Below are 55,277 nucleotides of genomic sequence, written 5' to 3'. Positions count from 1 at the left end.
GTAATGTGTTGGTTGGGTTTCATCATTCAACAATTCAGTTAGATCATCATTCGATACACATTCCAACATCTGTAAATAAGCAGAATAAACAAAGTTTTGTTGGACAAGCCCAAAAATAGTTTGCCTTTCTTGGACTGTTAGAAAGGAATAAGTTCAATATACATGTTGTAATGCTTGTGATTTATATGTGCAGCTGTACTTTTATGAAGAGTGTAGTAGCATGTATTCAAGATTATCTGCAAACAATAATAAGTTTATTTTACAATTACATTACATAATCAACTGATTCACTCTCTAATAAATTATTTAGGATATTAGTACATGTATAACAAGTTAACAAGTCATTTTCAATGAAATAGTCCCCAGTCAGTTTTAGTGACTGTGTCAACTATAAAAATGTAATTTGTAAATATTTTGATTATTTCAGCATGATAACAGTTGATACCAAATGAGAAAAGACATTTTTTTTTAAATCGGTCAAAGTATGCCTAACAAGTTCAACGTCCATGTTAGTTAATTAGATATAGAAAGTTCAAACCAGCACTTTAACTGTGCAAGGTATATTTGCCTCAATGGCTGAAGGTATCACCAGTCATCTAGTTCATTTTGTTCATTTTTCAAGATTGTCATGATATAAGTTAAACTCACTTGATAATGTGGGTAACCAGTTTTGGCAAAATTTTAGAAACTCCAGAATTTATTGGAAAAGAACAACATTGTTTTGCAGGGACAATATGACTGTAGTGCATGCTGCACAAATTGGTACATGCAGTTAATCTAATAAAAAGATCTCTATAAATGATGCTGAATGAAAAAGAAGCAATTGAAACAATGAGGCAGCATCTAGTTGATTCATAGACCATGTAGTGAAATACACAATGACATACTTGGTGACTAGTGTTTATATACGGTCCACACTTGACACTGTGTTTAGGTTGGCAGATTTTAATGTGGGAACTTTATGATTGTGTGAGATACATATCTTACCTTCTTAATAAATTGCTGAGCATAAGTATCAGGCACGTCTTCAATGCAGAGAAACTTCATCATACTACTTGGATCTTCATTACACATTTTACTCACTATAGCCGGATGTAATGGAAGCATGGATGGCACATCATTCATTGCTGCCGCTGCAACTGCTATACCAACAATTTCAAACAGTCCACCATAGATACACCTTTTGTTGTTCGTTGGAAGTAAATAACCATTTGGTGTTCTGATGAACATATCCAGTTTTGCTGAAACTATTTCTTCAAAAAACAGAGAGAAATTTTCTCTCAGAGGACCCCCAGCATCCACAGCATCTTCTTCTTCGAATATCACACAAATAGGCCGCAATATTGAGAAGTCAATGCGCTTGAAGAATGATATGTTATTTTCTAATAAATGTGTACGCTCCACATACAGTCGGTGTGGTCTAGCATCATAAAATAGAAGCTGTTCCCTAAATATTTGCAGTTTTTCTTGTATTTCCATTTCCTTAGTTGCATCAATTAGTTGAGTAAAATCAGTTATCCTGGTAACGGAGACTGTGCCAGTATTTGTAGATACTGCAGTTTGCTGTTGACTTGGTAAGCAGGTAGTAGTATACATGTTGCTGGCACTGGTTGCTGTCTCAATAACTGCAGATTGTGACTGACATGGTAAGCAGGTAGTAGTATACATGTTGCTGGCACTAGCTGCTGTCTCAATAACTGCAGATTGTGACTGACATGGAAAACTTGTATAAATGTTGCTGGCACTTGGTGCTGCCGCAGTAACTGCAGATTGTGGCTGACTTGGACAACTTGTATAAATGTTGCTGGTACTGGTTGCTGTTGCAGTAACTGCAGTTAGCTGCTGACTTGGAAAACTTGTATAGAAGTTGCTGGCACTGGTTGCTGTCACAGTAACTGCAGACTGTGGCTGACATGGAAAACTTGTATAAATGTTGCTGGCACTTGGTGCTGCCGCAGTAACTGCAGACTGTGGCTGACATGGAAAACTTGTATAAATGTTGCTGGTACTGGTTGCTGCCGCAGTAACTGCAGACTGTGGCTGACATGGAAAACTTGTGTACGTGTTGCTGGCACTAGCTGCTATCTCAATAACTGCAGATTGTGACTGACATGGAAAACTTGTATAAATGTTGCTGGCACTTGGTGCTGCCGCAGTAACTGCAGTTAGCTGCTGACATGGAAAACTTGTATAAATGTTGCTGGCACTGGTTGCTGTCACAGTAACTGCAGACTGTGGCTGACATGGAAAACTTGTATAAATGTTGCTGGCACTTGGTGCTGCCGCAGTAACTGCAGACTGTGGCTGACTTGGACAACTTGTATAAATGTTGCTGGTACTGGTTGCTGTTGGAGTAACTGCAGTTAGCTGCTGACTTGGAAAACTTGTATAGAAGTTGCTGGCACTGGTTGCTGTCACAGTAACTGCAGACTGTGGCTGACATGGAAAACTTGTATAAATGTTGCTGGCACTTGGTGCTGCCGCAGTAACTGCAGACTGTGGCTGACATGGAAAACTTGTATAAATGTTGCTGGTACTGGTTGCTGTCACAGTAACTGCAGACTGTGGCTGACATGGAAAACTTGTATAAATGTTGCTGGCACTTGGTGCTGCCGCAGTAACTGCAGATTGTGGCTGACTTGGACAACTTGTATAAATGTTGCTGGTACTGGTTGCTGTTGCAGTAACTGCAGTTAGCTGCTGACTTGGAAAACTTGTATAAATGTTGCTGGCACTTGGTGCTGCCGCAGTAACTGCAGATTGTGGCTGACTTGGACAACTTGTATAAATGTTGCTGGTACTGGTTGCTGTTGCAGTAACTGCAGTTAGCTGCTGACTTGGAAAACTTGTATAAATGTTGCTGGCACTGGTTGCTGTCACAGTAACTGCAGACTGTGGCTGACTTGGAAAACTTGTGTACATGTTGCTGGCACTGGTTGCTGTTGCAGTAACTGCAGTTAGCTGCTGACTTGGAAAACTTGTATAAATGTTGCTGGCACTTGGTGCTGCTGCAGTAACTGCAGACTGTGGCTGACTTGGAAAACTTGTATAAATGTTGCTGGCACTGGTTGCTGTCACAGTAACTGCAGACTGTGGCTGACTTGGAAAACTTGTGTACATGTTGCTGGCACTGGTTGCTGCCGCAGTAACTGCAGACTGTGGCTGACTTGGAAAACTTGTGTACATGTTGCTGGCACTGGTTGCTGCCGCAGTAACTGCAGACTGTGGCTGACTTGGAAAACTTGTGTACATGTTGCTGGCACTGGTTGCTGCCGCAGTAACTGCAGATTGTGGCTGACTTGGACAACTTGTATACATGTTGCTGGTACTGGTTGCTGTTGCAGTAACTGCAGTTAGCTGCTGACTTGGACAACTTGTATAGAAGTTGCTGGCACTGGTTGCTGCTGCAGTAACTGCAGACTGTGGCTGACTTGGAAAACTTGTATACGTGTTGCTGGCACTTGATACTGCTCCAGTATTTGTATATACTGCAGTTTGCTGTTGACTTGAAAAGCTAGTAGTATACATGCTATTGATATTGGCTGCTGTTTCAGTACATGTATTTACTGCAGTTTGCAACTGATTTGGAAGTACAATACTATACAAGTCACTGGCCATGGCACTGGCTGCTGTCTCAGTAGATACAACAGGTTCAAACGGATCACTTTGAAAGCTACAATGACCAACATCACTGTCACTGGCAGCTGGTTCAACTATAGAAGTGTAAACATTCTGACTTGACACATTTGATAGTGATGCACCTGAAATAGAGTGCATATTCATCATAAAACATCATCATCCTTTAGTTGAGTGAATGTGAGTGAGTTAATACAATTAGAACAAACAACTTTAAAAAGTGCACCATTAATTGCCACAATATAATATTCATATATTAATTGAATGACACAGTTTCAGGGTAAAAAGAGGTTTTGTCAAAGTCACCATTTCTAGCCTCAAAATACCTCAATAAACACAGATTAGGAACACATTGTTATGAAAAAAGTCAAATTACAAGTTATGGAAGCATAGTCCTCACTTTAATCTGAATGAGCAGATACTGAAGAGTTGTAGCCTAAACATGATTATGATTGAAAGAAGAAAAATATCCTACAAAGAATAAAAATAGATACAATCTAGGCACAATTAATATCAAAGTCCATCTATTTAACATATCAGAGGGAGGAAGGGAGTATGATCAACATTCAATACTGATAAAAATATTGTGAAAGGGTACAAAAATGATTTATGCACTCGCTCTAAGCACGGTTACTAACCATGCTCTAAGTACATGTATCAGATTTGGGAGAGTTGCAATAAAAAAGAAACATGTTCCTTATGAACAATGGCTATATTTTAGGTGGATATAGATTGCTAGGTTGTAATAAGAGTAGATTTTTGAATGACATTCCTGACATATTAAGTTAATGCAGATTTTGTAGAAACATTTTTACCAAAATCTCCAAAATTATATGCACTAAACCTAGCCAACACTGAACAGCACCAAGATTATACAATAAGTTTGCTCACTGACCAGCAATTGCCCATGATCTGCTGTGACAACATTACCCATAGTGGAAAATGGACACAAAATGTAAACAAGTGTACTCTAGAACCTTCTCTTTCATTTCATTACAGACATGGCATATATTAATATTTTCCATAAAAATTTAATTTTTATAGCAATTTTTGGTAAGCTATTGAGAATGTCACAGAATCCTCTGTTCTTGTAATTAAATATATGACAAATGAAATGTCAGCTCATTTTTGATCAAGTGCATGCATGTACCAGTTCTACACTGAACTAATGACTTGGACTGCCAGACAATTCAATATGTGCGATATGTCTAATGTATTCCCAAGTTGCTGCAAAAATGAACCAAAATAATTTTCTTTTCACTAACAAATTTTAAAAAATCTGAAAAACAGGTTTATCCATATTCTAAGTTTGAACAGAATTGGCCAGCACAATGTAGAAATAATACTCTACACATATAAAATGAGGTTTTTAGGCTCTTTTGGGGTCAATTAATGGCCATTGTTCAGCCATAATGTATCAGAACAGAGGCAAAAATTTGGGTCATTTGTACACCATCATGTATATACCATATGTACCAAGTTTAGGGAAAATCGGTTCATGAACTTTGAAGATAATGCAACGGACAGACAAACAGACAGAACCCAAACCGTAAGCACCCAATGGCACAAAGACATCCCTCTCCTGCAAACAAGTTTAAAATGTGTTAATACAAATTACATACAATAGTTCTAGAAATAGAAAAAGTCAGCTTTTTGATTTTTGGAACACACAACAAAACAAATATGACACAATTTCTTACCGTTTTCATGTTCAGACAAAATATCATATGCTTTTTCTGAGTTACCATTGCAGAAAGACATGCATCTTAGAATTTCTTCCTTATTTTTAGTTCCATTGAAGACACTCATCAACACATCAACTTTAGCATTGAACTAAAATGTAATTTAAAATCAAATTACAATCATGATGTGACAACTACATATCTAATGTAACAAAATATATTTAAAATCTAGTGTCTTTCTTATTGCTATGTCTTGTTAATTCCAGAGTTTCATTGTTTAAAGTGTAACTGAATTGGGACAATTGAATTTTTTTGTGTACAAAATTTATTTATAAAAACATTATGAAAAAAAATCAAGTGAAAAATGTACATAAATTAAGTAAACGATCAATAATAATGTTCTGGATAAGGACACGCCCACGTTCAGTTTTCTTGGTCGACTCAGAGCGAGGCTCCAACTAGAGTACCTAATTAGCATACAAGGGTACTTTGTGACGTCACGGGGGGAACTTGTCATCGTCTCACAATGGCCGCTATACGTATGCAGTGCTCGGAAAGCGACACGGAATCTATGTTATCGTCTGACGAGAGTTATGAAATCGAAGAGTATGATGACAATGAGAGATGTCACGATTTTGTTTTAGAGTGCCAGGGACAAATTGGCCCATACAGGTTTGAACTTGCAAGAAAAGTACGCGATGTGGGTGATCGTGTACCTTCCCAAAATGACCGTGACACAGAGTTTGAACATCGTGACCGGCTTGGTTTCCAGTTTCTGTCTTTTGTTCATCCAAATTCTAAACACATATCAGTGTGCAATTTTCAGTTTCTTGATCTTCTGAAGAAATCATGTAAAGACACAAAGTACGTGAACGGTGAATGCGTCCAGTGCTTACATTTTCCAATCGCCATTTTGTGTTTTGTTGTTGTTGTTCCACGATCGATCTAGTTATTTCGACTCTGGCATAATAACATGAATACATTCTAAACTTTTCAAGCAAATTAATATTCATATTCTACATGGAAAATATTATTCTTCTGGTTATTTACACAGTTATTCCCGAAACCCAAATAATTCATAACGAATCCAGATGGTGGATCAACAAATGATTCGGGCGTAAAATGGACACTGCAAATAACGGTATATGGAGAAGGTCCATCCCAATGTTTCCTGGTGTTCTTGACGGCTTTGGTCCACTGATGTCATAAATTCGAATCTTTTGGGAACCATAAAGACTTACGCGATCGCCGTGTGTGTTACTACACCCGCCAACAACACAGCGTTTCCCCATGAAAACGATCGTGGTAACTCGTTGTATATGATGGTAACTCGTAAGAATTCTCGATCTTGGTAACTCGTTGTATATGTTTACGAAACGCGTGCGTATGGAAAATGATAAACAATCCTGTCTGCTAGCTAGCTCATGCTTTATGCTCCCGTTGGTGGCGCCATTTCGGTTACACTCGTAATGCCGAAAAAACTCGAAGGTGATGGGAGAGGAGGGCGTGGCGCGATTTCGGAATATCATTGACTGTTTACCCAATTTATATACCCTTTTCACTTGATTTTTTTTCATAATGTTGTTTATAAATAAATTTTGCACACAAAAAAAGTCAATTGTCCCAATTCAGTTACACTTTAATGCATTCAATATTTTTTTATCTCTTGCAATACTGTACAGTAAATTCCATAAAGGCATGAACGAGGTTCATGACAAATTAATAAAATTAAACATTTTATAAATAAAATTAAATGTTTTATAAATACACAAATTTTTATAAATCATAATGACTAATAATTAAATTGATCGGATAATATTGTAACATTGCCACAAGTTCTAACAAATAAGTTAGTTCAACATAATTTAATCAAAAAGTGCTTTATTTTGGGCTACTAGTATTCAATATTTAATATTTCAATTTGAAATAACGCTGATAATCAGTAATCACAAATTTTTATAAATATTCCTATCACTGTATATCACTACAGAGAGATAAATAAACTTTGCAATAGCATACTTTATTTTAACAGTACACCATGGGGGTTACACAGACAAACTTACCTGATCCTCTAATCGGCTACTTGTAAAATCTACAGCTAGATGTTTCACCTTTCATTGCTACATTCTTCATCAGTTATCCCTTCATCACTGGTGTTATCACTGGAGTCAGTCTCTTTATTACAATGTTTGTAATGATTACTAAAGCAATCTATGTCAACAGATGCATTACAGTGAATGCATGTAACTTGTGGGGTCTGTTTTCCTGAAATTAACTATGATAAAAAAACAATACAAGGTTATTTATTACCTTATATCACTTGTATATAGAGCTGATTGATATGAGTAATGCCATGAGCTAGTATTATTCATGAACCAAAGATGAGGTGAATAAATAACCCATGATGCCTTTATTATTAACCAGCTCTATGAATAAGTGATATCAAGTGACAACCTTTTTATCACATGACCATCTACAAGCATCAAAACAACAAATAAATCATGCTTTCATGGAACATTCCTTACAAATTACAATTACAAATTTATGCTAATTAGGCATGATGTTAATTAATTTTAGTGGACAAATTTAAATTTAGTGGACATGCATTTGCAAAAAATTACAGTCGCTGTTGGTTCTCAAAATAGGCAGAAATATGACTATTCCTACGGATGTTTTCAAAATAAACTTTCAGTTGTCATTAATATGAGGTTATTAAGAGGATACCAAAAAGTATTAATTGACCGATGCGCACCGGAGGTCAATGCTAGGGTGTACAGTCTGAGTGCATACTTTGCGGTATCGGTCAAACCATGATTGCAGCCATGTTTGTTTTTATTATTAGAGGACGTTTACGGGCATAATCATTCCATATTTGGTAGGATGAAAATACACTGTAAAATACTGCAAAATTACGACACACTGTAACTTATGGCATTAGGGTGACAGATGTATAATAATATGAGTTAATGTCACCAAGCAAAATAACATATATACAGTACCGTGGTATGTCTTAAATTTGCTGAGTACCAATTAATGTGAAATGTGCTTTACCTAAGGTAAAGTTAACATGGTAAAATGTTTGTGTATATTACACTACCTGTATTTTGAGAAAATTGACCTAATATTTTTAGGGAAATTTCATAGAACATAATTCAAGATAGCAAAAAGTATCCCACCAGGCATCAAATATATATATATTTATATATATATATATTCACTCTGTCACCATACAGCCTAGAATTTGAGATATTTCATAATATTATGTCATAATATCTAGGAACCAATAGTAGAAGCATTACAAAACTAACAAAATGGCTGCCATTCATTAAAATACAGTTGGTGACACCCAACTTTTTTATGCCATTATACTTCGATTGACAAGGAGTACAATTTTGCAAAATGAATAAATTCTGCATATTTTCAGTTATGAGTAGATTTCTACCTTAAGTAATCTAGAATAGCCAAAAATATGAACTTTAAATTTTTGCATGATGTACTAAATAAATAAATTTATAAACAAATAAATAAATACAAAGCAGACAAGAACACTTACGTCTGAGCTTAATGATCTTGTCGTCATTTCTGGTTCCAATAACAGATTCTTTTGTAATGGCTTCACATAGGCAACAGCAGATCCTAGTATAGAGTCCTTTCTGAGAAACTTCAGCGAATATCCATATATAGGCGGCTTGAGTTCAACAAGCGTTTTGCTATTTCGGCCACACGTGCGCCAAATTGTGAATCCCATAGCATGTCTTAGCTTTGGAAATTCAGAATATAATGTATTCATGAGATACTCGTGATCGCCGCTTTTGTTTTGAAAAACAATTTTCTTCTCGCCTAAACCAGCAAGTTTCAATTGTTCCTTATCCGCAGTGCTTGGGACAAATTTGGCGTCTTTCAATGCCAGAACACAAAACTTATGTGTCCATGTGTTTGGGGGCGTCAAGAGAGCAATAAACTTGCTTTTAGGTTTTGAGCGACCTTTTCCAGAACGTTGATCCCTTAAACTAGGGAATAATTCACCAAGGGCTTCTTTACTAGAAAAGTCGTGTGTCGATTTTGTCAACGAACTGCTCGCGTCGCGGGAGCCCGAAGGCGCCGACAATATTGGCGGGGATATTTGTAACTGTGAATGACTTGGTTCATTGCGACGACTTGTCTGGTCTTCGGCCAATAATTTCGCCACGTCATCAGCGGCTCGGTGAAGTGTTTCAGTCGCAGTTACCAAACGAGATCGACGATGATCAGCACCTCCCTGTTGGTGATGACTTTCCTTCGACATCTTGTTTTCTAAGCGCGTTGTGACTCGGCTGAAGCTAGCAGACACTCCCAGCAGACAGTGGAAGCTAGCAGACACACTAGCAGCCACAGTCTATCAGGCATAATAATACTTTGAATCAAGGTTTATCACATCTTTTTGCATCACGTAATCACAGTTTGACATCAATATATTAATGTAAATGGCTAATATTCATTTAAACAGAGAAATTCTAACAAATGTACTCACTCCCCCTGAAAGTGTATCTCTATGTGCGTGTATATAAACACGATTCCCAATATTTTTTGGGAAATATTGAGTGTGCACCTTATCGACTTATATGGTATGAAACATACATGTATTGATTACAATTTGTGATAGGTGACATTTAATAATTAGCAGACAATTTTAAAATATGGAAATCATAATTATGGTAGAACTGCTCTTTTTGCTAGCAGACACTAATTAAATCACAAATTACAGTTAAAATATTGAGTGTGCACCTTAACCACCTATGTGGTATGAAACATACATGTATGGACTACAATTTGTGATAGGTGACATTTAATAATTAGCAGACAATTTTAAAATATGGAAATCATAATTGTGGTAGAACTGCTCTTTTTGCTAGCAGACACTAATTAAATCACAAATTACAGTTAAAATATTGAGTGTGCACCTTAACCACCTATGTGGTATGGAACATACATGTATTGACAACAATTTGTGATAGGTGACATTTAATAATTAGCAGACAATTTTAAAATATGGAAATCATAATTGTGGTAGAACTGCCCTATCTATTTGCTAGCAGACACTAATTAAGTCACTAATTACAGTAAAAATATTGAGTGTGCACCTTAACCACTTATGTGATATGAAACATACATGTATTGACTACAATTTGTGATAGGTGACATTTAATAATTAGCAGACAATTTTAAAATATGGAAATCATAATTGTGGTATAACTGCCCTATCTATATGCTAGCAGACACTAATTAAGTCACTAATTACAGTAAAAATATTGAGTGTGCACCTTAACCACCTATGTGGTATGAAACATACATGTATTGACAACAATTTGTGATACTGTGGAATACTTTATTTTCGCTGGGATTAATTTTCGCTGAAAAGGCTTTTTGGGCATTTTGCTTGGAATTTATTTTCACTGATTTGAGATATCCTCAGAATAACCTTACTATTATACATCTTTTCCTTCCAAAGGTACATAATGGGAAAGCTGAAGTCCAAAATGTTTAGAACAGAATCAGCGAACTTCTTTGTGTGGAGTCAATTCAAAGTCTAGTGGCAGCCATGTTTGTTTTTATCATTAGAGGACGCTTATGCATGTAATCATTCCATATTTGGAATTTGCATTTCCTTATATGGTAGGATGAAAATACCCCATAAAATACCGCACAATTACGGCATGCTGTAACTTCTGGCATTACGGTGACAGATGTATAATAATATTATGAGGTTATTACAAGAATAACACGAAGTATACACAACAGCAGTAAGGTGATCATATCGACAGAAGTGTAGCAGAGGTTGATAAGTTACCGTAATGCTAGAGTGCATATAGATTGCAATAATCTCATTAATATAGTGATAATTAATGAGTGGAAGCTAAATGACAGTGCACACCCGATATTTTTAATTAAATTGGTGATTTAAATTGCATAGATGGGCAGTTCTACCACAATTATGATTTCCATATTTTAAAATTTTCTGCTAATTATTAAATGTCACCTATCACAAATGGTAGTCAATACATGTATGTTTCATATAACATAAGTGGTTAAGGTGCACACTCAATATTTTTACTGTAATTAGTGACTTAATTAGTGTCTGCTAGCAAAAAGAGCAGTTCCACCACAATTATGGTTTCCATATTTTAAAATTGTCTGCTAATTATTAAATGTCACCTATCACAAATTGTAGTCCATACATGTATGTTTCATACCACATAGGTGGTTAAGGTGCACACTCAATATTTTAACTGTAATTTGTGATTTAATTAGTGTCTGCTAGCAAAAAGAGCAGTTCTACCATAATTATGATTTCCATATTTTAAAATTGTCTGCTAATTATTAAATGTCACCTATCACAAATGGTAGTCAATACATGTATGTTTCATACCACATAAGTGGTTAAAGTGCACACTCAATATTTTTACTGTAATTTGTGACTTAATTAATGTCTGCTAGCAAAAAGGGCAGTTCCACCACAATTATGATTTCCATATTTTAAAATTGTCTGCTAATTATTAAATGTCACCTATTACAAATTGTAGTCAATACATGTATGTTTCATACCAGATAAGTGGTTAAGGTGCACACTCAATATTTTTACTGTAATTTGTGACTTAATTAGTGTCTGCTAGCAAATAGATAGGGCAGTTCTACCATAATTATGATTTCCATATTTTAAAATTTTCTGCTAATTATTAAATGTCACCTATCACAAATGGTAGTCAATACATGTATGTTTCATATAACATAAGTGGTTAAGGTGCACACTCAATATTTTTACTGTAATTAGTGACTTAATTAGTGTCTGCTTGCAAAAAGAGCAGTTCCACCACAATTATGATTTCCATATTTTAAAATTGTCTGCTAATTATTAAATGTCACCTATCACAAATTGTTGTCAATACATGTATGTTCCATACCACATAGGTGGTTAAGGTGCACACTCAATATTTTAACTGTAATTTGTGATTTAATTAGTGTCTGCTAGCAAAAAGAGCAGTTCTACCATAATTATGATTTCCATATTTTAAAATTGTCTGCTAATTATTAAATGTCACCTATCACAAATTGTAGTCCATACATGTATGTTTCATACCACATAGGTGGTTAAGGTGCACACTCAATATTTTAACTGTAATTTGTGATTTAATTAGTGTCTGCTAGCAAAAAGAGCAGTTCTACCATAATTATGATTTCCATATTTTAAAATTGTCTGCTAATTATTAAATGTCACCTATCACAAATTGTAATCAATACATGTATGTTTCATACCATATAAGTCGATAAGGTGCACACTCAATATTTCCCAAAAAATATTGGGAATCGTGTTTATATACACGCACATAGAGATACACTTTCAGGGGGAGTGAGTACATTTGTTAGAATTTCTCTGTTTAAATGAATATTAGCCATTTACATTAATATATTGATGTCAAACTGTGATTACGTGATGCAAAATGATGTGATAAACCTTGGTTCAAAGCATTATTATGCCTGATAGACTGTGGCTGCTAGTATGTCTGCTAGCTTCCACTGTCTGCTGGGAGTGTCTGCTAGCTTCAGCCGAGTCGCGTTGTGACTTTGGGGTTAAAGTTTGGGTCAAAGTTTTAGCTCCGTTGCGGCGCAACGGCGGTTAAATTTTTAGCTCCGTTGCGGCGCAACGGCGGTTAAATTTTTAGCTCCGTTGCGGCGCAGAGTAGTGTAGCAGAGGTTGATAAGTTACCGTAATGCTAGAGTGCATATAGATTGCAATAATCTCATTAATATAGTGATAATTAATGAGTGGAAGCTAAATGACAGTGCACACCCGATATTTTTAATTAAATTGGTGATTTAAATTGCATAGATGGGCAGTTCTACCACAATTATGATTTCCATATTTTAAAATTTTCTGCTAATTATTAAATGTCACCTATCACAAATGGTAGTCAATACATGTATGTTTCATATAACATAAGTGGTTAAGGTGCACACTCAATATTTTTACTGTAATTAGTGACTTAATTAGTGTCTGCTAGCAAAAAGAGCAGTTCCACCACAATTATGGTTTCCATATTTTAAAATTGTCTGCTAATTATTAAATGTCACCTATCACAAATTGTAGTCCATACATGTATGTTTCATACCACATAGGTGGTTAAGGTGCACACTCAATATTTTAACTGTAATTTGTGATTTAATTAGTGTCTGCTAGCAAAAAGAGCAGTTCTACCATAATTATGATTTCCATATTTTAAAATTGTCTGCTAATTATTAAATGTCACCTATCACAAATGGTAGTCAATACATGTATGTTTCATACCACATAAGTGGTTAAAGTGCACACTCAATATTTTTACTGTAATTTGTGACTTAATTAATGTCTGCTAGCAAAAAGGGCAGTTCCACCACAATTATGATTTCCATATTTTAAAATTGTCTGCTAATTATTAAATGTCACCTATTACAAATTGTAGTCAATACATGTATGTTTCATACCAGATAAGTGGTTAAGGTGCACACTCAATATTTTTACTGTAATTTGTGACTTAATTAGTGTCTGCTAGCAAATAGATAGGGCAGTTCTACCATAATTATGATTTCCATATTTTAAAATTTTCTGCTAATTATTAAATGTCACCTATCACAAATGGTAGTCAATACATGTATGTTTCATATAACATAAGTGGTTAAGGTGCACACTCAATATTTTTACTGTAATTAGTGACTTAATTAGTGTCTGCTTGCAAAAAGAGCAGTTCCACCACAATTATGATTTCCATATTTTAAAATTGTCTGCTAATTATTAAATGTCACCTATCACAAATTGTTGTCAATACATGTATGTTCCATACCACATAGGTGGTTAAGGTGCACACTCAATATTTTAACTGTAATTTGTGATTTAATTAGTGTCTGCTAGCAAAAAGAGCAGTTCTACCATAATTATGATTTCCATATTTTAAAATTGTCTGCTAATTATTAAATGTCACCTATCACAAATTGTAGTCCATACATGTATGTTTCATACCACATAGGTGGTTAAGGTGCACACTCAATATTTTAACTGTAATTTGTGATTTAATTAGTGTCTGCTAGCAAAAAGAGCAGTTCTACCATAATTATGATTTCCATATTTTAAAATTGTCTGCTAATTATTAAATGTCACCTATCACAAATTGTAATCAATACATGTATGTTTCATACCATATAAGTCGATAAGGTGCACACTCAATATTTCCCAAAAAATATTGGGAATCGTGTTTATATACACGCACATAGAGATACACTTTCAGGGGGAGTGAGTACATTTGTTAGAATTTCTCTGTTTAAATGAATATTAGCCATTTACATTAATATATTGATGTCAAACTGTGATTACGTGATGCAAAATGATGTGATAAACCTTGGTTCAAAGCATTATTATGCCTGATAGACTGTGGCTGCTAGTATGTCTGCTAGCTTCCACTGTCTGCTGGGAGTGTCTGCTAGCTTCAGCCGAGTCGCGTTGTGACTTTGGGGTTAAAGTTTGGGTCAAAGTTTTAGCTCCGTTGCGGCGCAACGGCGGTTAAATTTTTAGCTCCGTTGCGGCGCAACGGCGGTTAAATTTTTAGCTCCGTTGCGGCGCAACGGCGGTTTAATTTTTCCCTCCGTTGCGACGCAACGGCGGTTTACTTTTAAACAGGTTTTTTAAAACACTTAATTAAATAAGCTGATTCTATTTTTCTATTCTTTTATTTATTCATTTAATTTTCTATTCTTTCGTTTATTGTTTTATTTATTTTTCTATTCTTTTATTTTTTGTTTTATTATTTTATTTCTTCTTCTATTTTTTAATTTATCGTTTTATTCTTCAATTTAATCTTTTATTTCTTGTTCTAATTTTCAATTTTTTTTTTATTTATTGTTTTATTCTTTGATTTATTCTTTTATTTATTTATCTATTCTTTGATTTATTCTTTTATTTATTTATCTATTCTTTGATTTATTCTTTTATTTATTTATCTATTCTTTGATTTATTCTTTTATTTATTGGTGTTTTTCAATTTTGGCCCTAATGGCACACCATATATAGTGAGGTTGTCGACTTTCGAGGTGGTTAAATCGCGGTTAGAGATCTATATTATCAGCCACAACTGAAAAGATCTGTTCACACAGCTGTCGCAAACAATGTCAACATTTAAATCTTAACGCAATTACAAATTTATCGTAACGTAGGTTACAAAACATGTATAAATGTAACGCGTAATATGTCTCTTTATGTTTTATCTTTTTAATTATTATGTACATGGGGTTTACTAATAACTTTAGCATTCTAATATTTATTAAATTTAAATCGTGAATGATGGTTGTTTGGCTTACATTCTTCACCAATATTGAATATTTTTCAGAGCCCTCTAAAGTAGCGTGACTTATTGCACATAAAATAATCCACACTCATAAAATTTCAAACATAAAAAAAATATCACAAATAAAATGAAAAAAGTTGCATATAAAATACATTTTTAAACACAAATTTGGAATACAAATTTTTACTAATACTGCAACCTTTTGCTAGCCAGAGGAGAGATATGTATTTATACCTACATGAAAAATTAGTTTCAGCTTTGCCAAACATAATTAAATATGCCTTGTGACTTACATGATGTAACATCTTGTGATCATCCGAATAACTGTCAATTCAATCAAATTATATTTATATAAAGTGTAACCATGATTGCGCTAACAAACGGTAGATTGTTTTGGTCTTTTTTACTGTTAATATCAGTAACCATATTACTTTATATATTCTTATATCAGAGTAACACGAGTGTATTTACTGGTGAGTACGTAGTCAAATCTTTGCTTAGTCAGGTTTACTGCTCATTCACTTGTTATATTGAGAAACGAGTAGTCAACGTTGAGCATCGAACTAGCAATGGACATCCATAAAATAACCATGTTATTACTTTACCATGCGTTGCACACTCATAATATCATTTAATATTGCAGATGTGTTTTTTATTTCTGTGCCAACATCAAAAGAATCGAGAGAATCAGTTACACAAGAGGTGAGATTGGTGATTTTTCTAATTTGTGAGCGGAGCATGTACGATGAATACGATTCCAGAAATTTGTTGAATTATTGATTGAATGACGGGTAACATTATACCTAACGGCGGTTATGAACTATTTCGGCTGCCATCACTTCATATTATTGAAAATTGCGATTATTCACGTATTTCTTACTGTTATTGTGTTTAATGTCAGTGGCTCACGGCTCCAATTGTATTATGCGAATCCCAGGCACAGACAAATAAATAACTTTTGCAGGTGTCACCAATTACTTGATACATTCTTTTATATTAGCTGTATGACATATTTATTTCTCGACATTTGCGTTCTTTTTATATATCCCTGTGAAACTCGTCACTTTGTAAATAGGCATTGTAAATATGCAATTTCTATCGTTTCAATCTTTGGTTTTAGGGATCAGCTATTTCTTAAAAGTTCAAAAATGTGATACAACAGCTACCATTTTTAGTTTCAAACAAAACGAGTGTCGTGCATTTAGCATTTAACTCGAAATATATCACTGTAACAGAATCATGCCTAATAAATGCATATAATAAGAAGTAATTACGAAGATACCGAAAAGTATTATTATACATCCTTTCCTCCCAAGTACACATAATTGGAATGCCGAAATCCAAAAAGTTTAGAACAAATTTAGTTATTTAACTTCTTTATGTTGAGTCCGGTCAAACCCTTGTGGCTGCCATGTTTGTTTTTATTATTAGAGGACGCCCACGCGCGTAATCGCTCCATATTTGGAGTTCGCATTTCCTAATATGGGAGGATGAAAATACCGAGTGCAATACCGCAAAATTACGACACGCTGTAATTTTTGGCGTTACAGTGACATAATAATATATTTTATTTTTACAGAATTCAAAAGACGCATTCATGATATAAATGCGTGTTTTTTTTTTATATAAATTACATTATTTTTGAGCATAACTCAGGGTAATCGATCAGTATAAAACCTAGACTGGCAAAGTTGAGACTTCTTTTTTGTTTTACAAAAAATATATAATTAATTGTCAATTTAGCCTTTTTAACATGATCGCTATATCTAGCGTGACTGCGAAAAAAATCCCGACTGCGTTGGAGTGAAAACCGGAGCGGAATCACTCCGATGATTATGCTAATTAAAGGTTGTTGACTAGCATTAACAACGAATCGGAGTGCAGCTATATACGTCATATCTTATCTATGTCAATGTCATGACCTTTCACTTCTGAGGTCAAATGATTTTGAAAGATTAGTTATATACATTGGACATTTAAATCGACTTGTTTTCAGTAAACATGGATGAAAGTATCGCCTTTGTACTTAGAAAGTTAAAGTATCCATCTCTGCGATAGAATCAAATCAGCCTTTAAAGGGTCATGTTTACTTTCACACACCCCGTCATGAATAATCAATGACATCATAAATAATATCAGTCAAATGCCCACAGATGCGTCCAGTCGGGATTTCTTTAGCGGTCAGGTTAGTTTTCGCGATCACGCTAAAAGGATTAAAAGAACAATTATTTTTTGTAAAACAAAATCTGCCAGTCGATATAAAATCTTGTAAGGACCAACAAACAAGCGTTTGAACAAAAAATAAAACAAAACTATTTACGTATTTTCGCTGAAAAAAGCTACCTAATAAATACATATAATAAATTATATCTCCACAGAATTTCACAGACTTAGTGTACGATCCGCATGAAGCCAACAAGGAACGTCTGAAGACCCTTGCCCAAACATGCAAACAAACTGGAATCACTTACGATTTGAACAAAATATACAAAAAGGCAACATTTCATCTCCTTTATGAAGACACTCATAAATTTGTCTTTTGCCTGTTGCCTAAAGTTGGGACTACAACTTGGAAAACTGTTCTCGAGACCGGACTGGGAAAGACATTGCTAAGACTGTCATACATACCACAGCCTGTTGGATTAATCAAATTACATAAATACGTTAAATTAGTAATAGCCAGAGACCCACTTGAAAGACTTTTGTCAAGTTACTACAGTAAAATTCATTTTTCAGCTCACCCGGATATACGTCACATATTTGAACATAAATATGGGGAAAAGATAATGGCATTTAGAGAAGGATTTATTTGGGAAACGGGAATGACAGATCTTAATGTGACGTTTGAAGAATTTGCAAAGTTTGTTATTGCATGTGGCGCAGGCGCACGAATTAATTCGCTTAATCACCACTGGATACCTCAATACATATTGTCATATGTATGTCTGCATCAGTATGATTTCATTGGGCACTTTGATAAGTTAGCTTATGATGCACCATATGCAATTCAACTCATGGGACTAACAGATGTTGCACAATTCCCACCAATTCATCACTCACAAGGCAACACTCACTTCAGTGAATATTCTAGATTGCCCCTGCCATTGGTGAAGCAACTAGTTGAGTATTATCGTCTTGATTATCAATTCTTCAGCTTCGACACACCAAAATTAGATCATGAAGCTGAATAGAATAAGTAGAATGAATGTGCCATATTACTGAAACTAAGTAATAATATACACAGAATAGTTTTCAAAACGTAAAATGAAGATTTAAATGACAACATTTTGTTATGTCTTTATATTCAAAGATTCGTGTCACGAATGTCAAACATTAAATCATCTTTATGTTGCATGTCGTAGTGGTGGTGGTGTTTTATTTTTGTTTTATGGCGATATATAGGCAATGTTGTTTTGGGCGATAGATAATTGTTAAATATAGAGTGGCAGGATATTTGTAGTCAGTACTGGAGACGCAGACTTTGATAGAACCCGATCTGAACGTTCATATGTGACCAAATGTCGATGTCCGATCTTGTAGGTACCACAGTAAGCCATTAAATAATATTGCATCATGGGAGTTTGTGATCTACTAGTACTATGGAGGATGTCGTTTCGCCGCAGCTGGTAGACTGTCAATTATACCAATTTTCACGTGTCTACTAATCACGCGTTTGCAAGTAACGTTAGAACAATGCACTGTGTATTTTCATACAAATTAATGTATTGTGATCTACGGAATGTGCATCATAAAAATAATTCTATTGGCTAATTCCTACTGCAGTTAACGAGTGGGGAAACTCGCCAGTGAATGACATTCCCGATTTTGGTTCTGAAATGGATGCGCCTTCTAATTTATGTTCCTGGCTACGGATGTGTACTGCGGTGCAGGGGAATCCACCCGGACCACTCTCCTTCTACAAGTTATGAATATTAGACATATAAACTCTGTAATTGATTGGTATCGTGTTCGGCTGAGTGTGCAGCGTGTGCGTGTGCAGTGCTTCTCTCTGCGTTTTATAATTACCGTCATTGCCAACGTTAGCAGAGACTCGCTGCAAAGACCCATTTTCATCTAGTTTGAAGAAACTGTATCTAGGTAGGGCTGTGTCCGATCGCCAGTATATTAGTTGTCTGTTATGCATGTTGTCTCGTAGTTTTATGCATGCATGTAAGCTTCTGTGTTAGACATTACTTTCCTTGTAATAATATAACGTAATCCACTATCCCTTATAACGGGTTTGGCATTTCTCGCCCACTCCTTACCCATGTGGAAATATTACAATATTATTACTAAATTGTTATTCTAGTGTTATATTTTTGTGCAACAATACAACGTGTACCCCACTACCCCTTGTAACGGGTCAAGTATTACCTGCCCACCCTTACGTGTGTGCAATAGAGAACGTTGTTTAAACCTTATTCGTGTAGGTGTACTTATGTCGCATAACCATTATACAACAGTCTTAAATTTCTTCGAAATATTAAGAACCCAGTTCACATGGGTGTTGTTTGTTTGGGACAATTTGAAATCTTAGCTCAGCCAAACTAGCACCCTGTGACAATTCGATAAAGACAAATGTCATGAACACAGTATACAATTATAGTAGCTTTCTGAACGTCAGTGTGTTGCGCTCTATTATTGTTCTATACATGAATGATGTATAATGTTAATCTAATCATTAATTCTCATTGCTGCTCTCGCCATAACTTTCTTCGTCATCGCCTGACTCCATCGCCTCCATTGGATCATTACATTTGTATAAGGGATCTTTGATGCATACAGTTTACAAGTAAAAGCATATTCAACATATCAGTTCTCAAGTGCCACTCCAATCCCAGCTGACAGAATGCATCCCTGAATGTATCATTCCGAATGAGTCCAAAAGCCATGATCTCCCCTTGCTAGAGAACACACTGACAGTGCCACACCCAGTGAAGGCGTGCAAGCTGGCAAGGAATCGCACAAGATGTGACAATGAATTGCAGTGATCTTTGTGATGGAAAGGAGATGGTACTTATTTTTTGGTTGAGATGAGCAGGTGCAAGTCGAAGAAAACTGCATTCTTGAATACTATGCAAAGTATTAAGATGTCGGTATCATCAACAACAATCACAAGTGATTTGAATCCTGATTGTGTGACTTGTGATGTATAAAGGATTACCCGCATGTCTGCTTCCCCATGAGTGCATAAAAGCTCTGCAATTTCGGTCACTAGTTCTCTAGTAATCTTGATGCATTTTGAGCCAGTCGTCACATAGTTCCTTGTTGATCTGACAGTTTCCTTGTTGCCAGTCTTTGGCGAAATACTGTCTGAAACTTGGGAGGATGCTCGCCCCAGTTTTTCACACTGTCTGTTGGAATAATCATTAAGAAGGAAATACCCGTGTTGAACCATTGGTTTGTCCTTTCTGCATCTTTTATCTCTCTGTACACATAAAAGACGTCTATCCTCTCACTAGATGTAAGACACGGTTTTCAGAATTTCCTCAGATATCTCCCTAAATGTCATACCACTTCATTCTATCTGCAGGTATAACACCCTTCTTCAGATGTCTTCTGAGTTTGGCCATCAACGTTAGCTAGGTATGGGACAAAGCATACTATTGCAATAAATGAGTGGTATTCTGCCACTGCATTCTGCAGTTTATTGTCCACTTTGAGCACGACTTCCTTGCCTTTGGTGGTTTTCATCTTGACTTGCAGCATGCTGAATGTTTTCAAGTTCTGCCTTGGGATTGTTTCATAGAAGCAAGATCCACTTCTAAGTCATTCGTCAGTAAACTTCTTGGCAGCAGATACACCCACAACCTTTGCTATCAGCAGATCCTTCATCAGTTTATCATAAACTGTCCTACCTGTTGACACATTTATTCATTGCCAGGAAAGGGATGCCTTGTACTTGTACCAAAGATTGAACATCCCGTTCGTTTCGTGGAATCGGAAGATTTGCCCATGTAAGGATGTTTTGTTTTTGTTTCATCTTCGATTGTGACAGCTCTCGCATGTGCTGTAAGACCATGCTTCTGTATTCTACAGACATGTAGTACTTGACCAGCATAGACGGCTTGTCTTTGTTTACGGTTCTTTCAGTTTGGGATTCAGCAAAATGGGTTGCATAAACTGTGCTGAACAATGAAGCCACCATCCATCATGTGGCGTGGCGTGACATGACATGGCGTGGAATTTTCGCTGATAGCAAAACGAGCTAAATTAAAACAGAGTAAATAAGTAAAATTAACAATACAATTAATTGTTCCCTCATTTGAACATCTCTGAAACATTAAATCCGCTAACAATGAATATTTCTCCTAATGTACGCTGATTTTACGCACTGATAGCTGTGTGTATATTTGTATAATGGTAACAAACGTGAATGTTTTATAAAACTAGCTATAGTCTTTACCATGGCAACGATAAGAATTGCCTTATTATTTTACACGTCTAAAATCAAACAGCATCATGGATATTTCAGTTGAAATCTTTCACATTTCAGAGCACTGGATGATGTAATATTAAAAGCCGGAGCGAAAACAGTCCTGTCTCTGCTGTGTTAACTGTGTGTATTTAAAACTTATTGAATGCACACCTGATATATTCAATATCAAATACTCGTTACAGGGCCAAACGCCTCGTTTATCTTGGTCCGAGTTTTGCCCCGTTGCGGTGAGTTGTATCATATTGTACATTCATTTTTGTTTGATTTCTAAAGCGCCCTCACAGTTTACAAATACATCGCTGATACATACATCATTGTATATGTGATATAATCGCAGGGGCCCAGGAACTATAATCAACTGCAGGCAGTCCCTGTGAGAAATTGTCATCTAAGCGTTAGGCCGTCGCTGATTGGCTGCTGTGCTGGAATGCCAATTTTTAGTTTCAAATACCCCGGCTTAGTGTTCTAGGTTCTTCGCGTAATTAGGTGTTCGTATGCAAGGGATTTTTCCACACAAAAACGACGAATTCGGCCGAATTTTGTTATCGGTTGGCTTAATATAACCCCAACGTACCGTATTTTTGTGAAAGATTGGTATTTTTGTCCTGATTTGTAGGAATCTGAAAAACGCGTTTCACAACTTGTCTCTTATTTAGTTTTATGCGTCATTCAAGATGGCGGCCCCCATATAGTAAATATCGTATTTATTTTATTATCACGTGTGCGCCAGCTGACTGTGGGGGTGCTAAGGATTTCATGGTAAAAGTTATCAGTCACATCCGTTAAGGTAATTTCGTTTTACTTAACCGTAAATCAAAAATCACAATATTAAGAACATAACAGCCAAACGTAGTTTTAATCCATATTACAAATCTCTGACCCAGTAAAGGTGATTTTGCGCGTTTGTAGTGCCAGCCTGTGAGATACTTCCACGTGGTAATTTGGTACATAGTCATAACGGTACCTGTAAGTGGTGAGACGCGATGTTTTGCTTTTGGTAGCATTACGTAACTGATGTATATAATATATATACTGTTAGTAATTGATGTAAACCATGATACAATGGTGTTGATCGATTTTACAGGTTGCGGTTATTCTCTGTTGTCACATGGAAAACGCTATTCAGTTATTATTTGCTCCGCATTGGTGGTACAACATAGAAGTATTGTTTCTATTTCCATTTATTTTATTTTCCCCGTTTTTATGTTGTGCTATGTGACTACATACTGCAACCTAGCCATATACCTATCGTGTATAGTGTGATGTGTGTTCTTGGGAGGGTGTGTAGTCTGCTGAAAGACGTAAAGTTTCCGCGGTTCGCCAGTATAGCAGGAAACTATTGTCTTTACATGAAGTTAACATGATCCAATCATAAGCTTTATGGGACGCACGTGCAATGCAATAGTCAATCACGCTACGCTGGACTAGCCACGGTTCAGTTGTATCACGGTTATTTTTGTAGCAACTGTGGTTGTCCTTAAACGTATTCAGTATCTAATTTACTAGTACTAGTATTCGTTGACCTGGATAAAACCCGACACCCATCCCCTGGCGCACATAAGAAGACGACGGCTACAGGTTTCCAGACGAATTTTCCTCAAAGGGGGGTTCTATCTCTGTTTCTTTATGGGCGATCTGTGTGCTAAAAAGGGATATATATTAGTTTTTGTTTTTTGAGGATCATTTTTTTTTCAGTTTCGTTAAATTTGTTCATGTTTGATTTTAGTTAATTTATCGTTAGTTTCAGTAATGTTAGTTTTGGCTTTTTTTCAACCGTCTGGATTAGTGTTTGTGCAAATGAGTAAATAAATGGTTGCTCGGACTGTCCTAAAGGCCTATTGAGTATACTTTAAAATGACTAATTTTCACCGGGTTTAAATTTCGCTGATTTACCATTTCAGACATATTCAGTGGGTTTTATTCACGGTTTTATCATTTAGATAATGTGCTCTATGCTAAATTTTCATTATTCACTGGGTTTTAATTTAGCACATTTTCCAGTCAGCGAAATAAGCAAAAATTAAAACACAGTGAATAATTAATCCATTCAAAGTAGTGTGCTGCGTGTTATTGAGTGGTGAAGACTCCGCATTGACCGCCGTAGCTCTGATAGAGGGCGCTGCATACCTGAGTTTGGCCCACGGCCATTAATTTTGTGTTGGACTGGAGGATTTAATCAGACGGCGACTGTCGATCAGTGTTGGTTTATGACGTTTTGATGCAACTTGAATTGGGAGTACCTAGTATGTGAGCAGAACAAATCAGGTATTCATTGTTACTGTATGTTTACTACCTATAGAGCCATTAACCATGTCGTACGGTAGTCGTTTTGAACGTGATCAGGACGAGTGACTCGTAGTTGATTTCCTAGAGCTTTTCTTGCCGTCAAGTTTTGATTATTACCAAACGTTTCAGCGTGGTGGTATTAAGAGTTTGTTTTCAGGGGTGGGTGATACCAAGGTGGAAAATGGATGCACATATGGGGTTAATTCCTGAAATTGCAATATAGAGGGTTCAGGCCGAAATGCATTACATAGTGTATATAGTGTTTTCACGTTTTGTCTGATATTTCTGTGGTATTCTGCTGCTGTAACTAATGCCCGATTTGTTCCAAAATTCACTGTGTTGCGTGCATTCCAGGGTTATTAGTTTTTTGCTGAAAACAACCCTATTTTTTAATGGCAGAGTCGAATAGCTTCACTCCCACTGGGAAATCTGCATTGTTGCTTGAATGATAGCGAATTAAACGCATTTTCCAGACCGGCGAAAGAGTATCCAACAGCCAATTTTAATAGCCTGTCATGTGACTTTACTCTGAATGTCGCTCATTTATTTATTTATTTATTTATTTATTTATTTATTTATTTATTTATTTATTTATTTATTTATTTATTTATTAACACTTACTCACTCCCCGAAGAGAGTGGCAATGGTTACAGATATTAGTAAAAGTATACAGTATTAATACACTAATAAGTAATAAAAAAAAATAAAATTAAAAATAAACTAATCTGAAAAAACAGAATATCAACATGAAAAGAGGTTCGTCCATTTTACGCTAGAATAATTGGGAGTAGAATATATGAGGGCACAGTGATAGAGGGACTGTGATGAGGGATAGTATAAACAGAGATGTGTTTACTGAAAAGTAATATCTATCCTTTTTTTGCATCGCTGAGTATTTCTGTTTTAGTATATTGGTTTGAAAATGTTGAATTTGTAAGATTTTCGATGTGTTTTTTTTTACCGAAACTCCCCTATTGATCGAATCCCTGGTTTGAAGGAGAACGGCACACCACGTGATTCGTTTGAATACAATGGTGAAGGCAAACATGCCATGCTACAGTGGTACTCCACTGGCAAGATGACTTACATCGTCAGCGGTCGTCGCTGAGCTGCACCTAACAACTTCGCTTGTGATGTTGCTTGTTAGCCATGGATTGAATGAATCTTGATTATTGGTTAAAATGTCATTTCGCTGGGCAAGTATATTCATGTACCCCAAGGGAAAATTATCGTACTTCTAAATATTGTTTATTTTTGCTATGCTTCAAAAAACGGTACTCCTAAAGGGACTACTTTGTTTGCTCTCAGACCGCATTTGCATATGGGGTGTGGAAATACTGATTTTCAAGTTCTCTCAAATGTAGTATTCCATATGATGTACACATAATATGCCAACAATGTTGCTGAACGCCAATGAAAGCGAACAAACAAGCATTATGTTTTCGGCTGTTGCCATGGTAGGACATGAACGTGAAGCTTAAATCGGTTTATAACTAAAACCGGGCAACGTATACGAAGTTCGCAAAAAAACATTCAGTCTTTAGAAGTCACTTTATTTTATTGCTAGGACGTATTCTGCCTTAAGTGTATTATTTCCAACCGTTTTGCGATAGTATTTTCTAGATTGAAGGCAGCATTTACAGTTGTGTTGAGATTATGTTGATACAGTGTAACGATGTTTGTGCGGGTGATCTCTTACCGGCATGATCATGATCATTTGACCGTGAAAATACCAAAAGCACTATTGCATGGGTGATATGCAAATTAGTTTTAGTCAAAATAAGTGACTGCCTAGAAGTACGATTACGATTACTCGTACTTCTAAATATTGTTTATTTCTGCTATGTTTCAAAAAACGCTACTCTTGCATAGACTACTTTGTTTGCTCTCAGACCTCATTTGCATATGGGGTGTGGAAATACCGATTTTGATTTCCGGGACGAATCAAAATAAACTGCAGTAGATATGTAATAATGTGGAATAATTAATTTTCACTGTAAACATTTTTCCGCTAAAATAAATTCCAGTGAAAATGCAATTTCCCTCATACTCTATTGAGACTTGACACACAGCACAGTGAAAACTGGATTCACACGTAATGCTTGAAAACTTTTCATCGAAAATAAAGTGAAAATCTGTGACTTTATAAGAGTTGAAAATGAAAAAATGATATGACACCCAACCCTACCACTCCATACACAATGTAAACTACACCCCCAAAACATCCTTTCATCAGTGTGTTCTATTTGACTTCAGGAAAAAATTGAAATAAATTATATGAAAATGAACTTAGTTATAATTTCAGCCTCTGGTTCAGCACTGATTAAATAAACTACCTGGTCTTTATGCCAACTTGAAGTTATTCAATGCCTACATCAGTGACTTCAAAATCTATATTTCAATCCCAGGAATTTCACCTGCAATTAATTGCATGGGAGTGCCAGTTTTTTATTTTCTATTGCAATGTCAATTACTCAGAACATACCGCTGTAACTACAGACCGTCTAGGTGTTGTAACTGCATACTGGTGTAAGCACCAGTTAGGCAGGCTTGAACTATGCATGTGAAGCCAGCTGAGAGATACATCCAATCCTATAGATTTCTCATTGTTTGGTAACTATTTGCTGCATATGCAACAAAAATCAATATAAAAATATTACCCACACAGCATTCTACAGGTTACTTGTTTTTTACTGACATTGATAGAACGTTTTATATTAGAGTGTTCTTAATCATGTCAGAATGGCCACTCCCGCAAATAGACATGTATTTTGATGGATGGTAACCCATGGCATTGATCTGCTGAAAGAGGTTTCGGTAAATAGGCCTGGGACCTCAGCAGAATGGATGGAAATAGCGAGAGCTCTCTCAGACGTATGGGAACTAATTCAGATTCTGGACGTAAAATGACATAACAAATTGTGTTGGATAGTTTTATTATTATTATAATAATACATGGTTGTGTTTCAGTTACGTTCCCATAATGGGCGATTGTATTTAATCTTTTGCTGATACCCGAGAACGTTACGCAAACGAAATTAGAACACGTTACACTTCCGCTATGTACGGAAATCTTAAACTCTCTGTTTATATGTTGGATATTTAGAGTAGTAACACATTCCCACTTCCGGTTCGGTTAGACTTAAAATATACCACGAATATTCGCTTTTAATAATGTACTTGACGAAACTTTGTTATTTTTGTTTATTTATAATTTGGGGAGGGGTACTTGCCGTTATTAAAGCGGGGGGAGTCGTCACCTGCGCATGCATCAGATGGCCATAGCGTGTCATTGTTTACAAACAATAGTCTACCCATGAACCTTTGCATTTTAGCATTTGTTATCGTCGCTTGGTACTCAATTCCAGCGCGTGCGAAGGTGACGACCCTTCTGCTTAATTTGTTTTATATATATATCTAGTTTATTATTTCATGATATTTCGTGGTCTAGTGAAGTTGGTAGTAACTGTGATCACTTTACAGTCCACGTTGCAGTGCAGAAACACTTGTTCAACAATGTGAGACTCACACAAGTTTTGCTGAGTTTTGTTAACCGATGTTAGTGATTGTATTAAAGACAAAAAATTGTGTTTATCATCTCAAAATCATGTTGATTAATTTTAGCGTTTGTGCCTTCACACAAGAAGTAGCTTTGTTCTTTAAACATTTGGGCAAATAATCTCCTCCACACTGGTGAAAATGCCCATTTTTACATGAAATTGTTTTATGATTATTTTAGATAACTATGGACGGAATTGTATATGATCTGTGTATTGTTGGAGCTGGTCTTATTGGTTCTGCTGCGGCTAGACATGCAACCATTATATCACCAAACGCTAAAATATGCTTAATTGGACCCAACGAACCAAAGGTAGCACTTTTATTCTGATACTGGTTCCTTCTAAACAATTCAAATATGCAAGAAGAATGAACGTGCTCAACTACTAATTAGGTGCAGGTTTCATATAGAATAGAGGTTATTTGTATCTAGAATGCAATGCAAAATGTTGTAACACAAGGAGCAATATTCATATTTTTGATATTGCATGTTTGCTTCATGTCATTTTTCAACCTTTCCCACATGTAAAATTATGTAAATTTAACTATACTTTGATTTTGAACAAATTTGAGGAAATGATTCTTCTAATGTTTTGTTTTCTGGATACATGCCAGAATGCTGTTGAGCAAGAGGAACGTTCAATCTTTGCATCACATTATGATGAAGGACGTATAACTAGGATACTAGATACAGACCCAACATGGAGTGTTCTTAGTAGACGATCAGTATCTAGATATCGTGATATAGAACAGAAAACTGGTAAGCTAAGAAATGTGTATTAATTTTGCATCTACCCTCCATTGATAAAAATAGTCAAGTTGACACTATATCGTTGTTTAGATAGATAGTAGTGTCCAGTCGCAGTTCATTTTATTTATACAAGCCTCTGATATCAATTAAGTATGTTCACATACTAGTATGGAAATTTGCAAATTAGGTTTGTGTTAGCTGTACACATGGAAACTCTCACTCACTCACTCATTCACTCAAATGAAGATACAAGATATATTTCAAACTGGCGTTCAATAAATTTGCTCAATACAGATTATAAAATTGCAGCAAGATATATTGCTAAAAGATTTGAGAGGGTATTGGACATAGTTATTGAGAAAAGTCAAACAGCCTTTATTAAAAATAGAACGATTAGTCAGTGTGTGCATCTTATTGAAGGGGTTATGAAATACACAAATGATATGAATCAAACTGGTATTTTAATGGCAATTGATTTTCGAATAATGATAAAACAGAAGCAATCTGGTTGGAAAAATGTAGATTCTGTCATGAAAGGATGTTTGAGGTTGTAAGGTAGGTTCTCTGGTCAGAAAGTTGACAAAAGACACTAGTCCCCAAATTAATTTAGAAACGTAGCACAGGGCGACCGATGTGATATTTGGATAACTAAACTAATGCAATGAAGCGTCACACACCACAATGATTGATCAAGAACAAGACTAATATGATATATGTCAAAGGTCACTAGCATTTATTCAACCTTGCATGCAAATAGGGAAAATGGATTCCTGTACAGGGTGATACTATGGGGCAACTTCAACATACACTTTAGTTTGCAATAATGCACAATAATAATTAACAGCAGTCAACAGTAAACAAGAGTTCACTAAGTACATTTGTATCAGAATATACCAATTATTGACAACAAGAGTTCACTACAATGTCCACGATAACAACCGGGCGGTGCTTCAGCGTCACGGTTGCTAAGGTAATAATGTCACAACGCGTTGTTCAGCAATGTTGACGTTCATGCGCGGTCACACACATAACGGTCACGCACTCATAACAAATTCAGGCATAGCCACCGGCCTCTAGATCGACTTCGGCGAATAATACACACACGGGTTGACGAATATGGACTAGTTGTATTTACTCGCGTATTGTAGAGCAATGTTGATGAAGGGTATATTAACTTAAATAAAGTCTCGACCATGCGTTCGTTGAAATCTTCATAAGTAGATTAACGGAGCGTAGATTGTTCATTCACTTTCTTTACGATAAGAGGTTCACACAGTAATGTCACTCATTGACGATATACACAATATACTAGTATATATATGAAGAATACACGGTACTGTCACTTGTTGACTACGTACACGGCACGAGGCATTCACGGTAGCGTCGCTCGTTGACGATAGTCGCACTAAAACTAAGAGGTATTCACGGTAATGTTACTCATTGATAATCTTCGTGATTAAGAGGTACTCGGGGCAATGTCATTCATAGATGATTTCTGGGCGAATGCGAACTTCACATGTAAACAATGCCAGTCCAGCAAAACTGCCACTTCCGGGTTCGCAGACAAGTAGTCTCACGGAAAATCGTTCGATCCAATTCGGAGTGATGCCGTCTCACAGTTCAAGTACCCACAACTTCAATTCAGCAACTTTCCAGTGATGAAAGTGCTCTTTTCAGTCAGCGACTTTCAGTTTCACCTCCCGTGTCCCCTCGTCAGTGAATCCTCCTGTCCTCCATGGTTTTCCTTTTTTACCTCCTCTGTCAATCCGCGAGCGCGCGACCCGTTATCTCAAATTGACTAATAACGTGAATGAATCACGTGATAATTACAAATAAACACTGGGCATGGCACAATACAATCAGAACTATTTTCTAAGCCGCATCACATGCGCTCCTTGATTGCTAAGTGTAGAACTATTTCATAACGCAACAACTTGTACATGTATGTACCATAATAACTCTATTAGACTGATCATTCATAAAACAACTTATCCACTATGTTTCGCTAGCATAGAAATTACACATGGTTACACTGTGAAGTGACCTATGGTCCCCTATCAAGATTTTTGTTGTATTTTTCTCGTATGATGCAAATGCAGCTTATGGAAAAACCTGACTGCACCACTCAAAGGACTTGCATGTGTGCTGCGTTGCTGGACAAGTCACAATCTTCCCATTATTGGCAAAATCCAGATTATTAAAACTCTAGTAATTCCAAAGATTTTATATATTTTAAACTTGGTCAATGTTCATAACAAAACTATTCGAATTCTAATATACACTCCTTTATTCAGAAGGGGCTTGGCAAATTAGCACAAAACACTATGATAGGTTACAAAGGCCAACAGGGATTGAGTAAGTTGGATAAGTTGTCTTTGACCATTATTTAAAAACAGTAGTGAACACGATTTCTTCAAATAAAATTTTTCTGTGGATTTTATGCCGATTTGTGTATGGAGTGGTTAAAATCAAAGTGACTATATTTACCCCTTCAAATGCAATCATATGGAATAACAGGCATGTTCTTATTAATGGCAAAAGTATTTTTTACCTTTGCTTTTACGCCCTGGGCTTTGTCCATATTTCAGATATTTTCAGTAATGCAGGGAAATTAAGACTTGCGGAGATCTGCAGATATTGGGGATAAATAAATCACAGTTTCTTATCTCAGCAATTCCTGCTGAATGGAGAAAGAGCAGCCACTATACATATAATACCAACAAATACTTTGACCATTTTCTGTCAGGGGAAGTGATTAGTTTTAGAAAAGTGTACACAAAAAGTGTTCACTCCCAAAAGTCAGACCTGTTTATTGAAGCTTATCTTGACTGGACATTATTATTTTTTCTCTGTCCTTTAAAATAACAATCTGCAACAAATCTAAATGGAAATTACCGGTAAGCCACAATATTCTTTATACAAATGAAATGTTATTGCATATGAATTCAGCTTTAGTAAGTTCGGATGTATTCACTTTGTCATAAAAATCCAAAAACATTAATTCATCTATTTGTTGAGTGTGAAGCAGTCCAGGTTTTATGGAGATCTATGTACCAGTACAATATTTGGGGTAAGGCCTTATGAATTCAAAATAAATTAACAAGCAAACAAATTATCTTGGGAGATAAAAACTTGTCCATTCTATGCAACAACATTATACTTGTGCATTTACAACAGCAAGCTTAAGAAAGATATGCCAAACTTTAACACAGCTATATCAGAGGTGAGATACAATAAAAAATTACTACTTTCAACCAAAAAGTGCACACAAGAATTTTTTTCAAGAAATAGAATAATTTTCTAGAGTAACAGTACAGGCACTGACATTTTCGTTTTTTGCAATTGTTCAATCAGATTGTAATAATTGTTGTGTATTACCGGTACCGCAATTTCAACATTATTATTTTAATTATTATTATTATTACTTGTTTATCAATCTTTATACTCTTTGTGGGAGATGCAAGACAAATAAAGTGGTTGATACTGATAACAGTGGCCCTATAGATGCAGATGAGCGGGAGTGTCTACTTGACAAGAACAATCTGTTATTCACTAAACAACAAATACAAGACATTCTTAGAGTGAACAGAGATGATTCTGATCTTGATTTCTTTGAGTGTATTGCGGTTATTGAAAATTTACAGACTTGCCGAAATACCAACTTGATTAATCAAGAATGTTACACTCAAATAGCATACAAGTGATTATTATTGCATATAGGAACATGAGTGAGTGTACCGGTATTTTCACAGTGAACCATACAGACTTTTTAAGATAAATGATCATATCTGTTTGGACTTTGTCTTTACAATGTATAAAAGACGATGTAGTAATTCATATAGAGTTCATTCAAGGGTTTGCTTATCATTGGATATTATCTTGCAAAGACTTGAAATTTATTTATTTTTGAAGAAAAAACCTACATACATGAATGTTATATAGCATACAAATAAGACAGATTGATAATATATGTTAACTGTTATTGTATACCTTTCTTAATGTGTGATCTAAATCCTATATAAAGTGAAAATGAATAAGATGAATTAATTGATAAAATTATTTTTATTAACTAATCCAATAAATTGCTTTACTTTTTGAAGTGAATGAACTTTCGTTACGTCACAAAAATTTGTCTAATTTTATATGTTTTCTAGAATCTTTCTAATTATTTTGGACTAATTGGTTAAACATTCCTATTGGTTCAAGATTCTGATAAAAATTTTGGAAAAAAAATAATTAGAGTACCGGTAGATTTTTTTGGGTGAAAAGTGACAAAAGTTCTTATAGTCAAAATATAATTCTCTTTTTCGTACACAGGTATACAATTCTTTTCTGAAGTTGGGCATTTGGTAGTGTTTCCACAGGAAGATGAAGAATACCTACAAAAGCTAAGGACATGTGCTGCAAAATATCAAGTAAAGGCCAATTTATTGGGTCACCAAGAACTTGCTCAAAGGTTTGATTATTTGTCAATTCGACCACAAGATGTAGCAGTACATGAAGAGAGGAATTCTGGTCATCTTAGTCCAAGGGCGCTGTTATTGGCACAGCAGACAGTTGCACATCTACAAGGATGTGACATCATTGATGATGTCATCGTACATGTGTCTGAATCTATTCAGTCTACTGGATCCGGTCAAGTAATTGCGTTAACTACAGAAAAAAGACGCATTCTACATGCTAGGAAAGTGCTATTAACTACTGGTGCCTTCACCACATTCAGACGACTCTTACCACCTGGCAAAGAATTAGACGTTCAGCTCAAGGCCCATACACTTGGTTTTGCTCAGATAACGCCAGAGGATGCTAAACGAATGGAGAACATGCCTGCTGTGGTACGAAGGCTGACAACAATTGGAAAATACGACTTTTGCATGTTGCCTCCGATTAAATATCCTGATGGTAAGAGTTCATAGTTGTTGTTCAATACTCCATACTGTAGACCCAATCATATTATGATTCATCATAAACTAAAAATGTTTCTTTGCACATGACAGTATTCGTTTGACGAAAATCAAAACCACTTGTACGCCTGTACTGTCTGAGAGCATACTTTGAGGTATTCTCGTAATAACCTTATTATTGTACATCTTTTCCCTCCAAGGATACACCATTGGGAATGCCGAAATCCAAAATGTTTAGAACAGAATCAGCAAACTTCATTGTGTGAAATCCGGTCAAACTCTGGTGGCAGCCATGTTTGTTTGTATTACTAAAAAACGCTTACTCATTTAATCATTCCATATTTGTAATTCACATTTCCTAATATAGTAGGATGAAAGTACCCCCTAAAATAGCGCAAAATTACAGCATGCTGTAACTTATAGCGTTTCGGGGACAGATGTATAATAATTAAACAATAATGAACGACCTGCCAACCGATAATGGGCGAAAGCTCACTTTGTGGGACATATATGTACTAGGCGTGAGCATTTGCATTTCTTAGCCTTAAGCTTTAAGCCTGCCTTTACCAGCCGCTGGAACACCTGTTGAAGTCTGTGCAAGTGTTCCTCGAAGGTATCCGAGTACACCACAATGTAATCTTGGTAGGCTAAACAGGTCTTGTAGTTTAGTCCTTCCAAACACTTCTCCATGATCCGCTGAAACTCACTGGCGCTGGTTTCCAGTCCCATGGGGAGCCTGAGACACTCAAAGTGACCAACTGGTGTGCTGAATGCTGTCTTCTCCACATCTCTGTCGTCCTTGACCACCTGCCAGTACCCAGACTTCAAGTCTAATGTACTGAACAATGTTGCCCCCTTCAAAGCATCAAAACACTCTTCAATGCGTGGTAGAGCATACGCATCTCTGATAGTGCGTGGATTCAACTTCCGATAGTCTGTGCACAGCCGCGTACTCCCATCTTTCTTAGTCACCATCACAATCGAAGCTGCCCAGGGACTGTGCGACTTGCATATAACACCACTGTCAATCATTCCCTGCAACACCTGTCTTCAGGTGTTGTTGTAGTTCTTCATAACGGGAAGGTGGTACACGCCTATGCCGTTCTCTTTTCGGCTCATCACTCATCAGCCTTATCCTATGCTTCTCCAGCTTCTCTCAGCCAACTGACGTTGATGGAGCTGGGCTTGGGCTTGTCAAAGTTCACTCCGTCTACATCAAAAGTGCCTACTCATATCATCAACTTCTCCCATGCCAGTGTTCTGGGAGGACGCGTCCATGATGCTCTATCTGCACCACAGCGTTCGTCTCGGCTATGATCGCGCCAGGTTTAACTACCACAGGTCTGTCAGTTGTGTTACTGATCCTCACTGGCACATGCGAATTCCTCTTGTCGCAACTCAACATGTGCACCGTTGGACTCATCACTATATCACATGTCGTCTTGTTGCTGGGCTCCACCATGACCACGTACTTGTCACGCTGAGTCCCACCATGTACCTTGCCCCAAACAATGCGGTCAGTGTCAGGTCGCACCGTAAGCGGCGTCTTGCACATAGCCTTAACCTCACCAATATGACCAGGAGGACCAACAAACTTGTCTCTGCCTCTGAGAGCGCGACAGGTTTCTCTTCCCAACTGTGACACCCGCATGGACATTATCCTATTGTACTGACCAGATAATCCATCGCTTTCCACGTACAAATCAAGCAGGTTAGTACCAGCGGTGACTGGCACTCCACGGTTGTACTCATTATCGGCCGCCACAAACACCAATGTATGATATTCCCGCTCGTCATCAAACATCGATTACAAGGAAAAGACAGGGGGACCTCAATATACCCTACATAAGGCAATCTATCACCGCTAGCTTCTGTGACGACAAAGGAATCATCAAGGGGCGTAACTTTAATTGTCAGCAAGGTGTTTACAGTAGAACTCATTGCCTACAGACGTGATCTGTGTCCAGTAAACAAGCACATTTGATTCCTCTGATAAAAACGGAAACCTCTCGGTTTGATCCAACCAACCGATCCCATACGCTGTTTGCCATCAAGAGTGGTTTCCGGCCCTGTTTCGACGCAAGTACGTCACACTGTCTGTCATCACCTTCAGCGAGGGGGGTCTTCATCAGTGCGAGGTTGATCATTGCCCTTATTGGTGTGTTTCGGAACTGGTGGTTTTTTTCGCTCGCGCCTTCGCCAGCGACATTTAACTATGTGACACAGATTACCGAACCTTGACGAACCATCATAGCAGGTGACCTCCTTGAATCTGGTTGGGCACTTCTTGGCCAAGTGACCCAACTCACCGCAAACATAACACCGACCCGGGGGCCGTCCCATGGTCTTGTCACGGGGTGTAGGTTCAAACATTTGGGCACCCTCACCAGATACCGGCGCTGTCGCATCTTTAACTATTAATCTCTCTTTCATCAATTCTATGACGTCGGCCTGCTGCTTCAACAGCGCCATTATAGCCTTTCTCTCTGCATCATTACGTTGCCTATCATTATCATCTCCAGCCAGTGATACATGACCCTTGACAGCGGCAGTCTCGTTACTCTTTGTCCTGTCAGACCATTCCTGCTCGTCCTGCTCAGCTCTACGAGTCGTGCACCATAGTTGTTGAAAAGTTGCAATGTTTTTCAAATTTGTGCTGCATTGCGTTCGTTACATCTCTGTTGCTCAGATTACGCCAAAAAACAGTTCTCAACATCTGGTCTACCTCGGTGGCTGCAATGCCTCCCCGCTCTTTGACTGTATTGAGCGCAAGTTGCAAGCGCATGCCATAGTCCTTAATACCTTCACCTTCCCTCTGCCAACTGTCCTTGTAAATCCTTTCTAGTAGCATCGAACCACTCTCCACCTCGCCATATGGGATTTCCAATGTCATAATGATGTCATCAATGTGCGCATCCTCTCCCATGTTCATGACCAGCTCTGCTGCGTAACCTTTCAACGACGCCTTTATGGGGTATTCAGCGTGCTTAGTGACATATTCAGCGTGCTTAGTGACAAAGACTCGTCTTTCCTCAGGCAACCAATAGCATACATCCATTGTCTAAAGGCTACATCCCCCTTCTGTTGCTTGCTGCCGGAGAATGTAGGCACATGAGGTCTTGCGTATGCGCTAGGGCCAATGACATATCGAATGCAATCTCCCCCTTCAATGCCATTCGAAGGTGGCGTTGCACTCTTCGACGTTTCCGTGACAGGGCGGTCAATGATGCTTTCCCTTAGGGTGTCCCGCGGACTACCCATCTCGCGAAAACGACGTTCACGTTCTTTGCACCTTTCCTCCTCCAGAAACTCATCAGTTAGTCTCCTCGTCCACCAATCTGCGGGCTCTCTCACGCAGCTCAGCGGCCTCGCTCTCATCAAGCAATTGCCTGTACATCTCAGTACGTTCTGCACTACCAGACGCAGGTGATGGTACTTTTCCACCCCGCGCAGGTGTATCCAAAAAAGAACCGCCTTCTGCCATATTAACCAGTGTATACCAATAACCAAAAAAGGATAAAAGCCACCACAGGAGTTATCAAAAATTAATGAACTACTCCACCACAAGCACAAAGTAAACCCAATGTCACAACCGAATAATGACTGATCACCCTTGACTGTAAACCAACACTGGATGGTTTCTGCTCTACTCTTGCTCCAATCTGCCACCCCCGCTTTCTGGCGTTCATGGGACTCCGATGGGGCAAGGCAGATGATAAAACTTCCGTTCCCCAATCTAAATAAACTTCGCAGGATACCAATAGTCGTCTTCGTCCTCACGATCACAGGGGCTGTCTCACGTACCAAAGACAGACTTGATGGTCCGGGGTAGAGGAGTTGGTATGCAGATACAGTCAGGGAATGAATCAGTCAACCCAAAAAAAACAGCCAACACATATATTTCAGTTATAACGAGACAGGTATACTGTCAATTTAATACTATAACTTCAATATTAACCTCACCACATAACAGAATAAAGTAAAACCTACTATAAAATGGTACACAATATTAATTAACCCAGTGGCGCCTTGTCACTGGAAAAATAAAATTACATAAAATTAACCCGCCAGGAACTTGCCTATAAATCAACTAAATTAACCCGGCAGTGCCTAACACTAATGCTGAATACAATGAAATACCTAAATGCTGTACAAATATAATGCCTGAACAAAGCAGTAAATGCCGCCTACACCAGCCCCATGCTATACAAGAAGCAGGGCGTGTGGATAAAAAAGTTAACAATGTCCACACAGTAAACACTAACTTGCCAACTCGGCACAAATGCACATGCACCCGAACACGCACACGGAAAAGGCGAGGCAAACACAGCGACCAAAATGGATGTGTTACAATAAAATTGGTAAAAGCGCCTCACCGTGCTAATCACAAAATGCGACTAACTAAGCAGTTTATACAATCTACCAAGAGAGTGCGCCGCTGCCCCAAATACGCCGCCAAAAAAGAAGACTCGCAGTGGTTTCTCAAAAGAGCGACCAAAACGAATCTCGCCAAAAAAACAGCCGAAACAACACAGTGCAAAGACCTGGCACAAAATGTGCATGCAGTGAAAAATTCCCTAAGATAATAACCACAAGCGGCGGTCAAAACGGCCCAGGCAACGCACTGGAAAAATTAGGAAAATTCACGAGGCGTGCAACGGGGGAATGACGCAATCTCGGCGGCCACACACAAAAAACTACTCAGGACGGGAAAAAGTGCTCCCACACCCACAAAAAGCTACAAAATTTTGACGCAGTAAAAGTTCACGTGATAATTGTTCAACATTCAATTGCAATCAAAAGATGCTTCGGGCCCCTTTCCGAATAGTGATAGTTCACCTACCAGTCACGATCAAGGTTCGGCCACGGGTTAATCTAGCTGTCCTCTGTAGAACCGCAACAACAGTGGTTCATGTCCGGTTCTTCTTCTTTTCTTTAAAGAATTGTAGCTTGCTACCAACGTGCTCAGTGCTGTTAACTGCTTGGCGCCGGGAAAGGGAGAGCGCCCTTTCGCTCTCAGTCCTGTACAGCCCAAAAAACGACTACCTTGTCCCGTAATTTACAGTAAACTACAACACAGGAAATGCTCATAAAAATGTCATAAGAACTACTTTCTAAATCAACCTCTAAATGATTACATATCTAAAAGAGTATAGCACACAGTATCATAGGTGCGACAACAGTCACACTACATCACACTCATAACAAAGGTTCCCGCGAAAGAGGTTGGCATACAGCCAACAATGGTAATATACACAGTGAACAGTGAGTGCGCCATACAGCTCCAACCATTTACACACATGCGTGAATGCACACAGACTACATATATCATAAATATTATCAATCAATAGGAAATGTTATGATTGAATATGATGTTGGCTTTGTATTTTAAAGGTAAATTTTATCTCAAAATTGGGCATAGTAGCCAGAAAGGAAATGACTTGCACACAGAAAATGATGTAAAAGATTGGTTTAAGAAAACGGAAGGTTGTAAATCGATGTTTCAACAACTCATGAAAGCAATGTTTGATATTGTCAAAGGTTAGTCACATTCTTTGTATTCTGTTTATATACTAACTTTATCAAATGGTTTATTTGACATAAACAGTGACATAAAAGTAGAATTAAGGTAGCGAGACTATTATTTGTGTTGAAAATTACGATTTCCACATTTATTTATTAATTGATGAAATGCACTATAAACTTTCATGTGATAAAGTCAACATAACATAGAATGTCATGTAAGTTGGTTAAAATGTAGATTTTCTGAAGAGGAGCAAGGCAGCAACAGTAGTGTTTTCCAAAATCAACAACACAGGTTTAATCTGTGTGCCTATGAGTTTCAAGATTAACTCAAGACAAAGCAATGTTAGGATGTGTTATCAGTAGCTATCTGACACACAATGAGTGTTTCCAAACATTTGAGTGGTTTGTCTCCGCCTCTGTTTGTTTCACAGATTAGTCATTTGCATATGAATGTGTCAGACACAAGATCACACAGCCACTGAAAAAAATCATTGATTTTGGTGTTTTCATCTGCCGATTTTATCGAATTATAGCTATCCCATTCCTTTATTTTTTGGTTTCCAATAGCCTTACACATTTGGATGCCCCTACACATGTTAAAACAGACCTTAATGGGAAAACAAATTGATTGTGCCGATAAACAAGCTTGAAAATCTTTGCTGTTACTTCATGGACGTTTTCTAGGAGTTTATGTTTTTCAAAATACAAGGTCTTTAACAAAAAATAACGTATACTTATTGTCGTCGGATTAACACCAAATTTTCACAGCTTTAAGGTGACAGTGAGAGGAACTTGAATGTGTCCAGACAAACTATTTCATCGATTATTTACCAACGAGTTGTGGTTTGAGTAGGGGGCAATGCGACTAAAACAGTAATTGAAATTCAACACTATTTTTTAAAACGCATTGCTTGCATAAAACTGACCAGACACATTCAATTTACCAGACTATTGAACAACTAGGAAAAGTGAGAAAAAAATACTTCTTATCACCAGCATAAATGCGTAATTATTTTTTTTACAGAAAAAGTAATTTTTCACCTTTGATTGAGTAACGCGTCATAGAATGCAGATACAAGCATGACAAACACATCTTTGAAAAGCTTGAAGTCTGGCGATTCTAAAAATAGATACTTTTCTGGGTCTATTTGTAGTCATTCAGTCACAATAAGAAGATGAAAACAAGTATGCAAATAATAGTCCCGCTACCTTAAATCAATTTTGTGTGAAAATGCAATTTTGTTGTTGAATATAAAATGGATGACTGGTGCCAATTTCAGTTGTAAATTACTACTATTCAAACATGTGTCTTGTTTTGTTTGCACATATAACATTTAAACTTGATTATGAATTAGATCCTGTATGGGTAATACGACGCACTGTATTTATGTTATACAAATGTATATATAACCTGAATTCTCTGACGTATGTAGTATATGTTCATATTTTCAGAGATTAGATGAGATGAATATGGTAAATCCAAATGTCATTCCACCAATATGATCACAATTACAGGTGTTCAGCCAGTCTCTACACACAGTAATACATGTGTTACAACCCTCACTCCAACATTGAACATATACTGTGACATGGTAACACCAACTCTAGGATTAGCAGTTGGAGGTTGTGGACATGGAGCTAAAGCGTCCGATGAGATCGGCAAGATGGCGGCCAGAATGGTTATTGCTGGGAAATGGGACCACGACCTGCCCGCAGATAGATTTAGAGTCAGATTTAAAAATGAATTCAATTCTAAGTTGTGACGTAAAAAGTTCACATAATAAGAAAACCGGTAGTTTGAATTCTGGTAAATATATACAAGCTACATGTATAAACTGCTAATTTCTGCAATATATTGAAACCAATAATTTAATCCATAGTATTAAACTTTTATTTAACCTTCACCTTGAAACTTTAACCTTTTTTTATTTTTATTTAACCTTCACCTTGAAACTTTAACCTTTTTTATTTTTATTTAACTAAATAGAGTGCAATATTAATAAATGTGGAATATAAGGATATCAAGCACCCAAGCTGATGCAACCCTATAATTTTGAAACACTCTAATTATATATTGGTCCAGATAAACATTAGATTGAATTAAATACAGATCATTTTTACTTGAAAAATAAAGTTAGGCAGGTTTCTTTGTTAGAAAAGTTGACTTTTGCATACAATGATTTAGAGCTGAAAGGGAAGTTTTCGTCGTTCCACGTCATGTTCGATGTGGGATTCATAGCAACGTATACAATGTGTGTAAAATAGGATGTTTGTTTACATGAAATTCTAACACACGCTGCACGACGACCACGTCATTTAATAACTCTTTTATTATCAACCAATAAGAGGGTACTTTGGACATTATGCTGGATGTATAGTATTCATTATTCATAGAATGTACATGGTATATCAGACATTTTGTTAATGGGGGGGGGGGCGCTGGTACAGGTTAGGAATTGCATTTTATGTCTTACAGGAAATAAAATGGAAAGTTTCATTTACAGTAAAAAAATAAGTTTTTACAGATAAAGCAAATTCCTAATTACATTTTACATTTCATAAATATTTGATAATTTATGTTTAAGAATTAAAATTGGAAATTGTGTACGAATTAGGACATTCAATGTAGAAAATGCTGTATACGCTTACTAAAAATAAGATCTTTGTACAAATTAAGAATAAAATAGCTGATTACATTTTACAACTTGTCATGTTGAAGAATTTAACCATTTTTTCACCAATATCGGATCAAAACTCGCGGATAACATTACTGCCCCGGGCGACTTTACTGAATATTTAACTGGCAATTATCGTGACTCTTTTTATTTTCGTCCTGTGAATGAGAGCAATATATTCAATGAAATCACTGCCCTAGATCCTGGAAAATCAGTAGGACATGATGGTGTCCCTCCTAAAATTGTCAAGCATGCTAGCCATATAATTTCTCACCCCCTTGCCCACATTATCAATTGTTCAATTCGCCAAGGTATATTTCCTAATGCTCTTAAAATAGCGAAGGTCATTCCCATTTATAAAAAAGGTTCCGCAAAATGATGTCAACAACTACCGCCCAATATCCATTCTACCTATTTTGAGCAAAGTATGCAAATCAATCGTTAATAAACATTTAATTACATATCTTGAGAAAAAATCCATACTCATTGATACTCAATTTGGCTTCTGTAAAAAACACAGTACAAAACTTGCTTTGGCTGACTTGGTGTCCGACATAGCTGACAAACTGGATCTCGGCCATATCACCTTTGGTATTTTTATCGATCTCAAAAAAGCCTTTGACACCATTAATCATGAAATACTGTGCTGCAAACTAGAACACTATGGTATTAGAGGTCTTCCTCTATTATGGTTTAAAAACTACTTTTGTAATCGCCAACAATTTGTATGTATTGAAAACACTTCATCTTTGCCACGACCTATTACCTGCGGGGTTCCGCAAGGGTCGATTCTAAGCCCAATCTTATTTTTAATATATATTAATGATATAGCCAACTCTACCAATTCCTTTCATTTTCGACTCTTTGCAGATGATACTAACCTATTTAAATTTATTCAAAACAATAAAATCAATCTCTCAGAAATTGATAATGATTTTCAAAGGGTTCGTGAATGGTGCAATGCCAACAAACTTACTATTAATTCTGAAATAAACAATTTACATGATAATTAAAACACCACAACAATCGGTCACTACTGAGGGCAGCCTGGAAATTAACAGGTCACCGATAGAGGGCGTATATGTTGTCAATTACCTTGGCGTCTCCATTGACCAGAATATGTCATAGAAAACCCACATTGATAAAATTTGCAAAGTTATTGCACCAAAAATTGGATTAATTTCACAACTACGTCATTTTGTACCTAGGAATATCCTAATTCTCTTGTACAATTTATTAATTCTACCACACATTACATATTGCCTGGAAATCTGGGGAAATACATATGCTACTCTACTGCAACCAATATATCTCTTACAGAAAAAAATAGTACGCCTCATCACTTTCTCTGATTCGTATTCCCATGCTGCTCCTCTTTTCAAAAAACTAAGAATACTAGACATTTTTTCACTCTGCAAGTTACAAACCTGTTTATTTGTCTTTGATCTCAGCAATAAATATTTTGTACATGATATTTACAACTATTTGGATCATTTGTCCCATAATTATCAAACCCGTTTAGCATGTAGCTTGAACTACTATACTCCAAAGCTGAATCTTACACTCAACCAACACAGTCTTAAATACTCTGCAACAAAACATTGGAACTCTTTGCCTGATGCATTTAAAACCATCACTAAGGGACATATATTTAAAGCAAAATTAAAAAAACTATCTCTTAAAAATTTGATTTGTAATATTTTTTCTCTTTCTTTCTTTATTTGGAGATTTGTGTGATTAAACTATGAAATTATATATACAGGGGTTATGGACTCGACTAGTTCTGATGAACTATATCTGAAATCCCCACCAAAAAAGTTATTTAAGTAGAATTCTTTATTTATTTGTTTATTTATTTAATTATTTATTTATATGTATTTACTACCTGTGCAACTTCTACCTTTACAGTTGTTTTTGTTTTTTTGGTGAAATAAATTTCATTCATTCAAAAAAATTCATTCATTCATGTCTACGAATTTATGTGTTTTATTTATTTAAATTACATTATTACGAAAATAAAAACAATTGATTATAAAATTCCCCTTGCCAACCATCTTAATATTGTCGATCAATTTGCCAGGATATTATGGTGGGATAACCGTTAGTATGCGTTTTCAATCAAGGATGCTACAAGATAGCTAGCCGGATAACCTAACTGGCATAATCTGGTTTGATGTATCACAAGAGAACAAGTCAATATGCGTAATGTGTTTTACAGCGGTATCCAATCAACATTTAACAGTTTTGCGAACACCTCCCTCTATAGTTTTATAAAGTCAAAAATAAAGTTTATGTATAACCAACCACTAGAGGGTGATATTCATGTGAGGCTGAATGCATAGTATTATAACATCTAGTTAATTTTTATTGTGTATGCATATCAAATTAACTGTATACAACTAACTTATTCTTTTCGCTATACAGTCCTAGTTTCCCTCTAAAAATAAAAAATCATTATTCATATACGTTGGAATAATTCTATAATCCGAATATTGTGTAGCAGTTCTGGGCATAGCAGATTCACTTACCAATGATATTAATTAATATTTTAGGAATATTGAACATTGCTTAGTTTCAATTAGTTTAGACCGTGAATCTTAGATTCTAGCCATGCAGTGAGTTTCGATTAGTTTAGACCTTAAATCTTAGATTCTCGCCATGCAGTGAGTTTACCCCAGACCATTCGTCCCGGTGTTATCGCTATCGCCACACGAGACTCCAGCTTGTCTCCTATACAATTTGACTGCGCACATCCAGAAAGTAGATGTAGCTGTGATTGGTGGAATACTAATGAGTTGAGTGTCAATCAAACGCCCACGCTATCTTTAGTAAACAAAGTCACGTGACACGCGCCATTTTAGTTTTGATTAGTTCATCGTGGTCGGGCAGGCGATTTCAAGGCAGCAGGCTTAACCCTTTCATTCACAGGTTGGGAGATATTAGAATGACTGACAATTTCACGCCACTGTTTTACATTATTGGCGGATTTTTCTGCGCTATCAATCTTTCTCTTACAAACTAGACATAGATGAGACGACAGAGTCGCTCCTTTCACAACGTCGCACTGGATCAAATTGGAAAGACGATTTTCATAAGTTATCCCTCCTGCTTTTCCTGGCTTGAATAAATTCACACACGACTTTAACTGTCCACAAACTCGAAGACTACACGAACACAGTCTACAATAGTCGTCCGCAACAATATGTATGTATTTCTTCGGTGTACTGATGCACGAATGCACCGTGACACGGTGTTTCTCGGGTGTCGCCATCGCTGAGAATGCCGCCGGCGCAATTTTTCACCCAACTCGCGATTCTGTTTTGCAACATTTTATCAATATTCCCTTTGACAAAATCGCCGACAAAAGCACCGCTTTGCTGATCTTTTGTTCTATAATTCTTAATGCAAACACCGACCCTAGTAGTAATTAGTAACGTCGCCTAGTACATATCATGGATGTACTAAGAATGAACGGTCGTCATTGCAAATCGAACATCCTTTTGAAATTTGGACGTCGGGCAGGCGATTTCAAGGCACCGCACTTAAATATTAGCAACATATGATTTTTCTGAGCGGTTGTTGATTCTCTTTCAAACGAGACATAAATGTGACAACATAGTCGATCCCTTATCCACCGCTAAGAATGCCGCAATGTTTCGTTCGTTTTGCAACATGCCACAAATCGTCAAAAAAAACACCACTTCGACGGAAGCTTGCGTAATAAGGGGGTTAAAACAAGAAAACAAATGCCATGTTTAATACATATCAACCTGTTTTACTTGCGTTTCGTGCGACTTCGGAACCCGAAGTTCCATGGGGTTTATAGTTCCATTAACACACCAACAACGTTGAATTTACCCGCTATCTTCCAAATATGGTATATTAATTTATTCAGTTGTTTATTTAGAGTGACGTCCGCGGTCGAATGCGATTGGCTATCGATGTCAGTGCAAAGGTCATATGAATATTAAAATTAAGTGGGCGGAAGGAAAATTGTATAGGAGACAAGCTGGAGTCTCGTGTGGCGATAGCGATAACACCGGGACGAATGGTCTGGGGTACAGTGAGTTTCGATTAGTTTAGAACGTGAATCTTGGATTCTAGCCATGCAATGAGTTTCAATTAGTTTAGACCGTGAATCTTAGATTCTAGCCATGCAATGTGTTTCAATTAGTTTAGACCTTAAATCTGAGATTCTAGCCATGCAGTGAGTTTCAATTAGTTTAGAACGTGAATCTTATATTCTAGCCATGCAATGAGTTTCAATTAGTTTAGACCGTAAATCTTGTATTCTAGCCATGCAGTGAGTTTCGATTAGTTTAGACCGTGAATCTTAGATTTTAGCCATGCAATGAGTTTCAATTAGTTTAGACCTTAAATCTTAGATTCTAGCCATGCAATGAGTTTCAATTAGTTTAGACCTTAAATCTTATATTCTAGCCATGCAATGAGTTTCGATTAGTTTAGACCGTGAATCTGAGATTCTAGCCATGCAGTGAGTTTCAATTAGTTTAGACCGTGAATCTTAGATTCTAGCCATGCAATGAGTTTCAATTAGTTTAGACCGTGAATCTTAGATTCTAGCCATGCAATGAGTTTCAATTAGTTTAGACCTTAAATCTGAGATTCTAGCCATGCAGTGAGTTTCAATTAGTTTAGACCTTAAATCTTATATTCTAGCCATGCAGTGAGTTTCAATTAGTTTAGACCGTGAATCTTAGATTCTAGCCATGCAGTGAGTTTCAATTAGTTTAGAACGTGAATCTTATATTCTAGCCATGCAATGAGTTTCAATTAGTTTAGACCGTAAATCTTGTATTCTAGCCATGCAGTGAGTTTCGATTAGTTTAGACCGTGAATCTTAGATTCTAGCCATGCAATGAGTTTCAATTAGTTTAGACCGTAAATCTTGTATTCTAGCCATGCAGTGAGTTTCGATTAGTTTAGACCGTGAATCTTAGATTCTAGCCATGCAATGAGTTTCAATTAGTTTAGACCGAAAATCTTATATTCTAGCCATGCAGTGAGTTTCGATTAGTTTAGACCGTGAATCTTAGATTCTAGCCATGCAATGAGTTTCAATTAGTTTAGACCTTAAATCTTATATTCTAGCCATGCAGTGAGTTTCAATTAGTTTAGACCGTAAATCTTATATTCTAGCCATGCAGTGAGTTTCGATTAGTTTAGACCGTGAATCTTAGATTCTAGCCATGCAGTGAGTTTCAATTAGTTTAGACCGTAAATCTTGTATTCTAGCCATGCAATGAGTTTCAATTAGTTTAGACTGTGAATCTTAGATTCTAGCCATGCAGTGAGTTTCAATTAGTTTAGACTGTGAATCTTAGATTCTAGCCATGCAATGAGTTTCAATTAGTTTAGACTGTGAATCTTAGATTCTAGCCATGCAATGAGTTTCAATTAGTTTAGACCGTGAATCTTAGATTCTAGCCATGCAATGAGTTTTAATTAGTTTAGACTGTGAATCTTAGATTCTAGCCATGCAATGAGTTTCAATTAGTTTAGACTGTGAATCTTAGATTCTAGCCATGCAATGAGTTTCAATTAGTTTAGACCGTGAATCTTAGATTCTAGCCATGCAGTGAGTTTCAATTAGTTTAGACCGTGAATCTTATATTCTAGCTATGCAATGAGTTTCAATTAGTTTAGACTGTGAATCTTAGATTCTAGCCATGCAATGAGTTTCAATTAGTTTAGAACGTGAATCTTGTATTCTAGCCATGCAATGAGTTTCAATTAGTTTAGACTGTGAATCTTAGATTCTAGCCATGCAATGAGTTTCAATTAGTTTAGACCGTGAATCTTAGATTCTAGCCATGCAATGAGTTTCAATTAGTTTAGAACGTGAATCTTGTATTCTAGCCATGCAATGAGTTTCAATTAGTTTAGACTGTGAATCTTAGATTCTAGCCATGCAATGAGTTTCAATTAGTTTAGAACGTGAATCTTGTATTCTAGCCATGCAATGAGTTTCAATTAGTTTAGACTGTGAATCTTAGATTCTAGCCATGCAATGAGTTTCAATTAGTTTAGACTGTGAATCTTAGATTCTAGCCATGCAATGAGTTTCAATTAGTTTAGAACGTGAATCTTGTATTCTAGCCATGCAATGAGTTTCAATTAGTTTAGACCGTGAATCTGAGATTCTAGCCATGCAATGAGTTTCAATTAGTTTAGACCGTGAATCTTAGATTCTAGCCATGCAATGAGTTTCAATTAGTTTAGACCGTGAATCTTAGATTCTAGCCATGCAATGAGTTTCAATTAGTTTTGACCGTGAATCTTAGATTCTAGCCATGCAATGAGTTTCAATTAGTTTAGACCGTGAATCTTAGATTCTAGCCATGCAATGAGTTTCAATTAGTTTAGACCGTGAATCTTAAATTCTATCCATGCAGTGAGTTTCAATTAGTTTAGACCGTGAATCTGAGATTCTCGCCATGCAATGAGTTTCAATTAGTTTAGACCGTGAATCTTATATTCTAGCCATGCAGTGAGTTTCAATTAGTTTAGACTGTGAATCTTAGATTCTAGCCATGCAATGAGTTTCGATTATTTTAGACCGTGTATCTTATATTCTAGCCATGCAGTGAGTTTCAATTAGTTTAGACCGTGAATCTTATATTCTAGCCATGCAATGAGTTTCAATTAGTTTAGACCGTGAATCTTAGATTCTAGCCATGCAGTGAGTTTCAATTAGTTTAGACCGTGAATCTTAGATTCTAGCCATGCAATGAGTTTCGATTATTTTAGACCGTGAATCTGAGATTCTAGCCATGCAATGAGTTTCAATTAGTTTAGACTGTGAATCTTAGATTCTAGCCATGCAGTGAGTTTCAATTAGTTTAGACCGTGAATCTTAGATTCTAGCCATGCGATGAGTTTCGATTATTTTAGACCGTGAATCTGAGATTCTAGCCATGCAATGAGTTTCAATTAGTTTAGACTGTGAATCTTATATTCTAGCCATGCAGAGAGTTTCAATTAGTTTAGACCGTGAATCTTAGATTCTAGCCATGCAGTGAGTTTCAATTAGTTTAGACCGTGAATCGTAGATTCTAGCCATGCAGTGAGTTTCAATTAGTTTAGACCGTGAATCTTGTATTCTAGCCATGCAGTGAGTTTCAGTTAGTTTAGACCGTGAATCTTAGATTCTAGCCATGCAGTGAGTTCCAATTAGTTTAGACCGTGAATCTTATATTCTAGCCATGCAGTGAGTTTCAATTAGTTTAGACCGTGAATCTTATATTCTAGCCATGCAATGAGTTTCAATTAGTTTAGACCGTGAATCTTAGATTCTAGCCATGCAGTGAGTTTCAATTAGTTTAGACCGTGAATCTTAGATTCTAGCCATGCAATGAGTTTCGATTATTTTAGACCGTGAATCTGAGATTCTAGCCATGCAATGAGTTTCAATTAGTTTAGACTGTGAATCTTAGATTCTAGCCATGCAATGAGTTTCAATTAGTTTAGACTGTGAATCTTAGATTCTAGCCATGCAATGAGTTTCAATTAGTTTAGACCGTGAATCTTAGATTCTAGCCATGCAGTGAGTTTCAATTAGTTTAGACCGTGAATCTTATATTCTAGCTATGCAATGAGTTTCAATTAGTTTAGACTGTGAATCTTAGATTCTAGCCATGCAGTGAGTTTCAATTAGTTTAGACCGTGAATCGTAGATTCTAACCATGCAGTGAGTTTCAATTAGTTTAGACCGTGAATCTTGTATTCTAGCCATGCAGTGAGTTTCAGTTAGTTTAGACCGTGAATCTTGTATTCTAGCCATGCAGTGAGTTTCAATTAGTTTAGACCGTGAATCTTAGATTCTAGCCATGCAGTGAGTTTCAATTAGTTTAGACTGTGAATCTTAGATTCTAGCCATGCAATGAGTTTCAATTAGTTTAGACCGTGAATCTTAGATTCTAGCCATGCAATGAGTTTTAATTAGTTTAGACTGTGAATCTTAGATTCTAGCCATGCAATGAGTTTCAATTAGTTTAGACTGTGAATCTTAGATTCTAGCCATGCAATGAGTTTCAATTAGTTTAGACCGTGAATCTTAGATTCTAGCCATGCAGTGAGTTTCAATTAGTTTAGACCGTGAATCTTATATTTAGAACGTGAATCTTGTATTCTAGCCATGCAATGAGTTTCAATTAGTTTAGACTGTGAATCTTAGATTCTAGCCATGCAATGAGTTTCAATTAGTTTAGACCGTGAATCTTAGATTCTAGCCATGCAATGAGTTTCAATTAGTTTAGAACGTGAATCTTGTATTCTAGCCATTCAATGAGTTTCAATTAGTTTAGACTGTGAATCTTAGATTCCAGCCATGCAATGAGTTTCAATTAGTTTAGAACGTGAATCTTGTATTCTAGCCATGCAATGAGTTTCAATTAGTTTAGACTGTGAATCTTAGATTCTAGCCATGCAATGAGTTTCAATTAGTTTAGACTGTGAATCTTAGATTCTAGCCATGCAATGAGTTTCAATTAGTTTAGAACGTGAATCTTGTATTCTAGCCATGCAATGAGTTTCAATTAGTTTAGACCGTGAATCTGAGATTCTAGCCATGCAATGAGTTTCAATTAGTTTAGACCGTGAATCTTAGATTCTAGCCATGCAATGAGTTTCAATTAGTTTAGACCGTGAATCTTAGATTCTAGCCATGCAATGAGTTTCAATTAGTTTTGACCGTGAATCTTAGATTCTAGCCATGCAATGAGTTTCAATTAGTTTAGAGCGTGAATCTTAGATTCTAGCCATGCAATGAGTTTCAATTAGTTTAGACCGTGAATCTTAAATTCTAGCCATGCAGTGAGTTTCAATTAGTTTAGACCGTGAATCTGAGATTCTAGCCATGCAATGAGTTTCAATTAGTTTAGACCGTGAATCTTATATTCTAGCCATGCAGTGAGTTTCAATTAGTTTAGACCGTGAATCTTAGATTCTAGCCATGCAATGAGTTTCAATTAGTTTAGACCGTGAATCTTAAATTCTAGCCATGCAGTGAGTTTCAATTAGTTTAGACCGTGAATCTGAGATTCTAGCCATGCAATGAGTTTCAATTAGTTTAGACCGTGAATCTTATATTCTAGCCATGCATTGAGTTTCAATTAGTTTAAACCGTGAATCTTAGATTCTAGCCATGCAATGAGTTTCGATTATTTTAGACCGTGTATCTTATATTCTAGCCATGCAGTGAGTTTCAATTAGTTTAGACTGTGAATCTTATATTCTAGCCATGCAATGAGTTTCAATTAGTTTAGACCGTGAATCTTAGATTCTAGCCATGCAGTGAGTTTCAATTAGTTTAGACCGTGAATCTTAGATTCTAGCCATGCAATGAGTTTCGATTATTTTAGACCGTGAATCTGAGATTCTAGCCATGCAATGAGTTTCAATTAGTTTAGACCGTAAATCGTAGATTCTAGCCATGCAGTGAGTTTCAATTAGTTTAGACCGTGAATCTTGTATTCTAGCCATGCAGTGAGTTTCAGTTAGTTTAGACCGTGAATCTTGTATTCTAGCCATGCAGTGAGTTTCAATTAGTTTAGACCGTGAATCTTAGATTCTAGCCATGCAGTGAGTTTCAATTAGTTTAGACCGTGAATCTTAGATTCTAGCCATGCAATGAGTTTTAATTAGTTTAGACTGTGAATCTTAGATTCTAGCCATGCAATGAGTTTCAATTAGTTTAGACTGTGAATCTTAGATTCTAGCCATGCAATGAGTTTCAATTAGTTTAGACCGTGAATCTTAGATTCTAGCCATGCAGTGAGTTTCAATTAGTTTAGACCGTGAATCTTATATTTAGAACGTGAATCTTGTATTCTAGCCATGCAATGAGTTTCAATTAGTTTAGACTGTGAATCTTAGATTCTAGCCATGCAATGAGTTTCAATTAGTTTAGACTGTGAATCTTAGATTCTAGCCATGCAATGAGTTTCAATTAGTTTAGAACGTGAATCTTGTATTCTAGCCATGCAATGAGTTTCAATTAGTTTAGACTGTGAATCTTAGATTCTAGCCATGCAATGAGTTTCAATTAGTTTAGACTGTGAATCTTAGATTCTAGCCATGCAATGAGTTTCAATTAGTTTAGAACGTGAATCTTGTATTCTAGCCATGCAATGAGTTTCAATTAGTTTAGACCGTGAATCTGAGATTCTAGCCATACAATGAGTTTCAATTAGTTTAGACCGTGAATTTTAGATTCTAGCCATGCAATGAGTTTCAATTAGTTTAGACCGTGAATCTTAGATTCTAGCCATGCAATGAGTTTCAATTAGTTTTGACCGTGAATCTTAGATTCTAGCCATGCAATGAGTTTCAATTAGTTTAGACCGTGAATCTTAGATTCTAGCCATGCAATGAGTTTCAATTAGTTTAGACCGTGAATCTTAAATTCTAGCCATGCAGTGAGTTTCAATTAGTTTAGACCGTGAATCTGAGATTCTAGCCATGCAATGAGTTTCAATTAGTTTAGACTGTGAATCTTAGATTCTAGCCATGCAATGAGTTTCAATTAGTTTAGACTGTGAATCTTAGATTCTAGCCATGCAATGAGTTTCAATTAGTTTAGACCGTGAATCTTAGATTCTAGCCATGCAGTGAGTTTCAATTAGTTTAGACCGTGAATCTTATATTCTAGCTATGCAATGAGTTTCAATTAGTTTAGACTGTGAATCTTAGATTCTAGCCATGCAGTGAGTTTCAATTAGTTTAGACCGTGAATCGTAGATTCTAGCCATGCAGTGAGTTTCAATTAGTTTAGACCGTGAATCTTGTATTCTAGCCATGCAGTGAGTTTCAGTTAGTTTAGACCGTGAATCTTGTATTCTAGCCATGCAGTGAGTTTCAATTAGTTTAGACCGTGAATCTTAGATTCTAGCCATGCAGTGAGTTTCAATTAGTTTAGACTGTGAATCTTAGATTCTAGCCATGCAATGAGTTTCAATTAGTTTAGACCGTGAATCTTAGATTCTAGCCATGCAATGAGTTTTAATTAGTTTAGACTGTGAATCTTAGATTCTAGCCATGCAATGAGTTTCAATTAGTTTAGACTGTGAATCTTAGATTCTAGCCATGCAATGAGTTTCAATTAGTTTAGACCGTGAATCTTAGATTCTAGCCATGCAGTGAGTTTCAATTAGTTTAGACCGTGAATCTTATATTTAAAACGTGAATCTTGTATTCTAGCCATGCAATGAGTTTCAATTAGTTTAGACTGTGAATCTTAGATTCTAGCCATGCAATGAGTTTCAATTAGTTTAGACCGTGAATCTTAGATTCTAGTCATGCAATGAGTTTCAATTAGTTTAGAACGTGAATCTTGTATTCTAGCCATGCAATGAGTTTCAATTAGTTTAGACTGTGAATCTTAGATTCTAGCCATGCAATGAGTTTCAATTAGTTTAGAACGTGAATCTTGTATTCTAGCCATGCAATGAGTTTCAATTAGTTTAGACTGTGAATCTTAGATTCTAGCCATGCAATGAGTTTCAATTAGTTTAGACTGTGAATCTTAGATTCTAGCCATGCAATGAGTTTCAATTAGTTTAGAACGTGAATCTTGTATTCTAGCCATGCAATGAGTTTCAATTAGTTTAGACCGTGAATCTGAGATTCTAGCCATGCAATGAGTTTCAATTAGTTTAGACCGTGAATCTTAGATTCTAGCCATGGAATGAGTTTCAATTAGTTTAGACCGTGAATCTTAGATTCTAGCCATGCAATGAGTTTCAATTAGTTTTGACCGTGAATCTTAGATTCTAGCCATGCAATGAGTTTCAATTAGTTTAGACCGTGAATCTTAGATTCTAGCCATGCAATGAGTTTCAATTAGTTTAGACCGTGAATCTTAAATTCTAGCCATGCAGTGAGTTTCAATTAGTTTAGACCGTGAATCTGAGATTCTAGCCATGCAATGAGTTTCAATTAGTTTAGACCGTGAATCTTATATTCTAGCCATGCAGTGAGTTTCAATTAGTTTAGACCGTGAATCTTAGATTCTAGCCATGCAATGAGTTTCAATTAGTTTAGACCGTGAATCTTAAATTCTAGCCATGCAGTGAGTTTCAATTAGTTTAGACCGTGAATCTGAGATTCTAGCCATGCAATGAGTTTCAATTAGTTTAGACCGTGAATCTTATATTCTAGCCATGCATTGAGTTTCAATTAGTTTAAACCGTGAATCTTAGATTCTAGCCATGCAATGAGTTTCGATTATTTTAGACCGTGTATCTTATATTCTAGCCATGCAGTGAGTTTCAATTAGTTTAGACCGTGAATCTTATATTCTAGCCATGCAATGAGTTTCAATTAGTTTAGACCGTGAATCTTATATTCTAGCCATGCAATGAGTTTCAATTAGTTTAGACCGTGAATCTTAGATTCTAGCCATGCAGTGAGTTTCAATTAGTTTAGACCGTGAATCTTAGATTCTAGCCATGCAATGAGTTTCGATTATTTTAGACCGTGAATCTGAGATTCTAGCCATGCAATGAGTTTCAATTAGTTTAGACTGTGAATCTTAGATTCTAGCCATGCAGTGAGTTTCAATTAGTTTAGACCGTGAATCTTAGATTCTAGCCATGCGATGAGTTTCGATTATTTTAGACCGTGAATCTGAGATTCTAGCCATGCAATGAGTTTCAATTAGTTTAGACCGTGAATCGTAGATTCTAGCCATGCAGTGAGTTTCAATTAGTTTAGACCGTGAATCTTGTATTCTAGCCATGCAGTGAGTTTCAGTTAGTTTAGACCGTGAATCTTGTATTCTAGCCATGCAGTGAGTTTCAATTAGTTTAGACCGTGAATCTTAGATTCTAGCCATGCAGTGAGTTTCAATTAGTTTAGACCGTGAATCTTAGATTCTAGCCATGCAATGAGTTTTAATTAGTTTAGACTGTGAATCTTAGATTCTAGCTATGCAATGAGTTTCAATTAGTTTAGACTGTGAATCTTAGATTCTAGCCATGCAATGAGTTTCAATTAGTTTAGACCGTGAATCTTAGATTCTAGCCATGCAGTGAGTTTCAATTAGTTTAGACCGTGAATCTTATATTTAGAACGTGAATCTTGTATTCTAGCCATGCAATGAGTTTCAATTAGTTTAGACTGTGAATCTTAGATTCTAGCCATGCAATGCGTTTCAATTAGTTTAGACCGTGCATCTTAGATTCTAGCCATGCAATGAGTTTCAATTAGTTTAGAACGTGAATCTTGTATTCTAGCCATGCAATGAGTTTCAATTAGTTTAGACTGTGAATCTTAGATTCTAGCCATGCAATGAGTTTCAATTAGTTTAGAACGTAAATCTTGTAATCTAGCCATGCAATGAGTTTCAATTAGTTTAGACTGTGAATCTTAGATTCTAGCCATGCAATGAGTTTCAATTAGTTTAGACTGTGAATCTTAGATTCTAGCCATGCAATGAGTTTCAATTAGTTTA

General features: G+C 36.4%; 3 protein-coding genes across 3 annotated transcripts; 2 read left to right on the top strand and 1 right to left on the bottom strand.

Moving 5' to 3' along the window:
* Window positions 1-7,425: 7,425 nt before the first annotated feature.
* Window positions 7,426-9,603, bottom strand: LOC146740203 (uncharacterized). Its single transcript, XM_085501604.1, has 2 exons — window positions 8,872-9,603; window positions 7,426-7,593 (listed from the first exon to the last, which is right to left on the bottom strand). The coding sequence occupies exons 1-2, from the start codon at window positions 9,601-9,603 to the stop codon at window positions 7,426-7,428; spliced, it is 900 nt and encodes a 299-aa protein (XP_085357730.1).
* A 6,425-nt stretch (window positions 9,604-16,028) lies between these two features.
* LOC102808772 (carbohydrate sulfotransferase 14-like) lies at window positions 16,029-20,085 on the top strand. Its single transcript, XM_006821559.2, has 3 exons — window positions 16,029-16,137; window positions 16,308-16,366; window positions 18,043-20,085. Exons 1-3 carry the CDS (start codon window positions 16,029-16,031, stop codon window positions 18,853-18,855), a joined length of 981 nt encoding a protein of 326 aa, XP_006821622.2. The 3' UTR covers window positions 18,856-20,085.
* Window positions 20,086-28,134: 8,049 nt separating this feature from the next.
* LOC144359609 (uncharacterized) lies at window positions 28,135-41,832 on the top strand. The gene is made up of 7 exons (XM_085501602.1): window positions 28,135-28,260; window positions 28,563-28,707; window positions 28,993-29,248; window positions 32,156-32,316; window positions 33,016-33,600; window positions 38,997-39,143; window positions 40,644-41,832. The coding sequence occupies exons 1-7, from the start codon at window positions 28,135-28,137 to the stop codon at window positions 40,889-40,891; spliced, it is 1,668 nt and encodes a 555-aa protein (XP_085357728.1). The 3' UTR covers window positions 40,892-41,832.
* The last annotated feature ends 13,445 nt before the right edge of the window (window positions 41,833-55,277 follow it).

The sequence above is a fragment of the Saccoglossus kowalevskii genome, chromosome 7 (assembly GCF_978046115.1).
Source record: "Saccoglossus kowalevskii chromosome 7, keSacKowa6.1, whole genome shotgun sequence".
In the NCBI taxonomy this organism is placed as follows: Eukaryota; Metazoa; Hemichordata; class Enteropneusta; family Harrimaniidae; genus Saccoglossus; species Saccoglossus kowalevskii.
This window is presented reverse-complemented; position numbering and strand designations above follow the sequence as displayed.

Excerpts from the sequence above, each read along its gene's own strand:
- LOC146740203 (XM_085501604.1), bottom strand. The coding sequence starts at position 9,603 with ATGTCGAAGGAAAGTCATCACCAACAGGGAGGTGCTGATCATCGTCGA. Across the intron at positions 7,594-8,871 it reads CAAGATCATTAAGCTCAGAC|TTAATTTCAGGAAAACAGAC; the intron begins GTAAGTGTTCTT and ends TTTTTATCATAG.
- LOC102808772 (XM_006821559.2), top strand. The coding sequence starts at position 16,029 with ATGATTGCGCTAACAAACGGTAGATTGTTTTGGTCTTTTTTACTGTTA. Across the intron at positions 16,138-16,307 it reads TAACACGAGTGTATTTACTG|ATGTGTTTTTTATTTCTGTG; the intron begins GTGAGTACGTAG and ends TTAATATTGCAG. Across the intron at positions 16,367-18,042 it reads GAGAATCAGTTACACAAGAG|AATTTCACAGACTTAGTGTA; the intron begins GTGAGATTGGTG and ends ATATCTCCACAG.
- LOC144359609 (XM_085501602.1), top strand. The coding sequence starts at position 28,135 with ATGGACGGAATTGTATATGATCTGTGTATTGTTGGAGCTGGTCTTATT. Across the intron at positions 28,708-28,992 it reads TGATATAGAACAGAAAACTG|ATTATAAAATTGCAGCAAGA; the intron begins GTAAGCTAAGAA and ends TGCTCAATACAG. Across the intron at positions 29,249-32,155 it reads ATGAAAGGATGTTTGAGGTT|ATGCAAGACAAATAAAGTGG; the intron begins GTAAGGTAGGTT and ends TCTTTGTGGGAG.